General features: G+C 33.7%; 9 protein-coding genes across 16 annotated transcripts in view; 6 read left to right on the forward strand and 3 right to left on the reverse strand.

Annotated features, from left to right (window-relative positions):
• The window catches only part of LOC18601601 (cyclic nucleotide-gated ion channel 2-like), a 6075-nt gene extending 549 nt beyond the window's left edge, over positions 1 to 5526 (forward strand). The window contains exons 2-8 of the mRNA XM_018120339.2: positions 1 to 454; positions 3119 to 3334; positions 3433 to 3746; positions 4177 to 4288; positions 4379 to 4615; positions 4694 to 4780; positions 4871 to 5526. The exon at positions 1 to 454 is cut by the window's left edge and continues 186 nt beyond it. Coding sequence (XP_017975828.1) covers positions 1 to 454; positions 3119 to 3334; positions 3433 to 3746; positions 4177 to 4288; positions 4379 to 4615; positions 4694 to 4780; positions 4871 to 5356 — 1906 coding nt within the window. The 3' untranslated portion in view covers positions 5357 to 5526. The remainder of the gene's footprint in view (positions 455 to 3118; positions 3335 to 3432; positions 3747 to 4176; positions 4289 to 4378; positions 4616 to 4693; positions 4781 to 4870) is intronic.
• Positions 5527 to 7485: 1959 nt separating this feature from the next.
• Positions 7486 to 10046, forward strand: LOC18601603 (RING/U-box superfamily protein). Its single transcript, XM_007032598.3, has 2 exons — positions 7486 to 7640; positions 8708 to 10046. Exon 2 carries the CDS (start codon positions 8849 to 8851, stop codon positions 9650 to 9652), a length of 804 nt encoding a protein of 267 aa, XP_007032660.1. The 5' UTR covers positions 7486 to 7640; positions 8708 to 8848; the 3' UTR covers positions 9653 to 10046.
• Positions 10047 to 22476: 12430 nt separating this feature from the next.
• LOC18601604 (lysine-tRNA ligase) lies at positions 22477 to 26360 on the forward strand. 2 transcript variants are annotated; one of them, XM_007032602.3, is made up of 6 exons: positions 22477 to 22837; positions 23702 to 23851; positions 24694 to 24952; positions 25034 to 25252; positions 25391 to 25533; positions 25914 to 26096. In XM_007032602.3, the coding sequence occupies exons 1-6, from the start codon at positions 22535 to 22537 to the stop codon at positions 25944 to 25946; spliced, it is 1107 nt and encodes a 368-aa protein (XP_007032664.1). In that variant the 5' UTR covers positions 22477 to 22534; the 3' UTR covers positions 25947 to 26096. The 2 variants fall into 2 exon arrangements, with proteins under 2 accessions (XP_007032664.1, XP_007032661.2); XM_007032599.3 differs by having other exon boundaries at positions 22479 to 22837; positions 25844 to 26360.
• Positions 26361 to 29613: 3253 nt separating this feature from the next.
• On the forward strand, positions 29614 to 33188 carry LOC18601605 (uncharacterized). 6 transcript variants are annotated; one of them, XM_007032606.3, is made up of 3 exons: positions 29614 to 29815; positions 30896 to 30956; positions 31030 to 33188. In XM_007032606.3, the coding sequence occupies exon 3, from the start codon at positions 31091 to 31093 to the stop codon at positions 32855 to 32857; it is 1767 nt and encodes a 588-aa protein (XP_007032668.2). In that variant the 5' UTR covers positions 29614 to 29815; positions 30896 to 30956; positions 31030 to 31090; the 3' UTR covers positions 32858 to 33188. The 6 variants fall into 6 exon arrangements, with proteins under 6 accessions (XP_007032668.2, XP_007032667.2, XP_088662077.1 ...); XM_007032605.3 differs by having other exon boundaries at positions 31047 to 33188; XM_088805951.1 differs by lacking the exon at positions 29614 to 29815 and adding an exon at positions 29871 to 30019.
• A 4494-nt stretch (positions 33189 to 37682) lies between these two features.
• On the forward strand, positions 37683 to 40751 carry LOC18601607 (EID1-like F-box protein 2). Of its 2 annotated transcripts, XM_018119789.2 has the most exons (5): positions 37683 to 37850; positions 37983 to 38042; positions 38550 to 38971; positions 39085 to 39893; positions 40436 to 40751. In XM_018119789.2, exon 4 carries the CDS (start codon positions 39128 to 39130, stop codon positions 39872 to 39874), a length of 747 nt encoding a protein of 248 aa, XP_017975278.1. In that variant the 5' UTR covers positions 37683 to 37850; positions 37983 to 38042; positions 38550 to 38971; positions 39085 to 39127; the 3' UTR covers positions 39875 to 39893; positions 40436 to 40751. The 2 variants fall into 2 exon arrangements, with proteins under 2 accessions (XP_017975278.1, XP_007032671.2); XM_007032609.3 differs by lacking the exon at positions 38550 to 38971.
• Positions 40752 to 41374: 623 nt separating this feature from the next.
• LOC18601608 (uncharacterized) lies at positions 41375 to 43817 on the reverse strand. Its single transcript, XM_007032611.3, has 6 exons — positions 43674 to 43817; positions 43398 to 43550; positions 42678 to 42751; positions 42475 to 42554; positions 41884 to 42035; positions 41375 to 41593 (listed from the first exon to the last, which is right to left on the reverse strand). The coding sequence occupies exons 1-6, from the start codon at positions 43675 to 43677 to the stop codon at positions 41511 to 41513; spliced, it is 546 nt and encodes a 181-aa protein (XP_007032673.2). The 5' UTR covers positions 43678 to 43817; the 3' UTR covers positions 41375 to 41510.
• Positions 43818 to 43851: 34 nt separating this feature from the next.
• EMB2076 (Pentatricopeptide repeat (PPR) superfamily protein) lies at positions 43852 to 46945 on the forward strand. Its single transcript, XM_007032612.3, has 2 exons — positions 43852 to 45877; positions 46571 to 46945. Exons 1-2 carry the CDS (start codon positions 44219 to 44221, stop codon positions 46769 to 46771), a joined length of 1860 nt encoding a protein of 619 aa, XP_007032674.3. The 5' UTR covers positions 43852 to 44218; the 3' UTR covers positions 46772 to 46945.
• A 687-nt stretch (positions 46946 to 47632) lies between these two features.
• Positions 47633 to 54041, reverse strand: CLPB3 (casein lytic proteinase B3). Its single transcript, XM_007032614.3, has 10 exons — positions 53491 to 54041; positions 52812 to 53030; positions 52276 to 52513; positions 51648 to 51843; positions 51183 to 51237; positions 50876 to 51026; positions 50306 to 50614; positions 49829 to 50094; positions 48625 to 49548; positions 47633 to 48093 (listed from the first exon to the last, which is right to left on the reverse strand). The coding sequence occupies exons 1-10, from the start codon at positions 53725 to 53727 to the stop codon at positions 47764 to 47766; spliced, it is 2925 nt and encodes a 974-aa protein (XP_007032676.2). The 5' UTR covers positions 53728 to 54041; the 3' UTR covers positions 47633 to 47763.
• Positions 54042 to 58092: 4051 nt separating this feature from the next.
• MUB1 (membrane-anchored ubiquitin-fold protein 1 precursor) lies at positions 58093 to 60566 on the reverse strand. Its single transcript, XM_007032617.3, has 4 exons — positions 60298 to 60566; positions 58944 to 59108; positions 58405 to 58495; positions 58093 to 58319 (listed from the first exon to the last, which is right to left on the reverse strand). The coding sequence occupies exons 1-3, from the start codon at positions 60428 to 60430 to the stop codon at positions 58440 to 58442; spliced, it is 354 nt and encodes a 117-aa protein (XP_007032679.1). The 5' UTR covers positions 60431 to 60566; the 3' UTR covers positions 58093 to 58319; positions 58405 to 58439.
• Between the last annotated feature and the right edge of the window lie 873 nt (positions 60567 to 61439).

Below are 61439 nucleotides of genomic sequence, written 5' to 3' on the forward strand. Positions count from 1 at the left end.
ATCCTTGTTCCCTGTCCAGGCCGCATCCGACCCAACTAAGAATTCGACCCGCACCCGCTCAAGGTTCTCCTCAGGCCCGTTCGGGAAAGCCCTCGACCCACGCAGTGCATTAGTTCAGAGATGGAACCGGGTTCTCTTGGTGGCCCGTGGTATTGCCTTGGCCGTCGATCCTTTGTTCTTTTACACCCTGACTTTGATCACGAGCGAGGACGGGGCGCCATGTGTCTTCTTGGATAGTGGGTTGGCTGCGATCGTAACCGTTGTTCGCACGTGTGTGGATGCAGTGCATTTGTGGCACATATGGCTTCAATTCAGGTTAGCATACGTGTCGAAGGAGTCACTGGTGGTCGGGTGCGGGAAACTCGTGTGGGACGCACGTGCGATTGCCTCACACTATGTGAGGTCGCTCAAAGGGTTTTGGTTTGACGTTTTTGTTATACTACCGGTTCCTCAGGTTAGTAATCTATGAATTAATCATGCATCTGCATGCATTGGCTCATCGTAAAATCAATTCCATGGTTTCATAGTGACTGTGATGTCACGATTGGATTGGAGGTTACAAAATATTTTGCCCAATATTTAACTGTAGATAATTAATTGTAAAGTAGTGGTACATACTTCCAACAGTCGTCATGATTTCTCTTACACATATTTGTTCATCTCACGGCTGACGTCCATTTGTTACAGTCAATTTAGCTGTGAAAAAGGAAAATATTGATCCAAAAGTACCCAATGCATGCATATAAGTGACGTTTAGTACTTTACAAAGCAATATAATTACAGACAATGTGATTGTAAGAAAAATAATATTACAAGATTTGGTATACAAATAAAATAATAATTAAAATATAAGGAAAATAATATTATATTGGTTGGTTTACAAGTACTTTGTTGAGAATGTAATGTTAATTTTTAAAATTATCTATATTTTTTAAAATACAAGTTGAATATACATGTATTTTTTATTATTAATTTTTATATAATATTATTTTTTAATATATTTTTAATGTCATATTTTTTATTTTTTATTATAATATTATATATTTTATTTTTATTTTTTTAATATAATTTTTTATATTATATATTTTATTTTAATTATAACATTATAAAATATTTTTAATAAAGTAATAAACTTAAAGGGTAAAAATGTTTTTAATAACATTGCAGAGTTAGAGTATAATATAATATAATTACATTCGTTTTGAACTGTAATCACATTACATCTTTTGGTTGTAATATGATTGCATTACAATCTTACATTGCAGTGGTTTGTTGAAAAACAAATATTGTAATGTAATTTAATTGGACACATTGTAAAAAATGTGCTCTCACCTCCCTCGTACCAAACGATATCATAATGTAGTAGAGCTGAGAATAGTTATCAAGTTAGTGCCTGTTGACATTGAAGTTTTCACACTAGTAGACAACTTCCAATATTGCCTTACAAAAGTTCACTTTCCTAGATTGGTTCTTCCATTAATTGCTGAGATTCTGGTAACGGGAAATTGGCCTACATTTCTGTCTTGCCTGTATTTCCATTTATAGTTGCAATGGACGTTGAACATCAGCTCAAGTAATTTGTTCCTGCTAGACAGACTCTGGTTTTGTGAAGTCGGTGCCACATGAACCTTATAGAGTTATAGTCAATTTTGGTGCCCTGAATTGTTAACGGAGTAGCTTATATTTTAAACGTCCTTTGTTCAATTCTTCACAAGAGTTAGATGGAAAGCAGGACTACTGAAAATTGTTTCCAGTGCTTCAGCAGCTTTTCTCCGGTTCTGTGTAATCATACCTTCAATGGATCGGTTGCAACTCACTTTGGGTTTTAAAGTATACATCTCTGTTAATTATCATATGTAAGTTAAGAAATGTCTGTCCGTTTCAGATTTAATAGTAATCCTTAAAGAGTTAGAAACTGAAAAGCTAATGCTCTTTGAATGTTTATAGTAGTTCTCCATTAAAGGAAGGTGCATGTTTGGCCATCCATTTTTAGTTTAATGTCTATCCACAATGGCAACTTTGAGTTCTCGTGAGTTATATGGTTCACTATCTCTTAACATATTTATGTTCTTCATACTCAAAAGTCAAAAAGAGAATCTCACTATATAACAGAAACAAAAAATACTAAAGGAATAAACATTATAGGAATTATCATCATGCAGAAACTGATCTGATGGTAGTTAGCAGGGCCATGTAACTCAAAAAAATCAGTCCTTTGGAGAAAACAATTAAAGAACTAGTATATTTTTAGCAGCTGACTTAGCTATGTGTTTATTCCTTGTCATGTTATCAGGGGGTTTAGGTTTTTGGTGAGAGGACCTTGTCTTGCAGCTTGTTTTGTTGATTGGATGTTTTATAATCTTTAGCAAGTTAAATCATAAGTTACTTAAACTTTTCAAAAGAATATATCAGCTAACCTATCAGCTCCCTTGTTTACATCATAATGGCAGACTGGACCTTTACAGCTTGGAAATCAGAGAGAAGCATGAGGAATGGGGTTCACTTTCCTTCTGCAGATAGCCATTACAATAACAAGAGAGTTAGATATAATTATTGTGCCCTAACATTAATCTGTTTAGGCTGTGATAAGCCCTCTTGATATCTGAGAGCTCTCCCAAAGTATATGAGTTAAATTTGCCATGCATGACATTGTTGTTTCGAGGGAAAAGAAGGCTGTAAAGGCCATATTCTGCATTTCCTTCCGAGGACATTTGACAAAGATGAAAATTCGGATGCACTGATGTAATTCTTCATCGTTAATGAGATACTATATATGTCATACATGGAGTTACCTGAACACCGAGAATTTTTCATTCCAATGCATGGTGTAAAGTTATCTCTGGGAGTGACCAAAAGAGCTTATTCTTCTCCTGAAAATTCTTGCTCCTATGTAGCATTAGGGAAGCATTATATATCTGCTAACTACTTACTAATTCTTCCAATGGTACATAAAAGCATCTCATACAATAACTATTTTGTGCTAAATACAGTTGATCCTGTTAAAACCATCCATTTATAATCTTAACACAATAATGTTCTGACACAATAGTGCAATTTTGCTACATTGGTGAGTTAGCTTTCAATTGTTTTCATGCTTACGTTTGCTTTCTTATTGCAGGCAGCATTTTGGCTAATGGTGCCAAAATTGCTAAGAGCGGAGCGATATAAGCTAATAATGACTATACTTTTATCAATTTTCTTGTTCCAATTCCTCCCTAAGGTGTACCACAGCCTTTGCTTGATGAGAAGAATGCGGAAAGTTACAGGTTATATATTTGGTTCCGTTTGGTGGGGCTTTGGCATTAATCTGATTGCCTACTTAATTGCATCCCATGTGAGTCTACTTTGGTCTGCTTCTGCATATAAGCGTATTAAGCTTTCTTCAAATTTGACACTTACAACTTCTTGGGACATTCTCGTTTCTCACTACAGGTTGCCGGAGGATGCTGGTATGTCCTAGCGACACAGCGTGTTGTTACATGCCTCCAGCAGCAGTGTGAAAGAAGTGCTTCTTGTAATCCATCTTCCTCTTGCTCAAAGAGGGTTTGCAGTCAATATCTGTCACCAGCAAATGTGTTAAGTAGTCAATGTGGAGGGAAATCAATAACAATGACCAAGTCATTTTGCTTTGATCCGGATGGACCATTCCGTTATGGGATCTATGAACCCGCACCCCCAGTCATTTCTAGCAATTCTCTGGCAGTTAAGATTCTTTATCCCATATTTTGGGGGTTATTGAACCTGAGGTAACCTACAAAAGAATAGCATTTATGACTTCATTTTCTTAAGATCTTGGGATGCATTTTTGCATTGCTGATTGAAGAATATATATGTGCCCTCAGAGTTGACACTGCCAATGATCAAAATATAGTTCAATTTGAACTGATATCTGTTTTAGTATAGTTAAGCATAGATGGATTTCCATGTGTTACAACCAGATTTAGATTCATTATATGATTGAAAATGTGCTAAATAAGGTGAAACTTCTTAATTAGTTTCTAAAATATGGGAAAGTAAAAAAAATAACACATGATACCAACACAGATGCTTCTTGCTAAGGATCTCCTAATTTTACTGACAATATTCATTAATTATGAATAGAAGCTTAGCTTTAGCTTGAATTATCAGATTGAAATCGAAAAATATGGGTTACATTCTGCTAATTAATATTTACAGCTCATTTGGCAACCAGCTTAGCCCTACAAGTAACCCTATGGAGGTGGCATTCAGCATTTGCATTGTCCTCGGGGGCTTACTTCTTTTCACTTTACTGGTTGGGAATATTCAGGTGATGAATATATATATAATATACTTGAACAAGGGGGGTTTGATTTTAGCAGAAAGTGGCATTAACTAATGCCTTGTGATTGTTATACAGGTATTTTTACATGTGGTTATGGCAAACAGGAAAAAATTGCAGTTAAGGCGTCGAGATGTTGAATGGTGGATGAGACGAAGGCAGTTGCCCTCGGGTTTAAGGCAGAGAGTGCGCCACTTTGAAAGCCAAACATGGGATTCAATGGGAGGAGAAGAAGAGATGAAATGGATTGAAGAGCTTCCAGAAGGGCTCCGGAGGGACATTAAGCGTTACCTTTGCCTTGACTTGATAAAAAAGGTGACAGCAAATCATCATCTTACCATGTTTTCGAACTTCATTTCAGTAATCCTTTTAATTGCAACTTCTTCTTCTTAGGTACCACTTTTCCATAGCTTAGATGACCTTATCCTTGAAAACGTATGCGATCGCGTCAAACCTCTTATTTACTCTAAAGATGAAAAGGTGCAGTGCAGAACAAAACTGAAACAGATACTTACTTCACTATAGCCTAGCTATAACATATATGATCATTCGTTAGTCCTTATGAGACAGATAATAAGAGAAGGAGATCCAGTGCCCAGGATGGTGTTTATTGTTCGCGGACACGCTAGACGTAGCCAAGGCTTCAGCAAAGGCATAATAGCCACCAGTGTACTTGAACCTGGCGGATTTCTAGGTGATGAGCTCCTCTCCTGGTGCCTTCGTCGCCCATTTCTAGACCGTCTTCCAACCTCATCAGCGACATTTACTTGCGACGAATTCACAGAAGCATTTGGTCTCGATGCAGACGATCTTCGGTACATTACTGAACACTTCAGGTACAGATTTGCCCACAATAGGCTCAAGAGAACAGCAAGATACTACTCATCCAATTGGAGAACATGGGCAGCTGTGAATATACAATTTGCTTGGCGCTGCTATAAGATGAGGACTAGAGGTCCATTGATTCCTGTGACAGCAAATGGAGGCATGGAAGGTCGCCTTAGAAAATATGCTGCAATGTTCATGTCACTAAGGCCACATGACCACCTTGAATAGAAATCAGCAAAAGTGCTGTAAATTTTGGTTGCTCCAATGCCTCTTGTTTTGCAATAATGTATCTGTGAACATGAATCAACCCCATGCTTATCATGGAAGGTGAAATATTGTATAGAACAACATGACCGGCTATAGAGTAAAATCACCAAAGCAAAAGTTTTAGGTCCAAATTTTCATAAACCTCATAATTTTATAATAATAATATATATTAATTATATTTAAAAATTAAATAATTTATAAAATATCTATCTATTCTTCCATAACTAATAAATATCTATTTTCTCTCATTTTCGTATTTTTGCTAATTCTCAACTATTTATTTCATTTTTCATTAAAAATATATAAAAATCAAAATAATTTATAAAATAATATATTCTCTCACTTTTTTTATAATATGTTTAATAAAATTCAATTTTTTATCACTTCTTGTATTACGTGTTTATTAATTCTCAACTATTTGTTCTATTTCTAATCAATTAAGAATAATTCTTATATATAAAACTAATTATTTTTTTAATTTATAATATTCACTTATGAAATTTTTTTATTTACTTGTTTTAACTTCAACAAAAAAATCTATTTTTTAATTTTAATAAAAAATACCTTATTTAAATATTTAACTTTAAAATTTTGAATGCAGTTTAAAAATCACTAGTAGCCTTATTTAAATATTTAACTTTTTTTCAATTTTTCCGTTTCTTTCTTCCTTTTATTTTTGTCTTTGCCTTCTTTTCTTTCTTCCTCCCTAGCTAACCGACGAAGGCCGGCGACGAAATCCGGTCCTTGACCAAGCACCTAGATGCTACTAGTGACCAAATCCGACCACTGACGCACCTAACAACCTTACAACGAGGAGATCGGGCCACTTAGACCTAAGTCGACAACAGACCATCGTGGCTACTAGTGGTAGATGTAACTGTTCGGCTCCCCTTACCAGTCTTTCTTGATCGGATTTAACCATTAGAAGTCCATTCCGTCACCTTCTGCAGCCATAGCTTTTTGTTGACGTAATTTAGTGATTCTTCGACCCTCAAGGGTGGTCGACTATTTTCTCTCTCCTAAGCTCGGGACTAAGTTGGGGATTTAAAATTTTGTTAAGGATAAAATGGTGTATAAAATAATATTTTTATTCTTTCTTTACAATGACATTTTTTTGGATCACACGTTACATTATAAAACACCAAACAGTCACCTAATACCTTAGTGCAAGGAAGGATGACGATTATGACAAATCCAAAATAGACACTTTGACTAAAATAGTCATTCCAATTCCTACTCATAATTTATAGAACGGGCCGGCATCTCAAATAGACCCGAAATAGAATGCCCATGCCATGGTACCAAACACTTTTAACATATGCACATGTATATTAATTTAAGACGACGAGGGACATTCTAGATTTTATATGAATCTACGAAACCTATATTTCCTTATCAATTTAACACATTCAAGATTCAATTAGAATATTAAAAAGCAAACATCTTTTTAAACTCCCTTTACCATCCTAAGAGTGGGCTAAAGCCCTAAGCGCCACCACTCAAGATATTTATTTATAAGTTACAAAGATTTATTTTGCAAATATCTTTTCTTTTATGAGTTGAAAAGGTTTGGTAAGATATTCAATTGGTAGCAATTTCAGCTTGTTTTGAAACCAAAGAATTAAAAAATAAAAATACTATGCTCATCATTTTACAACTTTGTTATTAACAACTACCTAACTCATACATCAAAATAAAATATATATATATATATATTAAATTTTTTGAAAAAAAAAAAGAAGATTAAAAGGAAAGTGACAAATAACTACCATTCTATCGAGCATTAATCAATTCTTTATACATGTTCATGACAAACAATAATGTTCTAAAAAAAAAAACAACATCACAATCCAGAGAGAACGACGTCGTTGTCATGTGTAAAGGTGAATTAAAAAGCTCATTGCCATTTGGAAACAGGGGCGGCCCCTTTCCAAAATAATATGTTCCACGAAGCTTGAGAGATCTCTCTCTTAACACAACAAAAACCAATTTTACCTTTTTGCTTTTTAGCATAATGGTTAATAACTCTTTAAATATAATAATTTATTTAAATTTTTTAAAATAATTTGGCAACTCATTTAAATTTTATGCCTTGTTTATTATATTTATAGCAGACTAATTCCAGAGAGTCAGAGAACCAAAAACACATAGTAAAAAACAGAGAGAGAAAGAGACAGATCTCCAACTTTCTTCTGCTCCTTCTTCTACTCTCTTTGTTATCATCAAACCAAGATACCCATACTCTGTAAGATCATTATTTCACGTTTCTATTTTTCTGAATTTTATTCTTTCCTCTTTTTATTTACTGTTAAAAGACGCTTTTAATTGTAAAGATCAGACTTTTTTTTCCTTTTGATAATTATCTTCTTTCTGTTTCTCTCTTTCGCTCTCTCGCTTTTCCTGTAATTTTTGTTTGAGTTCATTATTGGGTTGTTTCCAAGCTGATAAGTTTTATGTTTTTTTAATTTTTTTCTTTTCGGGTTTTATCTTAAATGATTATTTAACGTTTTTTCCTTTCTATGTTCTTTCATCTTCTTGCATTTCAGTTGGCTATTCAATTTGTAATTGATTGGGTCTTTTATATATCAATTGTGAATAGTAGTTTTAGAATGAAATGGGTAGTTCTTAAAATGATGAAGAAAGCTTATTCGTGTTTTCTTTTGCTATGATTTTGGAGGGGGTATATTCATCTAGGTTTTTTTTTTTTTTCTGATTTAGGATGTTTTGTTATTCTCAGGAATTGGGTATTTATTTATATTCTTTGGTGTCTAAGGATTTGATGTAAAATGTTGTATGATTTCTTATTTTAGCTTGGATGAATTGAACTTGAACTTGATCTTGATTAAAGGCAGATTTGTATGGCTGCAGCTGTAAATCTAGTGTCTCTAGTTTGACAAGAGACACAGTGTGCATCAAGCAGATGGTTTAGAGGACATTTGTTTGATGTCAAGTAGTCTTCTTAAAACTGATCAAGAGTTTTCCTACCATAGTTAGTTGAATTAGGCTTGCTTCCAACTTAAAAGGCCAACAATCTTCCCGCCTGGAATAGATTTTCACTTTGCTGCTTCCTAAGCACCTTGGTTTATATTTCTAGTTTGTTTATTGAATATCTATGCATGAGCAAATGTAATTGTTTTCCTGTTTGATTTGTAGTGTTATCAGCATGCTATGAATGGTAGGTTAATTCAGAATGGAATACTAGATTGATACATTCGCAGTAGTTGCATGCAGTTAAAATGGGAAATGCTTACTGAAGTATTTCTGCCTATGGTAGGTGATTTTCATTCTTGCTTCTTATTTTTTTCCCTTCAGGTTGACTTTTGGTACGCAGCACTGTTGTACTTGGCAGATGGACGTTATCAGTTTTGGCATTATGTTGTAATTATTTAGGTTCAGTTTCTGCTACTAGAAAATGATGCTCTCTGTGTGATCACTGTGTTCCTTGTTATCAACATGTGGAGTTTTGCATCCAACTGCATTGCTGGAACTGTTGGACTGAGAAATGATTCTCTAAAGCAAAGTCATGCTGCATCAGAATGTTCAGATGATGAAAGTTCTTCTGTAGTTAGCAGGGAAGAAGGCTTAGAGTGCCCAATATGCTGTGAATCCTTCAACATTGTAGAAAATGTGCCCTATGTTTTATGGTGTGGTCATACCCTTTGTAAAAACTGCATTCTAGGACTTCAATGGGCTGTTGTGAATTTTCCTACTCTTCCAATTCAACTTCCGCTATTTATCTCATGTCCATGGTGCAATCTCTTGTCTTTTCGTCTGGTTTATAGGGGAAATCTCAAGTTCCCGCGGAAGAATTATTTTCTACTTTGGATGGTCGAGAGCATGAATGGTGATAGACTGAAGTCTCATTCTGCTTTCTGTGAGGATCGTCAGCCAGACTGGTCTTCAAACAACAATTTAGCTTTGGGAAACCATGTGACTCGGAGTAACCACGGAAGGGGACAATGCCCTCATTCTGAGTCATCCGGATCAAGCCACAATCATATTCATCTAGCCAATTACTTCAATTTGGAAAGAATAAAGTCTTCCCTTCGGAAATCTCTGGTGTTAATTATACATCTGACAGCCAAGTTCCCCCTGGTCATCATATTTCTCTTAATCATCCTCTATGCAATACCTGCCAGTGCAGCCATCTTGGCCCTGTACATACTTATTACTGTTTTGTTTGCTCTCCCTTCATTTCTCATTTTGTACTTTGCGTATCCTAGTTTAGACTGGCTTGTTAAAGAGATCATTACTTGAGATGGTATCAATTTCATGGTCAGCAAGCATTGTGAATATAAGTCTGTTCCTACAGTGGGATACTTGATTGCACCTGAAGGCCATTAAATCTCCAATTTGACGACTTATCAGTGTCCAAGGTAATGGCAGTTCTTCCTCAAAGCTTCTTGATCTCTTCTTCGCTGATAGGAGTGTAATTGTTTTGATTCTTAAACTCGGGATTTGATTATCCAATGACAACCACAGTTTCCAGATGTAGTACCTAATGCTGTGTATAACAGAGGTCTTGGTTAGTATACTGTTGGAAATAGGTACGTAAAGTCTTTGTGAAAGCTCAAGTACGCATGTATTTGTACTTGGACAGTGAGACTGTTATTATTAGATATATGTTATAGATATGTGATTTTTCTGCTTATCTTGCTCATCTCCTTTTTAGTTTGGATGAAAGCAATCAATTATGGGTAAACATATTGTGTGATTAAATCATTTACAGGTTTTTATATTTCTTCCTAGGCATCTAAATGTTTTAACCCTATATTCTAATTTAGTATGTGTAGCTTGTCTGTTGGATTGGTTATTAGGGGTGTCCAAAAATGTACTGAACCAATGACTCAACCGAATTGAATGAAATTTAAGTAAAATGGTTTGGTCTGATTGGTCTATCAGTGTAAAAATTTCAATCTTGTCAGTTTATTTTGTCGGTTCTCAGTCTTAAATTTTTTAGACTGAATTGATAAAAAAACCAAACTTAATATTATATATAATAAAATATATTTCATATGTACTATTGTAAATGTGAATATTTGATAGCCTATCATTTATGTAAGTTGTCTTATTTTGTAGATGTTAATTTTAATATCTTTATTATGTTGAATCTTAAATATTAGAACCTAAAGATTAAAACCCTTCAATGTTAATTTGATGTCTTATGTGAAAGGACAAAGATTGCTTTGACTCTCGTGGTTGTGGATGTTAATTTTCAGGATGTTGATGTTGTTAATGTTAGATGCTATGATTTATGTATGTTTAATTAGTTTTTTTATGTTGGTTTGTATTAATATATTTATATCTTGATTATTTGTATATTTTATAATTATAGATGAATTTTATAAATTTTAATATTGTAATTTACAATAGATAAAAGTGACAATTTTGGTGTTTTTAGTCCATAATTGAACTGGTTGAATCAATATATTGTTTGGTCAATTCGATCTTTTTTTTAAATTTGATTGGTTTGATCGATTTTTTAAAAAAGTTTTGATCCATTCGGTCCTCGATTAGACACACCGAATTGATCAATTGTTCACCCCTATTGGTTATGATGTAGAAATTGATGTACTTTTTTCCTCATTTGCAATTTTGAGCTCTGACACAAATGAATTTGTTCTCATAAATATATAAAAATACATGTAAAGAATTCTATATAACATAACTTATAATAGTACCTTTTTTTAAAGAGTGCTATATTATTCATAATAAAAAAATTAAATTAAATACAGTAATTGATCATAAATATAATAATTTTCAATATATTTAGACGTATTTTGTTTATTTATTTAAGGATAAGTATATAGGTTTTATGTTTCATTTTTTTTCGTTAATGGAAAAAGAATTTTTCTATTGTAAAAGTTGAAAATGAGGTGTTTAACTTTGAAATTTTTAAGATTTTTTACTGATAGGAGAAGTAGATTTGAGCTTTTGAAAGGAGCACAAATCAATTTTTTTTCTAAAAGTATTAATGTGTAATAAAAAATATTTAAGGGGATGTTTTTATTATTCTCACTTTTCAATGATTTATGAAATTATTAGAAGAATTATATTCTTTTCACATTCATTTTTTATTTCGTTTAATTCTTTTTCTCTTCATTCAATTTATGTTATTATTTTTAATTAATAGAGATTTGTTATATTTTTTATGTTGCTTTCATTTAAAACTTATGATTTAGTTTAATAAAAAATTGAGTCGTTTATTATTACTTTTATTTTATTAAAATAAAGTAAAATATTATCAAATAATTTTTAATGTTTCACAATATTTCCACATTAACTTATTTTGAATTGTACTTATACCATAGACAATTCAATCTGCGAACCTCCAATCAGGGTGGGCGCAATGTATATATTTATATCTTTTCTCTTAATAGCTTCCTCAAAAATTTTTAACTCTTATTCTTTTTTTTTTCTTTGAACCCTAACAAAAGTTGGCTAACTTCACACCGGCAACCACAAAATTGTGTTGTCTAGGGATATGTTTCAACTTTTAGGTTTTGACTCAGGCTCTGGTTTCGATGATTCCTTAGAATTGAGGAGAATTATGTCTAGAGAATTATATGCATCCAATCCGATCTCAATAGCTCTAATTACCCTATTCTAGGAAATTATAAACACTAGAGTAGTTCTCGCGCGTTATGCTACGACATCGTTATTTTATGGACATTGTTCAAAATATTATATGAAAGTTTATCATTGTTTTGAAAAAAGTTTAATTCTCTGTTTGATGTTATTAGAAGAATATAATTAAACAAATTGTTAACTTATTAACTTTAATTATGTAGTTGATGTCATCAGAACATCAAAATTAACTAAATTATTAACATTAAAGTATATATCGATGATGCACTTGAGCATTTGGCTCATTGGTCGATGTATAATCTCTTACCTAAAAAGCAAAGTTTGAATCCTTTTTCTCTTAATAAAAAAAGAAAAGTATATATCGATGATCAAGAAGAGTGTAATATCCAATGTGTGTGGTAAATGATATAATATGCTATCAATTATGGAAAAAAAAAAAGGATAAAGTATGCTATATTGAAAAACTTGTGAGCATTGTATTGTATAAGGAAAAATTATTTACCTGTTTTTAACAACAGAAAAGTCATAACTTAGAAATATTTTTGATTGCGAAGAAACTGGTTGATAAATATGTAATACTTTCATCTTTGGTTCATCTTCTTGTTTGATAAGTGTAAAAAAGACATCGCTTCATTGATTTGTTGGATCATGCTGCTGTAAGAAAATGGCAAATCATTATTGAGGTTTAGATTAATTGAAACAAATGCGTCGAAGTAAAGGAAAAAGTGTAAAGAAGTTATGGTATACACCTACAGGTAAATTATCAAATATTTTTTTGTATACGATATTTATTGTCTCATTTAAAGGTTGTCCATTATCATCTATAACCAAAATTTTCAATCCTTGACGTGAAGTAACTCTTGAAAGAGCAACATATAGTTGATCTTATGTGAAAACCAATATAGGTAAATATAAATCAACTTTATCAAGTGTTTAACCTTGAGTTTTGTTGATAGTCATACAATAGTATAATCTAATTGGAAATTGTTTTCTATTAAAAGTAAAAAGCCATTTTTGATGTTTTATTACCAGTACTATTCTAGGAATGTAGTATTTGCTGTTAGCGTGTATAGTAGATATAATTTTGCTTTCCATAATGTTTGAAGCTAATTGTGTAATAACCAATCTAGTGCCATTGCATAATCCAAAATTTTGATTTATATTTCTCATTAGCATAATCACACAACCTACTTTAAGATTGAGAATATGATCAGGTTTTCCAAGAAACTTAAGTGATTTTAAGAATTATGTTGGGTAAAGTAATTCAAGTTCCGACATTTGATCTGTTGAATGAGAAATTTTATCACTGCTATAGTATGTCTTTGTTTCTCCCGGTACCAAGCTAAGTGTCATGAGCCAACCTTGTATAGGACTATGATAGTGTAGAATTCCCTAAGAGTTTAAGTCTTTTATGCTTCCAAGGGAGATGTTCCCCTTTTCAAACATTATAATAGCACTTGGTGACATTTGTAGAAATTTTTGTTAAGTCTTTAGGGGAAAGACCTTTTAAGAAAAAGATGTCCTCATCTTAAGCATTGTAATGCCTATTGGTGAAATACTTGTAAAATATCATAAACTCTTTATAAGGGTTGAGCAGTCGACGGATTGTTGGGCTGCCTCAATGGTAAAGGAATATTGTAGCAAATCATCTAAGGTTGCCCCTATGGCCTGATGATGGCATGTCTTGATCCTTTTGTATTCATTTGCATATTAATAAAACATTTTCCTTTATTTTTCCTTAGTGGTTGCATATATGGCATTCTATATACCTTATAATTTCGATGTGCGTTGTCTTAATCTAATTTGTTGCTATTGTTGATGTTTGATCATATATAAATGAGTTATTTGGATGGCTTGTGTGGAAGGGTTCACTTAAGTGCCATACGAACTATCGCATACTTAAACGAAGAAGCGTAGTTCATGACACTAAGCATATATGCATTTATTGAATCAACTGTTTCATTGTAAGAGGTAACCACAGATCATTTTTTCAAATATGTAGTATTGGCATAATACTTCTCAAAATCATCATAAACAGCTGTCACAATATTTTTTATTGGATCATATGTGTATGAAACTTGTAAATCATCAGGTAGTTTAACTAAATACGAATCATCTTCATTTTCATGTATAGTTTTTTTGATTTTCTATCACTTATATTTAATAACCATTGCCCAAATGCCTCAATTTCATCCTTTGATTGTTCATCTAAATCATCTCATTGTAATCTCATATTAGTCTTTAGATGAAAGACTTTACATTGAGTTCATAATGGCAATTGATTTATTGTAATATTAATGATATTTTTTTTTTTGTGTCATCTTCAACAACTAGTAAAATTTGTCTGAGGTTTCCTCCCAACAATAATGTTTTTCCTCTAAAAAGTTTAAGACTAGAGCTTCAAAACAATGCCTATGAATTATAGAAGCTTCATCCCAAACTATTAAAGTACATGCTTGAACTAATCTGGCGAGTTGAGTTCTTTTTTTTTTATTATTTCACAAATGGAGGATTGATTAATAGTAAAAGGTATTTTGAACCTTGAATGAGCTGTTTTGCCACCTTGTAATGGTAAAGATGCAATATCAAATGAAGCTTTAGTAAGAACAATTTTACCTGTCGATGGAATTATAGAAATAAAGGTGGTCCAAAAAAATGTTTTGCCTATGCCTCCATGGCCATAAACGAATATCATGTGTCCTTCTTCATTATCAATTGTCGTTTGACACATTGATAAATTTTCATTTGCTCATGATTTAATTGTGAGATTAATTGAAAATGTAATTGTTGAAGCTCAACTAAGTTATAATTCATTTCTTCATGTATCAGTCGATTTTCCTGTAAATGAAAATTTTTGTCTATTGGCATGCGTAACTTAAAGTCAACTAAAGAACTGAGATTTTTATTGAAAACGTCTTCGAGAGCAATTAAGATATAATTCTTCAAATGATCTTTTCGAATTGAATTTTCTAAACATCCAAATGCGCGTTTCAACCTATATTCTATGTTATTTGAAAATAATTTTCGGCTATTTTCCCAAAGTATTAATGGATCTGTTACTTCACAAAACATTATTATAGTAACAAATGATTATCTTAATTGTTCACTTGAAGCCCATTTGGAAGCCTGTAACAAAGCATCATTCTATTCTTGATCATTTTCTAATAATCTTAATGCTTGACATGCTACTTGATACGTTTGATATGTGATACCATCAATAGTTCTAATGGGTTCATAGCTAGTAGCTTCTTTGACAACATTCAATAACATAAGCATATAATATACTTCTCCAACTGCAAGGTGTACATTATTTATTCTTTCAATACATCTTCCTTGTCCTTTTTGCCATTTCATCTCTTGTTTATACCACACAAATTCTATTGGAAAATTAGCATAAATCAAATGTCTACCATCTTCATTCATTACATTATATACCATCTATTTTGTAAACATAGTCTTTGTAATATCAAGCCTATGAATTATTCTAGATATTCTGTCATGGTCATGAAAAATATGTTTTGCTCATTTGGTTAATGGATTGTTAATCTCTAAATAGCAAGTTCTCAATAGTATATTGGAAATCTAGAATTCTCTAACATACTTCATATGTTGATAAATATTTGCAATCTAAAAATGTTTGGATTTCATCAATTTCATTTATACTTGCTTGTCGATCTTGCATTGTAGTTGAGTTAGTTCTTTCTAAAACAACTTGTGTTCTATCTAGTTATTTATTTATATACTTGAATAAATACTTTATAGCTTTGGATCGACTACAAACTTTAACATTAACATGAGCTTGGTATTTAACGACTAAATCTACATTATGAAGAACAACAAATCTATTGTCTAATTGTACACCTTTTTGACTTTGATATCTCTTCCCCTATATATTGGAAATCCATCCTCACTAATTGTGGTAGTGGATTGGAATTGTTTTAGGTAGAACTTTGAATAGTAGCTTTTACTCATACATAAAGATTTAAGATTTGCATAACCACATGGTCCTTGTACCATAAAATTTGTGACAGTCTTATATTTTATTGAATCTAATTCTTTGTTTGGAAATTCAGCTGATATAATTCTATCAATATCAGCAATAGATGAACATTTATGATTTGCATTTAACCAAGAAGAATGTGTATATGAGGCAATCCTCGCTTTTGGAATTCAATCGTATATGCAACTGTTGGAAAAAAAATGTTTAAGTATATATCAGCATCTAAGTCTTTACATATATAAAATCATTAATAATTAATATGCTATAAATAAATCACGTGAATGTAAATAACTATCTTACCAGTTGTAACATGTCCAAAATGATGATTTTTTGTAAGATCTTTTATAAAATAATAGAGTTTAAGCCTGAAAACCCTTAAAGTTATGTCTGGCCTATCTTCTATTTTTTGGTGTGGGATTAAACTTAATGCTTATTCAATTTCAGTCCATCGTCCGTTGCAAGTACGTGGAATAAATAGATCAGAGTAACAATAACACCTATAGATAGCCATCACATCTTGATAGTTTTGGAATAAATATCTTAGACCACCAGTGAAAGTTGCAAGCAAAATGACTCATTTACCAACTAAGCTTGCATTAGCATCTCCACTTGTAAATGTATCTCTTAAACCTTTATATAGTTCAAATCTTAAATCTTTGTTATTATTTCTCATGTATTATAACCTTTCCTCTTCTACAGCAACAAATACATCAACAACAAATTATTGAAAAAGCCTACCTCCTCTTAATAACATATTTTGTATAATCATATGTTGTTGGATTATATAACAATAATATTCTTGCATGGTCACAGTTTTCCGCTAAACTTTCTCTCTTCATGAAGAATAAACATAATTTATATTAATTATGTACCCATCTTCACCATAAGAAAATAAAAGCAGATATTGCATGGTCATAAATGAAGAATGCAATTCATTTATGCATTTAAGCCCTTGACTAATGTGATTAACTATAATATCTCGACATCTATCATATTCTCCTATATCTCCCACCATTAGTCTAGCTATTTCTGAACAACTTGGTGGTGCATAATTTGGTTCTCTATTACTTTGAGATCCTATAAGACTGAGATGAACAGGTGCATAATTTGATGTTCTTAATCTGTCTCTAGCTAATTTAAAGGCCTTGACAATTTCATTATTCTCATTAAGTATCTTCATCAAACCTTCAATTATGTATCTATCAGTGATGGTATTGTTTGAATCAGTATCAAAAATTTTCATTCTGTTTGAGATTTTATTTTTGTATTGTAAATATATAATTGAGCAAATTTAGATCTATTTCTTATTATTGGAAGCAAAAACCTTAGTTTGAATCAGTATCAAAAATTTTCATTCTGTTTGAGATTTTATTTTTGTATTGTAAATATATAATTGAGCAAATTTAGATCTATTTCTTATTATTGGAAGCAAAAACCTTATTCTATGATGATTTTGTCCATTTATCCTAGAGACATAAGGACCTTGTTCATTATTCATTGAATTATCAATTTTACATCCCAATAATGTAAATTGAAACATAGAGTTATATATTTTTATGTTTTCTCTAAATTTAGTAGCTTTATAATCTCTATCAGTTGTAAGTAAATTATCAAAGAAGGGCAGCGTAGATTTAAAGGGAGGAATCTTTTCTGTACCTTCTTAACAACAAATAGTAAAACTTGGGTTTGTAGTTTCTTTGTTACGCTAACTCTCTCTTCCTACCACATGTAAGCACCACAAAAAAGGCAAATACAACTAGGGTTACCAAACGTGAAAGGCATATACCATCTTCTTATTAGATAAATTTGCAACCAAAACAAATTGTTAAATAAAAAATCAATATAAGAACATAAAATTGCATAATTTGCATTAATTGATATAATTTTACTTATTTAAGTGAGTCATAATCGTTCTCTTTCTGGTTAGTTGTCGTCTCAATCGTTCATAATTTATGTCACAACCGAGATCCTCAATATTACCTTATATTTTTAATAATAATTTAGATTAAATGAGTGAGTAATCATAATTCCAACGGAATAATAGATAGAATTGAGCATGCAAAATATAAAGCTAAGAAATAAATTCAGTTCCCATCAATATTACTATCATAGGTATCTGTTGAATCACTCATGGTATGTGTAATATTCTATGACAAATGATCATTAAAACAAAAACTACTGCTTGTCGAAGGATCAAATGTAGAAGAAGAATTTTGTCTCAAAGCAACAGAATCTGTAAAAGTTGTAAGCTCAGAGGTTGTAATAGATTTGACCAGAATGGTTTGTAGCAAACCTTCAATGTCGACAGTAGAATGTACCAACACATGCCCTCCAACTGATACATCAATAAGATTAGATGTAGATGTCTTTTGCAAAAAATGTGTACTTGGGGGCGGAAGATTAACTGGATTCACAGTTGGATTTCTTTGATTGAGATTGCCATAGTTTGTAATTGAACTGCATTCACTCTTAAAACATACTGGCATAGTATTTGTGACATAATTCCTTGGCCCACTCAATCTCCTAGCTCTTAATATTTGTCTTTTTCTAAATCTATTTTCTCTCGCTCGATTAATACCATCCATCATGGAGTTAAAAAGTCAAAAAATAAAAAGTACCCTACAAATAAAAGAACATATAAAGTCAAATAAATTCAAAATATGCACTTAACTTTGCAGAAAGCAAGCAAAATTTGTTTTGGTAGCAAGAACTATTTCATTCAGTAGTACTTAGATCGTAAATTAAAAAAATTAAACATTAATTTATTATTAACCTACCAATAAAAGAACATATAGCAAGGCATATAAAATAGCAATTACTAATTAATAATTTGTTAAATATGAAATGTTAAAATAATTTAAATACCAAATCATATGATGGATACAACACTGTCTATGATTAAAGTTGTCCATATAGGATGGCTAGTCTATTATGGGAGAGGCTTGAGCTATGATTCAGATAAAAAATTTATCAATCTTTGCACTAAAGTGAGGAAGAGCCCACAAATTAAGGTCCATTGCAGTTAATGGATGGTTAATAGGTCCAAATAATACAACCCAAATTTTTGGTACCAAAAGGTAACAAGAAATCCCAGATTATCCTCTCTTTTTTTAGTCATATCCGAGATTATCTAGTTGAATTGCAGTAGTGTAGATCACTTGTCCTGTGTTTAATTTAAACAAAGTTGATAGAGTTTGACTTCCCAATAAAAAGCAAAGAGGAACGTTTATCCTGTCTTTCATTTTTGTTACCAAGATTGCTAATCCTTCAATTAACAAGATAAGGGCAGTGAAGTATTTCATTCAATAGTACTTAGATCGTAAATAACAAAATTAAACATTGATTTATTATTTCTTGAAATAAGAGGTTGTTAATCACTATAAACGATAAAAAGCAAAAGTATTAAGCCAAAAAAGATAACAGCTAAAAACATCATAAATAAAGCAGTAGAGCAATATTATGAGGTAATCTGACAAAACAATAATGTAATGAAGTAGTTTTCAAAACTGAAAAAAGTGTTAAATAAATCAAACAATATAAAAAAGAGATAAAAGTGTTAGAATAAACCCCATCTATGTCTAATAAATAACTACAAAGACCAACTTTAATTGAAAAACCTGCAAAAAAAAAAAGTGAAACAAGAAAAAATAATTATTAATCTCATTAATAATATTAAAATATTAAATAACTTGAGAAGCACAATTTAAATATAACTTGAGAAGGACAAATCAATTAACAATTTGACTTTTGTCAAGAATAAATATAAAAAAATTAAACAAACCCCAGCAAACCCAAACATTAAAATCCCCAAAAATGTAAGGATAATTACACGCCATGTCATTTCGCAAATAATAAGCTTTTTATGTGTCATTACTTTTCTTTAATCAAAGATTCAACAGCTAGCTTCTACAAAGAGAAATAAATAAATATTATGTATATGCTTTATGAGGAAAGTGCTTAGCTAATGACTAGGCTATTTTTTCAAAGGGTAAATAGCTTTGATAGAGTTTTAGTTCCCAGTAAAAACCAAAGGGAAACCTTTACCTTACCTTTCATTTTTGTTACCAAGGCTAATACTTAGATGTAAATAAGAAAATTAAACATTGATTTATTATTTTTTGAAATGAGAGGTTATTAATCATCATAAATGATAAAAAGTAAAAGTGCTAAGTCAAAAAGAATAACAATTAAAAACATCGTGAATAAAGTAGTAGAGCAATATTATGAGATAATCTAACAAAACAATAATATAGTGAATTGATTTTCAGAATTAAAAAAGTGTTAAATAAATCAAACAATATAAAAATAAGATAAAAGTATTCGAACAAACACAATTTATGTCTAATAAACAGCTACAAAGACTAACTTCAATTGGAAAATCTGCAAAAGAAAGAGAAACAGAAAAAAAAATTATTAATCTCATTACTGACAATCAAATATTAAATAACTTTATAAGCACAAATTAAACATAGCTCGAGAATGGCAAATCAATTAACAATCTGACTTTTGTTCTATCAAAGAAAACATAATATATATATATATAATGCAATTAAAGAAACAGTTGTTTGTCAAGAATAAATACCAAAAATTAAACAAACTTCAGCAAACCCAACCATGAACAAAGCAAGTCCCCTAAACATGAACAATGCAAAGCACCTCTTAAAAACCCACGCATAGTCATGCCAATGCCGAGAGCTAAGAAAGAAAAAACAAAATAACATAATAAATGCCAAAAATTAAACAAACTTCGACAAATCCAAACATAAATCCAAAAAGATAAAAGCACAAATACTTCAGGCAACACTAAGATGCAAGTGAAGAAAAAAAATTAAAAATCCTGAACTCACCCAAAAAAATGAAGAAAAAATCAACACTAAGCAACAATAATGTGTAAAAGCGTAATCTATAAATATAGCTTAAAAAAGCCTAATAAGAAGAGAAAGCAGGACCGAAAGCCACAAAGACAGAAAAGCAAAAGGAAAAGGATAAAAAAAAAAAAAAAAAGCAACAATCGAAAGAGAGAAAAATGAAAGAGGAAAAGAGAAGCTTCTAGACGACCAAATCAAGAAAATAGATCACAAAGCCCTTATTAGAACATAAAGACTTCAAAAAGGCCCTTCAACTCCTCATCAGGCTCCTTTCCTTGTTAACCCGACTCTTTTCCTAATTAAGTATCACGTATCACTCAATTGAGACCATCATATATCAATCATTATTGTCACTTTAAACTCACTTTTAATACATACATATATATATACATATACATGGACGTGACATGATTGCACTCCAACTCCACCACGCACATGCACCCAATATAAATCTAAAGGGTTTAACTCGAATGGAGGCTATGATTTTTTGCAAGTGACACAGCTCAATCGTATTGTAAGGGTTTCTAGGCCATAGACAAACTGTTTGAAAAAATTATTATGGCCTTCTATTTCTTGTCTCTGATTGCTTTGTGAGTCTGATGGTAACTCTTCCACCATCTTCATACTGTTGTAGACGATTAAACTCGAATGGGGAGCTCATAATCAGGGAAGATTCTTTCGAGGACAGTTGAGTCTCCAGGCCATGGACAACTGTTAAAAAAGAATGTGATTTCCAAAAATTTACTTCACCTCCACCACTTTCTAAATGCAATTGTAAATGATTAAACTCTTTCTCCAAAAATCATAAGGATGAACTTCAACGGGGGCTCATAATCTGGGAACCTTCTTGCAGGGGACAGCTCCATTGTCATTGTCAGAGTCTCCAGGCATGAACAACTGTTCAAGAGGAATGTGATTCCGAAGAACTCATTGCAGTCTTCAATATCTGAGGCCGGACATTCAAATTTCAAGCATTTGTCCACCCATCTTCCAGATGATTCCCACTAAGAAAAACATTATAGAATTTGATTAGAAACTAGAGCAATGTGAAATATGTATGAGATGGCTGTAGAATTAGGCTCTGTGTTTATATTGACAAGAAATTTAGCAAGATCAATGGCAAATCCTTTTATTGCTAAAGATGTGGGACAAACATGATCAAGTTAAATTAAAAACAATTGAGATTATAAAAAAATTTAACAGACTGGAGGTAATAAATGTGGAAAAATAATTAGATTGTAGGTGAATATACAAATCACAGAATCTGAGAAATAAAGAAGAATTAATAAAATTTATTTCTACTAATTTTTAATTTATTCATATTATCATATATATGACCAATCCTTTGTGAGTTTGGGTTTACTGTGCATGCTATCAAGTGAGAATTCTCTGCTTGTTGTAATAGATTGTTCTAGAAACTTCAATGGTTTTCCAGTAATTTAAGTTTCATTTTATCTGTTCATTATTTTTCCCAACCTCACAGACAATCCAGAATTTAACTCCAAGCTCCACGTGTCAATATCAAACCAGAAACCACCACGTGTCAGAACTATAGCCTGGAATTACAATGCCTTGGGATCTTGTCCCCTTCCAATCCACTTTCTGGTTGTTATTTCAAGTTAAACTGCCTAAGTAACTGAACAAGGATTTCTATACCAACAAAAGCAAAAACAAGAAAAAAAAATGGTGGCAGCCATTGCTGTTACTTCTCCAAAATCAACTGTTCTTCAGAGCCCGATCTCTTTAAAAAATCCCAATTCAAGTTTCCTTGGTGGGTCCTTGAAGGGTTTTTCTTTACAGTTGAAACCAAGAAGCCAGAAGAAAGATAGTGGTATCAGCTTGGTGGTTGCTTCGGCTGGTGATAAAACCACTGCTGGTGGAAGTTACAGTAGTAGTACTGCCTCTGCTAACAGGTTTTACTTTAACATCACTGGCTTCCCTTTCCCTCTTGGCCCTTTTCTCAACAGGCGCACTACTAGGACTGAGGTCAGCTGGATGATAATTGACTTTTAGTGAATAGAGAATCAAGAGTTACCATTTAATTGTTTTTGTTCTTTACTTTGATATAAGTATGTATGGCTGATCAGTTGAAAATTGTATTTGCCTATTTATGCCTACTGTTCCATTCTAATGCTGACTAGCTAAGTTTAAAATCATAGTCTTGCCTTATGATATGCAAATTCTTCAAAAACATAGCAGATTTACATCACATACATTATGGTATTTTGAACACAAAATATGTTGTTCTTTAGAGTTGTTGACAATGTAAGAAGGAAGAGCAGAGAGCTATTACCACAATTACAGCAAAATTTTAACTTGCTTTCCAGAAAAATATATCCAGGTACATTTTAAGTCCTATCAGTAATTCTTCTAAGAACCAGGCATATGCATTGAAATCTTGAAATTCCTTTGTGCTCTGGTCTGAAAAGAACAAATACATAGGATATATATGGAACAATACTTCTAGATATGATAGCACTTTCTAATGGAAACAGCAAGCACATTAGATAGTTACCTGAATTCAAAACAGCAAGAGTTTTCATGGTCAGGGTAAGTATGCCCTGCTATCCAACAAGCTAGCAGTAAAAAGAAAATTGGTTTTCTACCAAAATATTTTCAATTCCTTTCTTCTTGTCTTTCCATGAATCAAAGTGTTCTTAAGCCAGGTTAAACGTGAAAGGGTTTCTAATCTATCTTTTGAATGCATAGAAGAGCAATATGCATGCATACACACCTGCATATGTATATGCACACACTTGCGTATTCTCTGATCTGAAGTACTACACCTACAATTATGTTTCTCTTGTACTAACTCTTCATATGTCTCACATTTGTATATGTCTTCTTTAGGCTGTTAAAGGCTCTATATGGCTATTTGAACAAGAGCAAGCATTAGGCTTCAGCAGTGTCTCAACAAACATTCGGATGACAGTTATCAAACTCAAATCTGGGGGACTATGGGTACATGCACCTATTGCCCCAACCAAAGAGTGCATCAAGGTTCGGTCTTGCTCTCTGATTCTCAACTTTAAATATGGCATTTGTTTAGTTCTATTCACAGAGCATCTGTCTTTATTGGGAAAAGGGGAGTGGTAGGGTGGGGAGAGGGCAGGCTGAACCTGAGACCTTACAGGCGTTAGCCTGTCCTTTTGCAACTGGACCAAGGTCTAACTGTCATTTATTGGCTTCCCTATCATAAGGGTATTTGGTAAAGATTTCTAGTTTTCCACTCTTGATTGTTAACTGAATTTCACTTTTGAATACATCAAATTAACTTACAACATTAAATTTTCCAGGGACTATCCTGGTGTTTTTCTTTTACTATATTTGTATCTGAACATGACAATTAAAACCAGTACTTTAAAGTCAAGCCCATGTTGCTGAGTAAAGGCCTTTCAAGATTGAGCAGTTGTCAATGTAGTGGTGGACAGTGATCATGATACGATGAAAATTAACTATGAGCCTATGATATTTCCAGGTTGTATATGACAGCATGACTAAACTGACCAATAACATCTGACCATTTTTCGCTTGGAAATCTGTCCAGCTTGATTTTATCTCCTGTTTAGGCATTAACTATTAGCATTTTGAAAGTATTTGCTTCAAGGATTACAGCAGCTTGCCCTTAAAATGTAAACTGGGAACTGTTAATTTGTTTCACATTTTTATGGTTTATGAGAATCAGTGATTGTTTGCTTCACTATTTTCCTTATATTTTTATTGCACAATTCTCTTCCCTGTCTTTGCTCCTGTTGTTATTTTTGTCATACTCTTCTGCATATTTTTCACTTTATTGAACTTGGAATTCATTCTCTAACAAGTCATCTCCTGTATTTTTCCAGCTTTTGAAGGAATTAGGAGCTCCAGTAGAATACATTGTCCTGCCAACATTTGCTTATGAGCATAAAATTTTTGTGGGTCCTTTCTCTAGAAAATTTCCAAAGGCTCAGGTGTGGGTGGCACCAAGGCAATGGAGTTGGCCCTTGAATTTACCCCTTGAATTTTTTGGGATTTTTCGTGCGAAAATTTTGGAAGATGAGGATTTGTCGACTCCATGGGCTGATGAGATTGAACAAAAAGTTCTAAGCTCGCCAGAAGTTGGTAAATAAACTTGAACTTGAGCTACCTGTAACCTCATCAAGGTGCAGCAAGCTTGAACTCATTTTCCTTTAATTATATCAGGGATTGGACCATATGTAGAAGTGGCTTTCTATCATAAACGTTCAAGAACACTTCTGGTTACAGATGCTGTCATATATGTCCCAAAAAAGCCACCAGAGTGCATTAACAAAGAATACCTCTTGGCATCAGCAAAGAATGGCTTGGCAGTGAAACTTCTTAGCAAAGGAAAGAAAGTTCCTGATGAACCAGTTGTTGACAATGAAATAAACCGTCAAAAAGGTTAGCTTTCATGTAAAATTCTATCCCAGCGCTCAAATGTCTTGAAATTAGATAGCCAAATTTAGCACAACGCTGGTGCAACTTAAAAGTGTTCATATAAATCAACAAGAAATTGAATAAGAGTAATGCATGGCACAGGGTGGGAAAGAATGGTTCTACAGATACTGTTCCTTGGTCCATCGAATCTTCTGGAACCAAATGCTAGTTTTGCACAGATGTCACAAAAGCTGATTGTTTCTCCTATCATAAAGACACTAGTCTTCAGCAAAGTTCCAGAAAAGGTAAGAACCTTTTTTATGTAACTTTCCCTTGATGACTCCATCATATAAAATATTTGACTCTAGCTCCTTTATTGTACTTATCAGAGCGCCCCTAATCTGGCACCCCAGGAGTAATTTAGATGATTTTATAAACCGTTAGAATAACTAAACACTGCTTTGCTTACTGCATGAACCAGAGGGGGGATGTGACTAATAGGAAGTGATACATTTCATTTTGCCAACCATCCCCTGGATTTGTTGTGTATATTCCATCTAAGAAATTGGTTTTGGTTGGAAGTATAACTATTTTTCATGCTTCTCGAAAATTCAGATTAGGGATTGGATTGATGGCATCGCAAGGGACTGGAAATTCAAGAGGATAATTCCTGCCCATTTTGCAGGTCCCATTAAGGCAGGCAGGGCTGAATTATTAGCTGCATTTGCATTTCTTGATGACCTTTTAGGTGAGCGTTACATTACTCGGCCCTCGCTTGCTCTTCTCTTCACATCACTCATGGGGAAGGCAGCCAGTTACTTCCCACCGGATGACATGAAGACCTTATCATCCCTCGATGAATTATTAGTGTCTGTGGGAGCCGTGAAGAAAACAGTCTCTGGCCGCAAATGATGATATGCATCATGATAAGTAAATGCTGCAGCCTCCCACCTATTTAAAGGCATATATAGAAACTTAGATTTCTAGGGTATACCAGATGCCATTTCACAATTGTTCAACTTATTTACATTTTAAAGAGAAAAGTAGAGCTTTGATCACCCCTCTGTCAGCCTTTTTACCATTAAATTGAAATTAATGCAAAATATGAAGTCGAATATACATTATTATTTCACAGGGCGTTGCATGTGCTACAAATTCATCTATCTAACCTGGTCCTCCTGGTGTTCTTCATGTTTTACTTAACAATGAAGCAAAGAAATAAAAGTGGCAAGAACCCTACATGAGTCAGAGTAAGGGCCCTCCTTTCAATTACACGGAATATATCATTCAACCACCCAAAAGACACAGGAAACACTTAAGCCTTAACAAATTGGAAGATAGGGAATATCACATAGGGAAAAGATTACCTAAAACATAGAAAAAGAACTGTCTTGGGTTCAAATTTGAAAAAAAAAATATACAAGGCAAGCAGCAGGAAACAGGCAGGGTTGTTTTCCTTACTCTACCAAGGTTGGAACGGGCTTGCCCTTGCCTCTAGAAAACTTGTCTTGGGGAACAAATTATGACCAAGAAACCAATGAAGAAGCAAAAATTCACACCAAATAGAATGAAAGTATTTGATTTTCATAAACATCATGGACCCAACTCTTTTGTTGGGTGGTCAACCTCCTCAACTAAAGCTACCAAATTTAGACAAATAAAAAAATTTGGTGTTTCTTTTTTTTTTTTTTTTTTTTTTTGTGGCCCAGAACTAGTTAAGAGAGTTGATTTCTTAGTAAATAATACCATTAAAGAAGATGCTAGATCACAAGCATAGAGCATTGGTGGGGAGGGAAGGAGAATCCAAGGTGAATTTTTCCTATTACTCAAATGTCTCTTTCTCTCTTTTGTATTATCAGCCTTCCAATCTGGCCATAACTTTTTTCAAAGCCTTTAAGGTGATATTGATGCAACCTTCACTTTTTCCATTTCTCCACTCTAAAAATGATTAAAGAGTTCAGCTTTTTTTGCTACAGCAGAAGAAAGGCTTTGTCAGTTGGAGGCTTTATCCTGGAAATGCCAATTGCCCATCCTTCAAGTTTGTGAGATGCCAAGCACAAACTATTATAAAATTCCATATGTTGTTTGCTGGGATGTGGCGGCCAACTGATCCTACCCAGCCAATGCTTAAAGAGATAGACATACAAGCCTTGGACCAAAAAGTTGTTTATAAATTCAAACTTTATAAGTTTGTGCAAGCTTATACTAATCTAGTTAGATTATGTTGAAAACATCCCATGATTGTAATGATTAACTGAAGTTGATATATATATATCCATTATGATCTTCTCAACCATGAAGTACAATCATAAGAGGGCCATGTCTTGCCGACAAATACATATCATATCATCATGAAATCCCAAAGTTTACACAAACACCATTTCCATGTGGTGGCACTGCATCTATTCTTTTTTTCCCTGATTTTCTTGGTAGCTTAAATGCTATGCAACATTTCAATGACAATAACATCATTTAATGTGACCATTAGTGCCTCATAAATGATTCAAAATATGGGGAAGAAGAAAAAAACAAAGGACAAACATGTGTTTGTAAAGTATTTTGTCTTTTGATAACCACCAATATTCTCATTAAAGAAAATATATAACATGCATTCAATACATGACAATTGTAGAAATGGTTTCTTAATTTTGAAGAAATTCGATCGAGTTACTCGTAATCATATATTAGTTGATTTTTAGAATGTCTATAATTGAGAATATATATTTATCAGAATTTCACATCTTTCATTAGATGAAATATTTTCAAAAAAATAAAGACCAATATATTTCATTTATACAAGTCAAAATGAAGGCCCACCCCCTATTGATTGAAGGAACTTAATTGTGGTCGATTTCATAGACAAAAGATGGGATGTGCAGGCATTGAAGTTATCCCCCTCAAACCGACCCAACAAAATAAAATAAAATAAACATGATCTTTAGATTTTGTATTCATTATGATTAAGAAATGACTTTTGAAGATGGCCCAAGATCAGATCTTTTGAATAAGTCAATATATATTAAACCCTCTAAAGAGAAGAAAAGAAACAATATCTTAAGGACATATATTGTGCAAAATCTGTTGTCATGGGTACACAATATATTATCAAAATATGATGTTAAGCAAAATTGATTTATAATATGGTACAATATTTTCTATTATTTTTGGGTTTTTTTATTCCATTGAGATTATATATTCATAGTTCTCTAGATGTGATTTTTGGGTGCTGTAAATTTAATTTAATCAATATAGAAACTTCCAAGGTAATATGACAAGAGAAATTATACATCATTACCATTTTCCCAAAAAAAAAAAAAAGCCAAAAGTTCAAGAAAATGACCCTATAGAATTAATATTTTACAATAAGATTAAAAAAGTATAAGACAATGTTCCAGTGATTTCTTTCATTGGAGGGTTGTTTCCTTGATTATGGCTATCCTACTCAACTAACATGTTAGAATATGTTAGGGTGACCTCACCTCCCCCAGCCACCAATTGCTATTCCTCTCTTTGACATATTCTGCTCCTTTCTAATTATTCTTTTATATACACACACACACACACTGGGATTGTCTATAGGAGGATGTGATCCCTAACTCTAATATACAAACATTTGATGTTTAGAATTTTGATTTAAATATAAATTCTTGTATTCAGACCTTATATATGGTATGTCCTTTCCTGTAAAACCATGCCTTCATCATCTAATTACTGTTCCCCAAGTCTTTTTTGGACAATTATCCAAGTTAATATAATAGTAATGGATTTGATTAATTACAACCAATTAGATCTTAATATAAGGTATGAATTATGTATTATTGCCATTGCTTTTGACATTGGAATGACACCAAAGCAATAATTAACTACTCTTCCAAATAAAAATCTCTCTTTTAATAAATAATCAAAAACCATGCCCCTAATGTAACTCTCAAAAGATATATAATCAACCTAATGAATTACTCATTGAACAAAAAATTAACAAACCTAAAAAATTTAATGTCCATCTACAGTCATAAAATCATAATTCATAACCATCAAAGCATTTTCATTCAATTAACTGAATATAATTATTAATAATTTAATTAACATATTTAAATGCATAGTTAAATTTCTAATGATAACGACCGGTGTAAAGGGCATTAATCCATAAACTAAGACGAAAATATTAATTAATTAAAACGTAAAATATTTTTAAATTGCAATTCAATTACGTCATATATCGTTGTGAGTAATTGAATTGAACCCATTACATATGTTATAAAATTCGACCTAAATACCATAACTCATATTAATTAAACTTTATATATAAATTCTTCATTTCATTTGAGTTTTGTTTGGTGGGGTCACTCTCTTTTTCCCATCTCTGTCTATTCTATAGCAATATGCAAACCAAAGGTGCAAGGCAAAGCCAAACATAGAAAAACCGAAGAGTTGCTTGCACGATCTTTAAGCTAAAAAGCAACCTTTTTGTGAGCTTCCATGCTCCTCCGTAGCAAAGCCAAAGCCTTCTTTCTTTCTTTTTCAGTTGCCTTTTCCTTAGCTTTCTGGTTAAGCACAGAGTTAATTCTTAGCCATATTATAAAAAAGGTATTGCTTCTCCTTCCTTATCAGCCGTTTCTTGTCCTTTGTTTTTTCCTTGGCCGCTTTCTTTTCTGTTTTTCTGTTTTTGAGAGTAAATGCTACATGGGTTTTAGTTTTTGGATTGTTTGGAACAATGTGTTTCTTTCAAAATGTGATTTTTGAGATGGGTTTGGGAGCAAACCTCGGTTTTCTCTTCTTCTTTATCTTTGGGTAGGTTTCCTTTTTTTTTTGTTCCAAGGATTGATTTTTCTTTGATTTTATCTTCAAAGATGGCTCTTTTCCCTTTTTGTATTCCTGATACGGTTGCTTAATTGTCAAGCTTGCTTTGAATTTTTCTTTTTAATCATTTTTTTTGTTTATTTATGAAGATAATGAGATATTGGTGAAAGCTTGATTTTGTGTTTATTTTGGTATGATTTTAGGTGAGACATGGTCTTCATTGATGGGTGATTTATCAATTTCTAATATTGGTAGATTAGAGAATTTTTCAACCTCTTCTTTTATTGCTTAGCCCAACTTGCGTGTTGTTATCTTCAATGCAATATGTATAACCTCTTCTTAATACATGAAAAGAAGAAGTTTAGATTTTTCCTTTGTATTTGTTCATATAGTTATCAACTATTCAACTGTTTGATTGAACAGTGAACCTTGTGGTACTGTATATTTGCTGCTTGGGTTTTTCAGAAATTTGCCATTCTGATAGGTGCCTATGTATAGTAAACAAAAGAAATTTCAGAGAACATAGTTGTCTGTTTGTTGTATAGCCTGACGGAGGCCTCAATTGAGCAGTGAAGTCAAAGCTGGAGATGCCAAATGATTTATTATGGCATTTCCAAAACGAGAATGTATGGTGAAGTCAAGCTCTTTTGTTGTTTAGATGTGAAGTGGTTGTATTTATCTGTTTTTTCTATATGTCTTTGTTCTTATCTGCTTTCTAGTTTATGCCTGTTGCTGTAAAACTGTCTTTATTCTTTGTTCCTGTTAGTTCTCTCTTGAAGTTAATGATATTTAATTTATTTTGTAAATTAAATCAATCATAAGAACTAGTTTCAAGTGATGTTTAAATCTTTCTGTCTTGTTCTCCAGGTAGATGGTTTTTGATATAGTGGCCCAAATAATATCCAGTATAATACCAGAATAGAGCTTGGTGAGTGCTTTTGTATGCTTTATTCATCTAGCAGTCTTTTTCTGTTAGTATTTCGTGACCACCTTTAATATAGTTTTGGTTGATTTCCAGGATTGTCTGTTCTAAACTTGTGTTCTCTTCTCCTACATATTTTGATGGCTGAGGAGAGTTTCAGTTCACCAGTGACACCAGATATTACCAAGCCAGTTGGGGGTAATTTAAGAAGAAACTCCTTGGCAGGAACAGGTTCTGCAAACAGTGGAGAAAAAACTCTTCCTCGATATCTGAGGGCTTCTACTGGTTCTTGTCATGATTTTTGCAAATATGGGAAGAAACATGAATCTGAAGAGAAGGCTAGACATTACTTTCCGAAGAGGATTATAAAAAAGCCATGTGATGAGCCAAATTCATTTGAGAGCTTGGACTTGCCACAGAGGAAGGAGACATCAGCAGTTAAGTCCAAATCTTTCCCCAATTCCAGAGCTCATACCCCTAACACTTCTAATGTCATCAAGCTTCAAGTGTCCAAAGACCCTCCTGACAGAAAAAATTCTAAGATACATGAAGCTCTGTCAAAGAAAGAAAAGGCAACTGTGGCAAAGCTCAAGCTCAAACATTCTCCCAATTCCAGAAGTCGTTCCTATGATATCTCTGATGTCATCAAGCTTGAAGTGCCCACAAACTCTTCTGACAGCAAAACTCCTAGGAAACATGAAGTTCTGTCAGAGGCGAAACAGACATCAATGGCAAAGCTCAGATTGTCACCCAATTTAAAATCCCGCTTATCTGATGCCCCTAAATTCATGCAGCAGGATGGATCATCATCTTCTGAGAGAGTTCAAATCTCTTCAAAAGAAGTTCCATCTAAAGCTATCGAAAAAAGCTTTTCTAAACGGCATACTACTTCTTTGAAGCTGAAATCTGTAGCAGAAAAAAATCCTTCTTCTTCTGTCCTTTCAGAAGGTTTAACTGTAAGGAGAAACAGTGGAATCAGTGATATGAAGATGGGAAAAAGGACTGTGACCTCCAAAGTAGCTGTAAAGAAAGTAGTGGCATTGCCAAGAGCTTCATTGTCCCCAAGACCTTATCTCACTAGAGCTACAAGCCTAACCACAAGAAAGAACAAGAACTTGAAAGTTGTGCCTCCACAGAAGAATCAGAACAAGGTCAACAAGTATGAAACTGAGCAACCTCTCAATGAACATAGTGAAAGCAATAATGACATACTTCAGGAGAAAACCCTTTATGTTATCAAGATGGAGACACAATCTGATAAAAATGAAATTTGTGCTGCTGAATTGTCTTCACCTATTGCTTCATCTCCCAAGCCTTCATCCCTCCCAATCTCTCCATCTTTGTCATACCATAGTGAAAGAGATCAAGATGAATCTGAGTATTCAGTGACTGAAGTAGAGGATGACTCTGACTCTGAATATGATGAAGATGAAGCTGTAAATATGGAAGAAGCAGAAATTTTGGAAGGGGAAAATGGAGGAAGGCCCAGAAAGGCCGGGACGGTTATCTCTAATGACAAGGATGGCCGACCTGTGAAATTATCTTTCAGGAGAGGAAAGGTTGTTGACATTCAGTCTGAGAATAATGGTCCAAGGAGGCTGAAGTTCAGGCGAGGAAGAGTACTGGGGGAGAACCAAAATATTAAGGCTGAAGGACGGAGAACATATAGGAGGAGAGGAGCTGATGGTGACACAAATGACGACAAACCTAGTGGGGAAAAGGTTGTTTTGAGACACCAGGATATGCAGGGGAAGAAAGATGACAAGGGTTTGTTCAACAATGTCATCGAAGAAACTGCTAGTAAACTTGTTGAAACCCGAAAAAGTAAGGTTAAGGCCTTGGTTGGTGCTTTTGAAACTGTTATCTCCCTCCAAGACACCAAGCCTTCAGCAAACACTGTCACTTGAGTTGGGATGAACTTCTCTATTAACAATTGGTTTGTAGGAGAAGGGTAGGAGAATAAACCTAAGCTTCTGAGAGGCAACACCAAGCTTACAATGCTGCGGAAGTGTAGATTACACCTTTTTGACTTTACAGATCCTGGATCTTGATTTGAATGGTTGATCCTGTGTGTACTGATCTTGACATGCTTCACATACAGTCGTTCAAAAGGGTATGCTTCTTTTTGTTTTTGGAGATTATACTATTGATTTGTATCATGTGAATAAAACAATATACTCATGACTTTCTGTAATTCTCAGAGGTAAAATAAAAGCTTGATAACTGTGAATTTTTTCAGTTGTATCTTTTTTTTTTTTTTTTGTGGTTCATTTGGTGGTGCTTTTCCTTCAAAATATCCTAACTGATTCCATTTTGGTTGGTTTATCATATCTTTTTGTGTTCATTGTTGGTTGTTTCTGTCTTTTAAGCATGGATTTGAAATGTCTTTGCGTAAGAGACCAACTGCAGAATGATCATCTTTTTGGTTATGCAATGCCTAGAATACCGTTATATGTGGCTTTTCGCATTAAGCCGTTCTTTGAACTCCTCATTTTGCTTGATGTTAAACCAGAAAAACTGTCCTTTTTTTGTACGGTGTTATTTGTCAATGTGTCCTCATAACTGCATGAGGCTGGATAAAGACAATATTTACATTACATTATGTTAACAAATGTAGCTCTGTGGTGGAAAGAGCAGGATCTGATGACTGGTATCCAAAATATTAGTATAGACCCAGGAAAAACAGAATACAAGAATGTGCTATCTGATGTTAGTTTACTATCTGCTAATTTAATAGGCATACCCCATATTTCCTCAAATGGGTGGTGTAGCAAATCAGGTCCTTTTTGGAGCGAAATCACCAACTTTGTGACTCTAAATCAGAAACAGATTGCCTGAAAGAGATCTCATTCTATAGCCACTGTAAAATTATAGATTCACTTGGAGAGAACAAATTGATGAATCATGTGCTCTATAAATGGTTGAGAGCAATTGTTCTGTCATGCAAAGATCATTGTGAGTTCTTTTACTGAAACATAAAACCAGGGAGATTGGACTGGTCTCAGATTAAGGAGAGTTTTTGTAGGAAAATAGTTGGCATTTTGATGGCAAGGATTTCCAAAAATCTTGATGGTACATTGTTTACTCGTTTTGTTGATTGACAAGTAAAAGCAACCATTCTGTCAATGGATTGGGGGTGCAATCTTTTTAACTCATCAGAAATACTATGATTCTTGATCTTCTTAATACAGAAGTGACCCTGCCATATCAGATGCACAGGCTGTCCTTGTTTTGTTTTTCTACATTTCTATTTTTTATTTTCTAGGGGAATAAAGATGCAATGATTGGTGTTGTGAATTCAAGTTCTAGGACTATTCAAGTACTACCCTTCTTAGGAATGGATGTATATTAATTTGCCTTGAAGAAAATTTGGTTTCATATTAGACTTGGTATTTGTCTTTTCCTTTTCGTTGCTTCACCTTCTACTCCTGCAATTTTGAATTCATGAAGGAAAGCTCTACTTTGTTCTTGCTTCTTTCTATTTTTCCTGGAGACTCAGGTAAACTGGTACTACTTGCTTGGAATAGAACACTGCAGCTTCATTTATATAGTCTTGAAAACATCTGCAAAGTTGGGGAAAGTATTATCTTCTGAAGCTAAAACATAGATTGTCCAGCCAAGAAGAAGCTAATACTTGAAACTGAACTGTTACAATGACAGGGAAGACATCATTTCCCAGTAGAGCACGAAGCAAAAATTTACCTAAATCCTTCCTATTAGGAGAAAGTTATATACTAACAGGGGATGAAGAACAAACTTACCTGAAGGCAAGGCATCCCTTGCAAGACAGTTAAAGCAATAAAAAAACAGGAGGAGGCCAGATTTCCTCCTGGGCCCACATAGTCTGTTTGATTCATTGGATTCATGTAATGGTCCCAAAGCAATATGGACTTTCCACTTTAGTGGACCATAGGATGAGGTTATCTGGACATCCTCGGTCCCCACTTAATAGTCATGTCATTTTTTGTTTTTTATATAATTTTATTGATTTTTATTAATTAATAATCATTACTATTTAACAAATTAAATTTGTATCCATCATAGATGATATAAATAACATGAATTTTTGTATACTAAAATAAGAATATAGTTTATATGAACCAAACTAAAAATAGGGAAAAAAAATTAACAATTGGTTGGACCAAACTGGTGAAAAATCCAACCTAACCTAAAACAATGATCAATTTTTCAAAAACTTAACACTATTTTCTTTATTGCTTCTATTTCTATATATAATTTTTTTCAACTCACACCTTAGATTATAAAAATGCTATTTGCAAATTGCAAGGTTGTAAAATTTTATTAGCTTATAGGTTGCGTTTGATATATTACTAGGAATGTAACTTTGCAGCTTTTTGTATAATAAGGGAAAGTGATGATTGTAGAAAATGTGATTGTTAAAAAGATTACATTGCAGTGTTTAATTTGTAAACATTTTATTGGAAATGTAATATAAATTAACAAAATTACCCTTATTTATAAAAAACATATAAGTTGAATAAATTTATAATTTTTAATATAAAATTTTAATTAAAATAATAAATAATAACCTTAAAAATAACATAATTTTTTATATTAATTATTTAAAAATTAGAATATGTAAAATTAATAAATATTTATTTTCACCATAAACTTATAAAAATAAAAAATAAAAAATTTTGGCCTAAGACAAATTTATCCATAGATAAAAATTCTATCGATATATCATATTATCTATCAATACATCATATTTTCTATCGATACATCATATTATCTATCGATAGATAAATAGCTACTGTCAAAAGTTTGAATGTAATCTATCTATGGATGTTTTCATCTATTGATAGATATTCAATTTTAAGTGTTACTGATGTTTTTTTTTCTCTCATATCGCGGCACCAAACATCTTTCTCTCTCAATCCTATTAATTCCTTAGTAAATTTTCTTAACTCTAAACCATTTAAATGTTTCTTTCTCAATTTCAGCATCAAAAGAGTAAACTTTTCTCAAAACATTTCCAAAATTCTTGAAAATTTGAATTAAGGTTTCATAAAACCCAAAGTTTCAATCTCTCCAATTTTCAAATTTAGTGGTGAAATTTGACCCAAATGTGCTGGTGACGGGCTACCTTCTTACCGACAGTGAGAAGAAGGAGAAGAAAGCAGGAAGGAGAAGAGAAGGATTGAGAGGTTAAGAGGGTCGACTGAAATAGGCAATTTGGGAAAAAAAAAATTATGTAACTTTCCTTTTGGAAAAGGAAAGTGACATTCCTTTCTTTCATTGTAATGTGATTACAATTGTAAGTACATTACCTTTTGCTAACCAAATGCTGCTAAGTAATTACAGTCATTTAAATTGCAGAGAATGTCTTCCACTTACACCATACCAAAATCCCCATAATTTATTCTAAATGTATGAACTTTTAGAAAGATATACTTCACCTACACCTCTCACGGTTTCAAATTTTCTTACATGATATTATGTGGGTTTTTTCCAATTAGTATCCTATGGGTATTTTTTGTTTTCAAATTTACATCTTGTGATTAATTTTTGTTCTCACAAGATGTTAGATTGTCAATTTTATTTAATAAAATTATAAAAATACCCTTTAATCTGAACAAATAAGTTAATTTTGAATTCAAAAAAGTTATCTACAAAATACTAATTAGAGAAAAAATATATATCTATAATATGCTTATTGGCAAAAGAAAACAGAATGTTATATAAAAAGTTAAAACTACAAAAAATTAAAGTGAAATTTACCCTATTTAAAATATATAAATATTATGAATCGATATCGATTTTGCTTATCCGAAGTCATGCTACTTACCCCACTACTTTTTATCGTAAATTGATTTAATCGATAAGATCAATTATTTATTCTAAATTATTTTGAATTCAAGTTTTATGAATTAAAAATCTTAAATCCCAATGTTGTCAAAAAGGAGATTATTCCTAATATCTATGTGGTACATAAATTTTTTATTTTAATAAAACTTGTTGTAAGATGTTCTTAACATTTTTAATATATACATATATTTGGAAGATAAAGATATATAAAAGAAAAGCAAAATTGTGCTTTATTGCTGAGACATTGATAATGAATGATGGGTATTAAGAATTTAAGATTAAATATTATTCAACTAAAATATCTCAAGAATGACAAAGACATTATCTTCTTATTGAACTAAGAAACAACGAATTAGGCCAACCTTGTGAGAAGAAACAAAAGATGACGTTATATTTCGTAAGAAAAATTCAAATCAACTTGAATACCACAAATTGCTTTTTTAAAAAACTTTAAGAAAAATTCAAAAAAAAAGAAGAATTAAAAAATAAAAAACCCTCAAGTGGCAAAACCCTCGTCAGAGTTTGGACAATAGAGAAATGGAACTGCCAATGAGGAGACGCCACCTAAGCAAAACTCAACCAACTAAATTCCAAAAAATTCCATGTTTCCACGTGGCGAAACGTGAGGGCTTTAGAATCTTTCTGTGGACAGTATACTACAGCATTTTACCTTTTCAGGTCCCGACACAAGATTTTAAACAACTAGGGGCTAAATTCTCCGAACCTGACAGTCTCCATCCTTTAAATCAGTTCCAATGAATTAACGCCGCGTAATAAAATGTGGTTTTGCAAAAACTATTTACAATGGCTAATTTCCACGTGTATTGATCTAATTAGTCGTTGATGTAAGAAAAATACCATACAGTAGGATTAATATTTCTGGAAATATTCAATATCCCTCCTCCTTTCTTCTGTGCGGAACCCCAAAGCTTCGTTCTTCGCTTTCTCTTCTCTCACCACCGTTTCTCTGCAATTTGCTTTCCTTGGGGGTTTCTCAGTGACAAAAAAAAGACAATTTATTTGACCAAAATACCCTTCTACAAATGTTAAAACGCAGATTGAATTCCTCATGTAAATTTTTATATGTGTTTTTTTTTTTTTTTTTCAAGACTTTATTTCACTGGTTTATTTTTTGGGGGGTTGTATTCTTGGCACATGCAAGAAAACCCTAATCTTTTTGTTCATTTTCCTTGTTGCTTGCAGATTTGGGTCTATCTTTAAAGGCCTAAAGACTATGCAAAGGAAGCTTCTTTCAAGCTTAAGGTGAGAGCTTTGGCTTTGGTCTTGTAACTTTTCCCCCCTTTATTTGGTTATCTTTTAGTTAATTTTTAATGGGTTTAGGGTTTTTGGGTTTTTCTGTTTCTTAATTTGATAGTGTGGATTTTTGTTGAATTTAGTGAAGAAGTGAAGTGGGTTTTGTTTGGATTAAGCATTTGAGTTGCATTTATAAAATGGGTTTCTTTTGGAAGTGTTTTCTTCTGGATCTGAGCTTTAACACGTTAATGGCATGCATTGGTAGAATAAATTAAGTTTTTTTATTGTTTTTTTATCAAAGAGTCTAAGTTAAGTTTCATTGAGAAGAAAAAGAAGTTACTATGAAAAAGGTGGACCAAGTTCTTTTACCAAGATGGAAAGATATTTAAAGGTTGTGATTGATGGATATTGAAGTTGAGATGAGAATTCTAGTGTCCTGTGGAAAGTATGAGTCTCCATTGCAATGCATTGTCCAAAACCCAATTCTTACATGGTACTTTAATTTCTCTGTTCTAGGTTTTCTCCCTCCTTCCATCTCTTTGATTGGACCTCGAGCTAGCACCTTAAGTACATTTTCTGCTATTGGAGCATCCAACAGGTTTAGAGTTATAATTGGAGCATCCAATTCTCACATTTCTGGATGAGAAACCATAATCTGGATTTTAATTGAGGATTGGGAGCAGTACCCACTCTGCTGAGTTTCCTGGGAATTGCTGCCTGTGCAGCCTGACTAGAATGTCTTAAGGCATGAGTTTGCAATGAAGCCTTAGCTCTTCTTTGCTTTATTTTAGCCCAAGGAAATAAAGTAGACTTTATGCTGTTAGTTTTGAAGTCATTTATGGCGACACTTCTTTTCTTTTTTCGCTCTCTCCTTTGCTCCGAAGAGGGAAATGGTTTTCCAGCTTCTAAACCATTGTATTGAGGAATCTTAATTCATAGTAAGCCTTTCAGAATTTTTGCTTTATGCCAAGCTTTCTGGATCAGAAACTAGATATTCGAGATACTAATATGTTGGGACTAATCATGATCTTTTGTTGGCTTGTACAACCAGGACATGTGATCATTGTTTCTTTTGCTCTTGTTGAGTGGAGACAATGATTCTAACAAAGCAATATCGTTGCATACACTCATCTAGTTGTCAATGCACAAAAGGTCATCTAAGTGAAGATGTGATATTCCTAGTGTTTCAACATCTGAACTGGAACCCTAAGTTGATTGCTACTCTTTCATGCATATGCAAATGGTTTGACGATCTTGCCAAGAGAGTACTGTGGAAGGAGTTCTGCAAAACAAGGGCCCCAAAGATGATGCTTGATCTTCAGTCTAGTGGAAGTCACAGCGTTGATGGGAACTGGAGAGCACTTGGAAAGCTGCTTATTTATTGTTCAGGATGTAGCACTGGTGGCTTGTTCAATAGCATTCAAATCCCTGGCCATTTTGTTTACAGGACCAGGTTCTCTAGGACCTCGGGCAAAAGCTTCCTTTTACCACAATGCAGAACAGATGTTTTGTATGTATCTGACCCTTGTGAACATCTAGACCAAGGGGATGAGGGTGATGTGGGATTTTTCCGAGGAATTTTCAAGTCATTCTTGGTTTCAAAGGTTCGGAAAATGTTGATTGACAGAGGTGCCCAGCTTCATCCAACAGCAGTGTGTCCTTATTGTAAGGCAAAATTGTGGAACATGCTGCAAGCACATATGGTACCACAGAGTGCAAGCTGTAGGTTGGGTGCTTATGAGGATTGCATTGAGTATTATGTGTGCCTAAATGGACATATGCTTGGCATCTGCACCCTTTTACCCTTGTCTGATTCTGAAGAGGCATCTGAATCAGAATGATAGTTGGAATGCCAGCCAGGTAATCTATCACATCATGCATTCATATTTTATTGAAGAAGAATAGAGTTAAAACATTTTTGAAAGAATTGAAATTGATCGTTTATGGTTCATTCATGTGCAAATTATATGATCATACAAAAAGAGTTAATGATATTTGTAAAACTTGGGTGCTGACATGAGGCATGTCTTCCCCTAGTCATTCTGCCTCCATCTTTTGTTTTTTGAACGTGAGAGAGAGAGAGAGAGAGAGTTTGGAGCAAACAAAATTTGCAGTCTATTTATACAGCAAGTCAAGAACCATACGTGCCTTTCTTCCTCCAGCAAATCAAGATGTAAAATTTGTTTTCTTTCTTAAGACCTTTGTTTCCTTGGGGTAAATTTGTATGCTTAGTGATCGTACTTGGTTTTTATTAAAATTAAATGGCTGAAGACTAAAGTACCATTCTGATATAACCAGCATGCATATGGTGTAGGGCAATTAACTTCTGTTTGGGAGTTTGTGCGAGTTCTTTGCTGGCAAAATATGCCTATATCTGACTGGATGTATCATGTTGCTTGCAGTTTGCTTATCATCTCATGTGTGGATTGATCTCCTGGTGGATCAAGATAGATAGAATGGAGACTATATGGGCTGTACCAACTTGCTCAGGACCTGAAATCTACCATCATAACTTGGCCTTTATTCTCTGATGTTTTGCTGCTTTGTCTAGCCCCTAGCCTGCCAAGTGTTTTCTAAAAGGGTTAGAAGCTATTGCTAACCGGTTGCTTTTCAATTACCCATTGGTTAACAGTGGTCATTGTGAACATGTATACCGTGTACTTTGTACATTAATGTATGGCGATATGTGTTTGAATAGCTGATTGGTATCTTCAATAATTCTTGAAGTTGTCGTTTAGAGTACTTCATTCCCTTCGCTGTTTACTTGCTTTCTTCCCAAAATTGCATCCTGATGTGGAAGGTTGTCTCGTGTAGACCTTGGGAGTGGATCATATTTCGTCTGTATCAAGAAGGGGAAGGAAGAAAGAACTACAATTATTGTGTAGCCTTAAAGAAAGACCCAGAACTTGAGTAGTCTTCTATTCATTGTAAATGCCAATTTGGATCTTCAACTATTGCTTTCACCCATGCTCTCCGTATTACTTTGCAATTGAATATCATCTACATGGAAGACTGAGCGTTCAAATGCCCTGCCAAAAGTAATTTCGCATTAGTTTGGTGCACACTCTAGCGCGGTCACTGTCCTTTAGACCCTGAATTCTGATTGTTATGGGTTTTCATCATCTATGTTGATATTTTCATCATGCCATCATGCTACGGCATGGCAATCTTGCTTCTTGCAGGGTTCTTACCATGTTGAGTGTTTGTAGTACTTATTACATCTGTGAAGCACTAACTTTACAATCAGCTTACAAGAAACCTTGATGCTCCGAATAGAATCCATTTCATGTCTTCAACTAGCCATGACTTTGGAGTTGGATCCAGGATTAATGGCAGTGACATGTTGAATATTCACTCATTGATTCATCTCATAGACGGCAGTAAGATATCAAATATTCACCACGTTACAAGAAAGTATATACTAGATTGCTTTCATATGTTCATATTCCGGCGAATCAAATTACTAGGGTATACATCTTAAGCAGTTGATAAATCCTGCTTAGAGTCTGCTGCTTCTGCTTCAAAGTCCAACCCTGACATGCTCATCCGTCCAATATTAACTGCAAAGATTCCAAACTCTAGTTAGGGCACTTAGCGACACAGTTCAGGCAGACATGAGATTAGACCTAAAAGATAAGAAACAAGCTACAAGAGTCATTCCAGCTAGAGTTTGGACCATAGGAAGAATGAAAATAAAAACTTAATTAGCTGAGGTCATGAAAAGATTGAAATTGCCATGCATCTAAAACATATTGCCAGATGGAAGGAGCCAAACTGCAGCATAGTCAACAAGAATTTCTTCATTTTTGGTAATTGAAATAAGGCAAAAAAGAAGGGTTTGATTACATACCAACAGCATCTAGCCCAGATAATTTAGGCATGAACTGCTTTATATGGTCTTCAGCTGCTTTGTCAGATTTCAGTGTCTCACACTCAAAAGAGATCAAAATCTTTTTCTTCCCTTCTTTTCGTTCAACCATATCCACGACATCCTTCTCCCAACTGTTTCAACATGAAGTTCAACAAGAGATGCCATTTGTTAGCCATGTGCAATGACTCATTGCAGGGAGAGTTGGTTTGAACAGAAAGGTGTATCAGGATCTGCTGTAATACATTAATGTAATTAAGCCCAAAAAATAATACTTATGACAGTAGAAACCATCTAAAATTCAAATTTCCATGTTTATGGTTCTTTAAAGGGTGAAGTTGATAGCTGACGTCTTTCTTGAAGTTCTCTAACTCCACCATTCCTTTAATTATTAAGCACATACAAGCTAATTGGTAAGCATTTTCAAAAAATAACAAGACTATATAATGTCTACAGGTTAAGAGGCAAGCTATACGGAGGTAAAAGAATGCCACATTTATGACATTAAACATGAATAATTGATAAAGAACAGTGTGTTTTAAGGTTTAGCAAATTGATCCAAAGATGGTTTACCCATGAGCATGGTCAATGTTATGGAACCGAGCAGCATCATGCCCTCTACACTCCACTACGACAGCGTGCTCTTTCTTACTCTGTCAGATAATAAGAAAAAAAAAAGAGAACTATTATTTTTTAATAAAATATGGATATTTGATGGGAGACAATTAGTAGTACTGTAACTGAAGGGAAAGAAACTTAAGGCATACGACTCATACATTGTAGTCTATGATTGTGAGCTTGATCAAGCGGTAGTCCTCACCCCTGCTGCACTCCATCTCACAAGCCAACTCTTTAAACATGAAGAGGGAGAGAGAATGCATAAAAAAGAACCCAAAACAAAACAATTCAGAAAAAGTTTTAAGGAAGAGAAATTTACTCAATGATGTCCAACATTTGAAGATCCACTACTTCCAGTACAATTTCCTAGGCTTATATATTCTCCAAAGTAAAGATTGAAATACACAACATCATAAGCAACCTTCAGTTATCCAACATATTGAATGGCTCTAGAAAATTAAATTTACACTCTTTCTATATACGGATTTTTACATGCCATTTTCTGCATTACTTTGTGCCATTCACGATTACAAGTCAATTATTTGTAGGAATGTAAACCAATCCAGCAGCAGTTACCATTAATAACACTTAAGTAGCTAATAGACATTTGTGTAACTACGACCTACACTTCTTCAAAACTAAGGAAATAGAAGTACTAAACAAGCAATTTAGGGGCAAGACACTCAACTTTCCACAAATTGATCATAGGCTGAGACCCTCTTATTTTTCCATCGGTGGAATCACACGAACCATTTGTTATATATACATACGAAAGAACTGATTAAAACATGAAATTAATGGCAAAAGAAAAAGAAAGACAACAACCCAGTTACTAGCAAATTAAAAGGTTAAAAAAAAAAAAAAGGTAAAAATTGTACCAGTGCCATGAAGACCATAGCAGATAGATTGAGGAAGCTGAATGAAATGGCCTGAGAGGGACCCACTTGGCAATAACGCTATTGATGCCACTCCTTCCTTCACTTCCCCAACTCTCTCTTCTTTTGATTCTTCTCCCACTTCTTTTCCTTCTTCTTCAAAATTATTCCAATCCCAGGAAAAAAAAATCAATACCAAAAAGAATTAAGAACAAGAGACATAAAACAATTAAAAAGGAACATTTTGCAAAGAAAAATAGAAAGAAGAATAAAATTCACCCATTTCTTCAATTCTTTACAGAGTGAACTCTTCTCACTTCTCAGTATTCTCTACTGGGAGGGTGGCACTAGCGCACATTAGAATTAAAAAGAGCTTTTAAAACGGTGCGTTTTGGAAGCCCTTCAAAAAATGTGTTATCTGGACGTAAACAAAGTGGAGTTTCTTCTCTCTCGCACTAATCACTAGCATCTTTGGACTCTCATTGCTCTGTGCAGGCTACTCTGCTTCATTCAAGTCATCTTCTTTCTGAAGAAAAAAGGGTCAGTTTCTCTGAGTCTGCTTGAAAAGTTCTAACCTGACCTGGGTCTGTTCTATTTGCTTATACAAGCGTCAAAGTTCAAAATTTTTTTTATGGGGTGTGCCAAATTAATATTCTTTCTTGAAGAACTAATAAGGGTCTTGTGCTTAAATAGTTTTGCTTAAAGTTTATCTTACAATTGGTTCACTCATGCTCTTAAAGTTGGGCTTTTGCGCAAATAGTTTGAATTTTGAGGTGAAGTTTTTGTTATTTGGTCAGTTTATTGCTATTCTTTAGTCTAAAGTTATGGGAGAATTGTTGAGCAATTCAGCTTCATTTTCCATAATATCAAATGGGTTTGGATGCCGGTATCAGTCATGTAGCCAAAGTAGAGGTAGAAATGGTGTCTGTTCTAGGCGTTTTCGTGGCTGCTTTTTTGTTGGTTCGGTTATGAAGACTCGTAGAAGGCGTGTGGTACAATGTAGGCTAAACATGGTTTGGATGCCGGTTCATCAATGTGTTTGGTTTGGTCATTTACGAAAGAAAATGTCACCGATGAATTTTCTGTTCGAGTTATCTAGGATAGTACCAAAGATGGTTGCCAGTATTGAATCTGAGATGGATTGTGAAGATGATGAGGAAAATATTTTGATCCAAAAAGGGAAAGAAGAATTTGAGTTGGATTCTTTGGGTCAAAATTTGCCTCCTTGGGGAAATTTAGTGGTTGATGAAAGTTTGGATTTCGAGCACACAAGTGTTGGTCAGCCTGCGATAAGTTCAAATGGGAAGGACAGTGTACATGATAGTAAGGTACACTTTTTGGAGGAAACGAACGAAGAGGAATTATCAAGAAGAGTATTGATGCTTAGTAGGTCCAACAAGGTCAGAAGTGCATTGGAATTGTGTAGATCAATGAAGTTGTCAGGTCTTCAACCCAGCGCTCATGCATGTAATTCTCTTCTTTCTTGCCTGCTAAGAAATGGGCTGGTTGATGATGCCTTGAGAACTTTCGAGTTTATGAAGGCAAATGAACTCATTACTGGGCATACTTATAGCTTAATACTGAAAGCCATTGCAGATACTCAGGGTTGTGATGCAGCCCTTGATATGTTTGCAGAACTGGAACGGGATTATGAACAGAAGAAAGGTTTTGATGTGATTGTTTATAATACAGCATTATCTATTTGTGGAAGATGGAACAATTGGGTTGAAACTGAGAGGGTATGGAGAAGAATCCTGGAAAATGGCTATAGTGGAACACAAGTCACTTATTCCCTGCTAGTTAGCATTTTTGTTCGTTGTAATCAGAATGAATTGGCGCTTGATGCTTATGATGAGATGATTCGAAATGGATTGGAACCCCGGGATGATACAATGCATGCCGTGATTAGTGCATGCACAAAGGAAGAAAAATGGGATTTGGCATTATCCATCTTTCAGAAAATTTTGAATGATGGATTGAAGCCAAATCCAGTAGCATGTAATGCATTAATTAATTCACTTGGAAAAGCTGGAGAGGTCAGATTAGCTTTTAAAATCTATGATATTATGAAATCCTTGGGTCATACACCAGATGCTTTCACATGGAATTCACTGCTTGGTGCTTTGTATAGGGCAAATCAATATGCTGATGCTCTCCACCTCTTTGAGAGAATAAGGAAACAGAGCTCACTAGCAAATGTACATCTGTACAACACTGCTTTAATGTCATGCCAGAAGCTTCGTTTGTGGGATAGGGCCTTGCAGCTTTTATGGCAAATGGAAGCCTCAGGATTGTTGGTTTCAACTGCATCCTATAATCTTGTCATCAGTGCTTGTGAGACTGCCAGGAAACCTAAAGTTGCATTGCAAGTTTATGACCACATGATTCATCAGAAGTGTGTTCCAGACACATTTACTCATTTGTCACTTATAAGAAGCTGCATTTGGGGATCTCTTTGGGCTGAAGTAGAGGAAATTCTAAATGTAAGTTTCCATTTTTAACATGCTCTAAAATAATGTTTGGCTGTTTGACTGAATTTAGCTTATCTTCATTGAGCTACTCTTCAATGAACTTTTTACTAAATTTAGAGTTTTGAATTCCATTGGAAAAATGCTATTGGCTAGAAGTTATATTCAATGGTTAATTTTTTTATAGAAGATTTTTTAGTAGAAAGTATTTTTGGTGGTAAAATGCTTAACACCATCAAGAGTATGTACTGAAACTAAAATACTTTTCCCCTGATATAAGGCACTGACCAACCCCTCAAAGCATTGGGAAGGCGTAGTTTATTATTGTTGTTGTACTAGTAGTCAAATATAAGGCCTCACTGATTGGAGTTGAATAGAAATTCAAGATTTTTATTGTGTATATAGATTCCAGATGCCTGACCAATGGAAGAAAAGATGTTATGAAATTGCATAGTCAAAAATGGGTTTAATGCAAGAAGGTTTGCATGGTCAAGAAGGTTCCATTCTGGGAAGGTTTAAATTATCAAAATGATTTGAAAATTTACTTGTCCTTAGTATCATGTTCGACTTTTATTCAATATCCACAAGACTGAATGGTTTTGATTAGTCTTCTCATCTTCTTATGGAAAACGCTAGTGGACTATGATTTTTGCACTCCCTTGAGTTTCTGGTTATTGACATTTAACTTTTTTTCTTTGCCATTTGCAGAGAGTTCCAGAAAATGTATCTCTATATAATGCTGTTATTCATGGAATGTGTTTAAAAGGCAAGGTGGAATCAGCGAAGAAACTGTACATGAGAATGCGAAAGAATGGTCTCAAACCTGATGGCAAAACCAGGGCATTGATGCTTCAGAACTTACGAAAAGATCAAATCAAAGTGAAGAGGTCGTCCTACCATTCTAGATGATTAAACTACTATTTGTGGCTAATTTAAAAGCTAAAAATGACCGAGTGAAGGGAAGAGTTATCTGGCCATCGAGTTGTATCCAGTTGTCTCCCTGTGTCTTGTATGTATGAATGTGCATGTATAGCAGAAAGTGATGGGTTGTTACATAATTTCACAAATTAGCAGGTTCATATTTGTCTTTACAAATCCATTGCTTGTTGTAAATGTACTTGTTTTATCATGCTTGTTAATTACCTCTACTGAAAGGAGCTCCTTTGTTGCTAAATGATAGTCCTCTGAGAATATGCAAAACAGAGAACCCTTTTATGCGTGCTTCAGCTTACAGGGAGGGCATAAACGCAAATCCGAGGCTTGTCCAAACATGGGAGGAGGCCACCAATTTATAGGCTTCTGGCCTCACATGTACACGAGATATATGTCAAGCTCACATGCCCTCAGAGCCAAACACAGGGATACTGGTTTTCTGTTATGTTCAGTTGTTTTATATAATATACGCTGGTGCAGAGTTCACAAGTCAAACAGGAAATAGGATTTATGATGGATATAGATGTCTGGTTCATTTCAGACATGCCTTATGAGTCAATCAAGTCCATCAGCTTCTAAACAAAAGGGATGACTTACTAATGTTTAATTTCAGCTCCTGTCTTTCACCTATTACTTAAATGCAAGATATGCCAAAAGCAAATGGAATTCCAGTGACCCAGTGGAAATTAGATTAGCCTCAGAGGATATCAAATCTTCCACTGGCACCACTTTCTCCAAGATACCACTTCTCATCTTCGATCAAGGACAATTGAACCAGAATGGATTTGGGTAGCAATGTAAACACTGTGACATGATTACTTGTAAGGACGCACTGTATAAGAATAATAGGATAACTTGTAACATAAAAGTCATATACAATCTGAGATTCAAGTGTGAGCTCAGTTATTAATTCCCTGCGCAAAATTGTGTAAAACCTATAGTATTTAGGCAAAACTTAAGTACAACTCTCAGACAGTCTGTGATAAAGCTTCTTCGCTATCTGTTGCTTGAGTTTCTGAATCACGATCGAGTCTTCTGAAAATTAGCTTTTGCTGGGGGAGCTGGCCATTTGCGAATGCTGTGAGCTCTGTGTCTACTAAAATAGAATCCTCATCCTTCAACTCCCCTCTCAAGATGCCCTTGGCAAGTTCATTTTCTACGTTTTGCTGAATCACTCTTTTGACTGGTCTAGCACCATAGTTTGGATCATAACCAAGACTACCAAGAAGCTGAATAGCACCATCTGTCACCTGAAGTTTTATTTTCCTATCTCCAATCCTCTTTTGCACCCGTTCCAACTGTAAAACAAACACAGAAAAGGTAAGCAAGTGACAAACTATACAAGCAGATACCACAGAGATACAACATGAGCTTGTAATAAGGATTAATTCTCTGTTGAAATAGAATAGAGATCTATTCTGAGTCCTACCTAAAAACTGTACATTGGTCATTTTAAAATCAACAAAGACCAATGTGGTGACTTGCTGAATCAAAATCTAGTCTAGGGGAAACAACCTAAACCAACCAACACCAGATTCAAGGATGACCAACAAAACTACTGTCTCCATTATGATAAAGACCATTTAAAAATCAAGACCAGCATCACAGAATAACTGTAGTTATATGTTATTATTTATTTATTATTGTCATATTTTTTATGGATTATTATTATAATTAAACAATAAACAATAATTATCATTCTTATCACATTCTACATGGGATATGACATGGTTGAGAATTCAGAATCCCTCTTTCGATTATGATAGAATACACATCATGGAAATGCAAGTGCAAGCAATCAAGACAAGCAAAAGTCAGATGGAACTTACCTGTAATTTCACAATACTGTTTATCTGTTCACGGTCCAAAGGCTGGAAAACTATATACTCATCAACCCGGTTCATAAATTCAGGACGAAAGACTGCTCTTGCAGCCTCCATCACCCTCTGCTTAATAGTTTCATAAGCTATATCCTTTGGTGTGTCTTCATCTGAATTAAGAATATACTGTGAACCCACATTTGAAGTCATAATAATGACAGTGTTGGTGAAGCTTACAGTGCGACCCTGGGAATCAGTAACTCTCCCATCATCCAAAATTTGAAGGAAAACATTAAATACATCACCATGAGCTTTCTCTATCTCATCAAAAAGAATTACAGCATATGGCCTCCTGCGAACTATCTCGGTCAGCTGTCCTCCTTCTTCATACCCCACATAACCAGGTGGAGCACCTATAAGTCTAGAAACTGCATGTTTTTCCATATACTCACTCATATCGATGCGTACAAGGGCTTCTTCTGTATTAAACAAGTAGGATGCAAGTGCTTTAGCAAGTTCTGTTTTCCCTACACCAGTGGGACCCATAAACATGAAACTGGCTATTGGGCGACGGGGATCTGAGAGACCAGCTCGAGATCTCTGAATGGCCTCAGCTACAGATCTAACTGCAGGATCTTGACCCACAACACGTTTATGCAACTCTTCCTCCAAATGTAATAGTTTCTCCCTCTCTGATTGTTGAAGCTTGGAAACTGGTATACCAGTCCATTTACTAACTACTTCAGCAATATCATTTCCTGTAACTTCTTCTCTCAGCATGGATTTTCCGGATTTTATGTACTCATCTAATTCTTTTTCTGCATCAGCAAGTTGACGCTGCAAGGAGTTCAAACTTCCATACTTCAGCTCAGCAGCACGATTGAGATCATACTCCCGCTCAGCCTGCTGGATCTCAAGATTAACCCTGTCAATCTGTATAGATGAAACAGTTAGTGGTCTACTACATCATACAATTAATAATTACTTTAACTTTTCAAATGATTTTCTTATTCGGGGAAGATTTCCTTTTGTCTTCAATTGATTTAAAATGAAGGTCAGCCCCGTCATCAGCTTCTAGATTGATATGAGTTGGGAAAAAAATCTGGGACCATTCAAAGAAGCAGTCTTCATGCTTGCCAATAACAAAATGTCAAATTATATGCTGGCAGCAAACAAAGCTTTTAGAAGAAATTTCTAGAAAACATTTGCATACCTCTTCCTTGATTGACTGAATGCGTGTCATAACAGTCTTCTCATGCTCCCATTGCTCAGTCAGCTCAGCCTGTTTCTCCTTTAAGAGGGACAACTCAGCCTCAAGGCGGCTCAGCCTATCTCTTGAAGCTTTGTCAGTATCATTTGTGAGAGACAGCCTCTCCATCTCCAGCTTCAGCACTGAACGATTAATCTCATCAAGGGCAGTTGGTTTTGAAGTGATTTCCATTTTCAATTTAGCAGCTGCCTCATCAACTAGGTCAATAGCTGCAATTTGGAACCACATTAATACTCAAAAATGATGTCAGAAATTAAAAAAGTAATAGAAAACATAAAGACGCTTAAATTGGCTATCAGAACATCACAAATGAATCCAACTCTTGCCATGACAATCTATTAACAAACGCTATTTTACAATCTCAGGTTGCAACTTGATTGAGTGTCCCCAAAAGATCCCAGTTATGTGCTCATATGTTACCTTTGTCAGGTAAAAACCGGCCACTGATATAACGGTCAGACAAGATTGCAGCTTCCACAAGTGCACTGTCAGAAATACGGACTCCATGATGCAGCTCATATCTCTCACGCAGTCCCCTGAGTATAGAAATTGTATCTTCTACTGATGGTTGATCGACATACACTTGCTGGAAACGACGTTCCAGGGCTGGATCTTTCTCAATATATTTACGATACTCATCCAGTGTTGTTGCCCCAATACATCGCAATTCTCCTCGACCAAGCATAGGTTTCAGAAGATTGCCTGCATCCATTGCTCCATTTGTAGCACCTGAAATGGAGATCATTTCCAGAGAAAAGGAATCAAGTATCATAGATCTATCTGCCTTAGAATTTAATCTGGAGAGGAATGCAAGATTTCAAATAAAAACAATTATCTCCAATCAACTAGAAGGGATAAACTTTTATAAACTGAAATATGAACTTACAATAAACACGGAAACAAACAGAAAAAAGCCTATCAGAATTTAAGCCAGCTTAGCAGATATTCAATAATCAACCTACAAAACTAGAAACTGAACAAGAACATTACCTGCCCCAACAACTGTGTGAATCTCATCAATGAAGAGGATAATTTGGCCTTCTGATTCTGTTACTTCCCTAAGTACAGCCTTCAGTCTATCCTCAAATTCTCCCCGATATTTGGCCCCAGCTATGAGTGCACCCATGTCCAGGGATATCAGCTGTAATAAAAAAACGGATTGATCAGCATCCACCTTTTCATCACCAGCCAGGATAGAGTAGCAACATTGTGACTCTAACAACCCCCACCCCCCAAAAAATCAGATAATATAACATAATAAAAAGGATGTGGTATTTGATCAAGATGTAGCACATACCTTACGGTTCATCAATGCTTGAGGGACATCTCCTTGCACAATTCTTTGGGCAAGCCTGTTTAAAAAACACTGTTAATCATGTATACATCGTAGTCATTAAACTAACACCAATAGCAAGGATGCTAATTTCTGCAAACTGACTTCATCATGCCAACCTAAGACCAGATGTCGTAGAACAACATAGCCTACAGCAGGACTGCTACAACTAGTTATTTTCAGTCAGTCACTGGAGCATGTTATTGACCACATTCAAGGTGACATATGAATTGAGCCTTAAGCTAATATTGAGGACACCTAAAAGTTCATGATATCAGAAGAGAGCAATATATTATGATATTGTCAACTTGATAAGGCAGGAAATTGGGGGAATGATCAAAGAGAACTTTTTCCTGAAGCGCTCATCATCTTGCTTCCTGGCAATCCTATTCACATGACTATGTACGAAGTAACCACCAAAGTGCTCACCCTTCAGAGATTGCAGTCTTTCCAACACCAGGTTCACCAATTAACACAGGATTGTTCTTTGTTCTCCTAGAGAGGATCTGGATGCACCTGCGAATTTCATCATCCCTTCCTATCACCGGGTCAAGCTTTCCTTCCTTTGCCATTTCAGTCAAATCTTTTCCATATTTTTCCAACGCTTCATACTTTCCTTCAGGATCTATAACAAATTCACAGTGCCAGTCAAACAGCGAAGAAGTGAACAGAAAATGTGCCATGTAAAACCCAAGAAAAAATGAAACAACCAATACTCTGAAGCTTCAACAAGCAAGGTTATGACAAGGAGCAGAATAAATCTCCTACTCCACAAAAATAAAACATTTTGGCAAACAAAAGGCCAGATAGCACACATGAAAAAGGTCATAAAATTTATCCTTTCTGCCTTTGAATCAAATGCCGGGTTCAATTAACTCAAAAACTTGAATGGCCATCTTCGTTTGCCTTCTAACCCCTCACACCCCCCTCCCCCACTCTGAAACAGAAAAGGTTAAACATGTTGCTAACAGAACTAAGCCGTGAGCCACTTTTGACAGAAAAAAATGCCCTGATACATAGAATGAACACAAATCACAAAAGCACATATTTCTGTTACCTTGGTCAATAACTGACTGACGTCCCCTAATGGATTCTATTGCAGATTTCAAGGATAGGTGGGATATCTGGAAATCCCTGAACAACTGCTTCCCAAAACGTTGATCTTGTGTAAACCCAAGGACCAGATGCTCAACAGAAACAAATGAATCCCCATACTCTTTCTTGCACTCCCTAGCTCGCTGGATCAGAGCTTCCAGATCACGTCCTAACATTGAACCAGCTGACTCACTCAAAACCTATTATGATTGGACAGCAGAGAAGAGATATAATCAGGATACAGCACTTCATAATCCACAGATGAAACATAATAAACTTGGTCAAGCATTATCTAAAAAAATCAAAACTTGTAATTAAATATAGTTTCCAAGCAGGTAAAAGTGTCAGCACTTCAAAAACACAACACATTCTGTCATGAGCCATAGAGGCAAACAATGCAGCAAAGTTCAATTGACTAACATAAAAAAAAACCAAAACCAATGGTTAAGGTGCCGTACGAATGTTGAGGAGAATAAATTAGAAAGTTGTAGGAGTTGCCTTTGGCTGGCGTTGGATGAACTTATCAGTGGCTTCAAGAAGGCGAGTATTGTCAACTCCGACTTTAGAAAAGATCCGACGAGCAAGACCATTCTTCTGCTCCAAGAGAGCCTTCATCAAGTGTTCTGTCTCCACTATCTGATGCTTGTTCTCCTTAGCTACATCTGGAGAAGAAACAATGGCTTGCCAGGCCATTTCTGTAAACTCTTGTTGAGTAATCTGTCATGACATCCCAACACCAACTCAATAAAAAATTCAAAAAGAAAAGTGGCATAGAAAATTAAGGTGCTTCAAAATAGGAGACAAAAGATCAAATTTTTCAATGCACTATAACCAAACTTAAAATGGCCATTGCAGAAATAAGGCAGGAAAAAAGTAAATTACAAATACATAAACCAAAACTAAATAGAACTTCAAACAAAAGAGTAACAAACAACATTTGCATGACCCAATGAAAGTCACTAAAGAAACAACTCCAAAATCAATACGAATTCAATCTCCTCAACACCAACAAAACTAAACTCATTTAGATAATTCAAAAGTTTTTATTCATTTATTTATTTAGGATTGGCTAACAAGTTGATAAAATTACTATTATCTTCAGTCAATGCATCGAAAATCATCAAATCAACAGTCGCTGTTAAAACTCTTCATAAACAGTACCGGTTAGCAAGCTTACCCTTCCAGTTGAAGCATCACAACGAACAATGAAAGAGCTTGAAGAAGTCTTTGGAAACCTTCGAAAACCTCCATTTCTCTTAAACTGAAGCGATTTTAAGGAGTTGGGTTTTGAAGGAAAGCTCAAAGAAAGGCGTGGGGGAGCTAAGAAGAGATTGTTCTTATTGGAAATGGAACGCGTAGCACATAAACTGACCCCACTAAACGACGCCGTGGAAGAAGAAGCAGCAGCAGCCATTGCCGGAGTGATGAGTCCACAAGAGAAAGCTAAGATATAGTTGGTGTGCACTGAATTGAACGGCTTTGCGTGGGAATAAGGGTCTCTTCTTTCTTTCTTTCTGCTGTTCACTCGGCTTTTCTCGGAGGTCCTTTTTCGTTTTGCCTGCTAACGTTTTATATAGTGCGAAGATGTCGTTTTGAGGAAGGAAAAACAAGTATTGAATTTTTTTTTGTAAGAAAAGAAATTCGTCGGGGATTTGTTTTGTGCGGAGGCTCAGTGAAGACCGGAGAGAGTTCGTGAATTGTCGCGAAAGGGTTCGTGATCTTTTCTGTTCATACACGTGGCCATCTTTGTGGATATGATGGAAAAAAGATATTTATTTTTACAATTTTGAAACAAATAAAGTAATACAATTTCGATTATCATTTTATAAATTATTAAAGAGTAAATCAAGGATATAAAATAATTTTATTAAATATTTATTATTACACATTAATATTTTTAGAGAAAAAATTTATTTATAATTTCGTCTAAAAATCTAAATAAATTTTTGATATAAATTAAGAATAATAAAATTTTGAAACTCAAATATATTGAAGATGCTGTGGACATGTTACTGCCACTGGACCGTAAAAGGAACAAAAATAATGGTACGTTTGGTTAGCGGAATAGATAAGAATGGAATAGAACAGTTATTATGTGAGAATAGAATGAGGTAGGAATATAATAAAATAGTTATTACTTAGTTTGGTGTGACAAAGTAAGTAAGACATAAATAATTATTATGACTTATTATAGTATTTTGTTAGTAACAATAATTTTGAAATAAGAAAAGAATAGAAAATAAAAAGATAAAAACACTTTTTATTATTTATATGATATTTTATTTTTATTAGATTTTGTAAATATTAATAATCTATAATTTAATTAAAATATTAATAATTAATAATTTAAAATATTAATATTTTATTTAATTTAAATATTAATATGATTAATTTTTATTTTATTTTATTTTTAAAATATTAATAATTGATAATTTCAATATTAATATTTATTTATAATTTAATTATTTATATTTTAAAATATTAATATTTTATGTAATTTAAATATTATTATGATCAATTATTTTTATTTTATTTTATTTTTGAAAATTAATAATTGATTATTTATTTAAAATATTAATAATAGATAATTTAAATATTAATATTTTATTTAATTTAAATATTATTATGATTAAATTTTTATTTTATTTTATTTTATTTTTTAAAATATTAATAATTGGTAATTTATTTAAAATATTAATAATTTATGATTTAATTATTAATATTGTTTATATAATTTAAATGATATTATGTTTATTTATTTTTAATTTATTTTGTTTTTAAATAGGAATAATTTATAATTTAATTTATTAATAATTGATAATTTAAATATTAATATTTTAAAATATTAATATTTTATTAAAAATTGAAATCAAGTGAGAGAAAGAGAAGAGAGAGAAAAATAATATTTTATACAAATGAAATTGTAATTTTTCAAACTTGTAAAGAATATTTTTGTTTTTATCAGTTTTTGAATTTATTCCTCAAATATAAAATAGTTAATACCATAAGGGAATGTGATATTAGCTATTTTTTAGTTTTAAAGGATTTTGGAGAATAGTCATTCTTATAAAATGACTATTCTTTGAACCATTTTTCAACCAAATAAAAAAATTAAAATTCTTTAAAAATAAAAATAAAATAATTTAGTTATTCTCCCAACCAAACATGCTATAATATTATCATTATTCTTATTATTTGAGGAGGCCAGTAAGAGGATCCATGATCCAGGAAATTTTAAATAAAAAAAAATTGTATAAAAGCAAAAAGGAAGGAATGCAGCCCAATCCATGTAGAGAGCATTAAATGCAGAAAAATGGCTTCCAGAGTAAACTGGGCTTCCCACTACCAAGAAGTAGAAGACAAGAACCACTGAAGCCCTTGCTACTTGCTACAACACAACCATCCTCTAAATCTTAGTAGAAGAAACAAACATCCTTCTGATTTTATAATACTAGAATTTGACTCGGAAGTTTTACGGATTGCAGTTCATCACTCATACAAGCTACTACTGATGCGGTCTCGTTCAAAAATTAAATCTCATAACAGTTTTTTTTTTACGATTTCACATGAAAAAGTTAGTCACTTCTTTTAACTTACAACACTCTTTTATTAATATATGCACGTGACACTATTTGAGAGTCCTATCAAAACTTTTTTTTTTATATTAAGTTATAAATAATATAAACAAAATAAATTGATCATGTTATTTTGAAAAGTTAAAACAAAATAATAATGGATAATCAATTTGGTGTCAACGGTAATTGTGTTCTTAACTTAAACTCTAAAAAAGGCACTCTACTATATTTATCTATTCAACTAAACTTCTCATTTTTTTGCATTTAAATAAATTTTTTAATTTTTTTAAAATTTTAAGAAAATCAACCATTGTTATCCAATATCAATTGATTTTTTTAAAAAAAGAAATCAACTTATATATTAATCATTCGAGGTACATATATATGTATCCATTACATCCTACGTTAATAATAAATCTTTAACATCTAAAGGAGATTAGAGCGTACTACAAATTTTTCCTGTTCTATGGGAGTTTTATTTACCATATAATCAACTACTTCATTATCTTCCTTAACAACATGATGTGTAACCAGCTCCCATTCATGTTGCATCAGATATTGAATCGCTTGGATCAAATCGAAATTGGAACAAGGATAAGACAAAGAGGAAGTTATAGCTTTAACAACCATCTTGTCATCGACTTGGAGATCAATCCTTGTATGCCACATTTACCATGCCCAGCATAAATCTTTGTAAACGCCCCCAAAGCTCAGCTTTACATGCTGAGCAACTCTCCAATTGAAATGTGAAGCCTCTCTTCCAGTCTATTCACATGACAACCGATATGACATTTTCACTTTCTATTTTCCTCTCTTTCTCTCTCTATCCTCCCCTTCCCTCTATATGATGTACCCAAAAAATTTGACCACTAAGTCAACATAGTTTACATAGTTTTGAGGATTTGGTTTTTTTTTTTTTTTTGGCATTAATTATAGGTGATTAACATAGACAACTAGTGATCAATGATTTTGGATTTATATAACGTGGTTACGTTAACCAATTAAGTCATATCTAATATGGACAATAACATTGAATCTAATGATTAATACATTCCTCTTAAATTGAAGGGTTTATTTGACCTAATATAAAAAATGAGAAATTTAATTAAATAAACATGTACGAATCGAAGTTTTTAATATATATATATATATATATTTTAAGGGTTTATGCTTTGCTTTTCCATTACTACCGAATAGTTTTTCTAAGTGTCTTTCCCTTTTGTTTATCTAGTTTAGGGTCAAGATCAGGAACCTTAGTTTTCTCAAATTGTTACCAATCTGAATCAAATGTTCAAGTTCCTTGACAGTTTTAACATTATAATTTTTATGGAGCTTGAATTTTACCATCCTTAACCAGGAATGATCTTCCACCCTTTTCATTAATTTTTACATTGAATGCAATGATGAATTATATCTCACTACCACCAACTTTTTCCTTCTTATCTGGACATGACAAATTGACTTCATTAGACCTGTTGTGTTGTTCAGAAAATCTTGACTAGTACTGAAAAATAATGATATGGAAATTTATTGGCTGTAAGTAGGCTCAAGCACGGGCCAGGCTGAACTGCACCATTCCATTCCATGTTAAAAGAATATCCAGAGTGGAAATGGAGCATAAACCAGCAATCCTGGCTGACACACAATCAACATGATCAATAAAAGTGCAGGAACTACTTTATAATTAAGCAATAGTGTTTAGGCATACAATGTTTTAATGTGTAAGGCTAATGATATTCCAACCAACTTTTTGATTGCTTACAGACACAACATCTTGTACATCATTCATTCATTTATAAAATGGCAGAATTTTAGGAGATGTTCATATTACCAAAGAAAAGCAACTATCATGTTTATTTGTATCCCGACATCTTTCCTAGAATTAAACAGTGGCTATCCTTTCACACCAACAATCAAAAATCTACGAAACGGTAAAACGAAATCTGAGCTTACAAAAGCATAGTATAAAGTGCCAAAAACCAAGCCGCCACGGACCTTCCTTCAAGAAGGCTGGTATGCAGAAAAGAACAACAATAAAGTACCAACTCTATCTGTAGCTCTCAGCATGTATTCTTGGCAAAAGTATGACCACCAACATGAATTCGAGTAACAGGTCAAATTACACAATTAAAAAAAATGATATTATACAGGGGAAGACGAATTCAAGACATAAAAATGTGGAAAAATGCATTTGGTGAGACATATTTGGACATAAAATCGGAGATTTAATTGCTTGATAGCGAAGTCTAATTAATGTGAAAAAGAACAAAGTGAACAAAATGGATGGACAATCATCAACTACACAAATAAGGTGTAGACCAGCAGCATGGAAAAACAAGACCTATATGATAAATGTGCAAGATGCCAACTGCCTTCACCAATAAGAGAGTCTCCCAACTTCGTTTTCTATACCAGTTCCAGCACTCTTCATCTGCAGAAAATTTGTGGCCACGTACTTTTGTTTAAAACCAAGTATTATGTTAGCAGTGAAGAAACAGTCAATTAACTAAAACCACCTGAAAATCATGTCATCCCCTCTTCAAGCCGTGGATTATAATATGACACAAACGCATTTGTTCTGCTTTGGTTGGTTTGTTGCTTTCTTTTCTGCTCATTAATAAAAGATACGAATGTTACTTTAAGGAAAAAAAGAAAAAAAAAACAAAAAAAGCATCACAAAGAAAACCTATTTTAAGTTGGAAAAAGGACAATGCAAGTTGATAGCTGGACATGTATAGTTGGCCTTAATCTGGTGCTTCACCATTAAGAAGTGGCTAATAATCTAAATGTGTAACTACTGAGTTAAACATTTTGTGAAGTCAGAGCACCCCAATTGTCACCTAAAGTTTTCCATTGCCCTAACAAGCAGAACCTCAACCAGCAAGTTTGAATAATTTCCAAACAGAAGGGTTTTCCTGGGTTTTTTTTTTCCCCCCTAAAAAAGGATAAGTTCAACATTGCTACCACAAACAGACAGAAGGACAGACGAGTATTATTGCTCTTCATGAAAAGCATCAGATTATAAGTTTTGAAATCTCACAGATAATACTTGTACCTTTCTCCAAAGGAGGAGGTTGAACAACAACATGCATAGTCGTCACTCCACCAGGAATATCACAAAGAGGGCTCTGGCACTCTCCTAGTGTTTTGTTGTTCTCCAATATTTTTCCTGCACTTATTAACTTGACATCTTTCACTGTCCTTGGACCATTCTCCTTCTCTGCCCAAAATGAAAAGAATATAATTACACATCCAGAACAATTTTGACTCAGAAGAATTTTAATATGACTGGAGCAAAATAAAAAGCAGAGAGGTCTCATGACATACTTGAATCATGAAAGAACATAAAATGAAATCCGATGCAATTCAATCAGAGACATAAATTAAGACTTCTCCTTAACTACGGTCCAAAATTAACACAAGTAATCTATCCTTACTATCTTGTTTGACATCGTGTATTTACACAACCATTTCTTTCCTTTTTTTTCCTGTTCACTTAAAAATTAGCCCACTGCATTGCCAATTTTCCTGGTACAGAAAGAGCTAGACAGCAGAACTTAGCTCAAACTAAGCTTTTAGTTGAACTGAGTAACTCTAATTTACAATCCAAACTAACTGCAACATTCCCCATATGCCAACTAAGGAAATAAAAAAGCAAAGAACCTAAGAGCAAGCAATCAAGAGAAAGAGACAGAGGCATGGAGATGAAAGCAGGATGAACAAACTGACAACAGCAATATCCTAGCATAAATCTTAAAACTTCAGTCTAGGTATCTCAGTTATAAACCGTTCATCAAAAGTGCTTCAAATGTATGTCACTTTTTGAAAGCCCAGAATCCAACACAGACACACATTTCCAATAGAAACACCTATGATGCAATAAAGCAAACCAAAAACGTTTACAATATGTTGGTTTAAAAAATGATAAGAAAGGGCAGTATTCTTTGACACTATTAGAATGATAAAAGGTTACATAGAATTCCATTTAACAGCTAGTCATGCTATAATGAGAAAAGGCCTGAACAATTCTTTATTCATATTTCATAGCATGCCCCTTTGGTTATCTTGGAAATATTTCATCATTAAGCATTTCATACAGCAATTATAATCAGCATTTCTAATCAATTTACGGAGCAAAGATCAAATTCCAGTTGTCCTAATTCTGCAGGAAGTAAAGCACAACATAATGATTCTTTTTTCTTGCATAGCTTTCTTTCATCCGAATATTCAAACCAACACGAAAAAATTTTGAAATGCAATATCCTGATCTCATCCTTCTAGTTCAAACAATATGGAACAATGAAACAGTAACCAAAAAACAATTAGATGAAGAGCAGATATATAAAAACAATGAAGCTGAAAGTTTGCCTGCACAAATACATTTGGATCCAATTAAACACCAAACTAACCTTTAGGCCATTGAGCAAGAACACTTTCCTTCAAGGTTGCAACACTAGTGGCGGCAGGAAAGGTTTTAGGACCAATATCCGATCCGTCAGTCAATCGAAACTTGATCTCCAATTGATCTTGGACCCCAGCCATCTCCAGAAACCTTACAGACTTGAAAATCTGAACCCCCCAAGATCTTTACTTGGGCTTTCGCCTCAACTGTGTACAAAAATCTCAATCTGGATTGCTGTAAAGATACCGAGAGTCTTCTCAAGTAACTGGATTGTATCTGTGCAATAATCAAAACCCCTAAGAATTCTCAACTGGAAATTCTGCAAAATTCAATAAAAGGAAAAAGAAAAAGCAAAATTGAATTACTTGACTCAGATATATTAGAAACAGATATGCACGCAATCTAGTTTGGGAAACAAAGCGTATAAAAGGTAGCAACTTTAAGACTATAGGTTATGAATAACTGTTTCCAAGTAACCAAAATTGGGAAAATCCAAAAATAGATTATATTCCACTCCAAAAAATTCAAAGAAAAAAAAAGGAAAAACCCAACAACCAGTGAGACACACAAAAAACAGTTGAACACAAAAGACATATTAAAATCACCAAATCTTCAAATTATGGTCTTTAAGATCACAAATCAGCTAAAATCCGAAACTTTGTCACTCCAAAACCAAATAAATAGTCAACAGAAGTGAAAAGGCTTGATGGGTTATCTTACTTGAGTCTAAAACTGATCTGGGTAGGTTTCTTTTGGCTGACAACTCCGAGCTTTGAAAGAAAAAAGAAGAAGAATAAAAAGAAACTGATGGGGCTGCTTTGATATTATTATCAAATCAAAAGTAAAAAAGACAGAGAGAGGAAGAAGAAGAAGAGATGAAGTAACAAATCTCTAAAGACGAGGTTGTTTCGGAGTTTTCAAAGTCTTCTAAATCTGTGGTCAATGCTTCCATCCTTGCCTTCTCCTTCCAATCCCCTAAGGCTATGGAAATGGACAGATTTCTTTCTCTCTCTCTTATAGCAATAAAAAAAAAAAAGAAAGTGACCTTTTTGTTAACTTGCAATGTCCAAACAACTTACTGACGTTAAACTAAACTAACAATAAGAAAAAAAAAAAAACCAAACTAATGTAAACTACCCCTCTATTGTA

Source organism: Theobroma cacao, chromosome 4 (assembly GCF_053813885.1).
Source record: "Theobroma cacao isolate CCN51 chromosome 4, ASM5381388v1, whole genome shotgun sequence".
In the NCBI taxonomy this organism is placed as follows: Eukaryota; Viridiplantae; Streptophyta; class Magnoliopsida; order Malvales; family Malvaceae; genus Theobroma; species Theobroma cacao.

What these genes read in the sequence shown, in the direction of transcription:
- LOC18601604 (XM_007032599.3), top strand. Translation starts at nt 22,535, where the DNA reads ATGGTGGCAGCCATTGCTGTTACTTCTCCAAAATCAACTGTTCTTCAG. An exon ending in CAACCAAAGAGTGCATCAAG is followed by an intron (nt 23,852 to 24,693) that starts GTTCGGTCTTGC and finishes GTATTTTTCCAG; the next exon opens with CTTTTGAAGGAATTAGGAGC. An exon ending in TGAAATAAACCGTCAAAAAG is followed by an intron (nt 25,253 to 25,390) that starts GTTAGCTTTCAT and finishes TGCATGGCACAG; the next exon opens with GGTGGGAAAGAATGGTTCTA.
- LOC18601608 (XM_007032611.3), bottom strand. An exon ending in CTATGGTCTTCATGGCACTG is followed by an intron (nt 42,752 to 43,397) that starts GTACAATTTTTA and finishes TCATGTTTAAAG; the next exon opens with AGTTGGCTTGTGAGATGGAG. An exon ending in ATCTGGGCTAGATGCTGTTG is followed by an intron (nt 41,594 to 41,883) that starts GTATGTAATCAA and finishes GAATCTTTGCAG; the next exon opens with TTAATATTGGACGGATGAGC.
- EMB2076 (XM_007032612.3), top strand. Translation starts at nt 44,219, where the DNA reads ATGGGAGAATTGTTGAGCAATTCAGCTTCATTTTCCATAATATCAAAT. An exon ending in AAGTAGAGGAAATTCTAAAT is followed by an intron (nt 45,878 to 46,570) that starts GTAAGTTTCCAT and finishes TGCCATTTGCAG; the next exon opens with AGAGTTCCAGAAAATGTATC.
- LOC18601607 (XM_018119789.2), top strand. Translation starts at nt 39,128, where the DNA reads ATGATTCTAACAAAGCAATATCGTTGCATACACTCATCTAGTTGTCAA.
- LOC18601603 (XM_007032598.3), top strand. Translation starts at nt 8,849, where the DNA reads ATGTGGAGTTTTGCATCCAACTGCATTGCTGGAACTGTTGGACTGAGA.
- LOC18601605 (XM_007032606.3), top strand. Translation starts at nt 31,091, where the DNA reads ATGGCTGAGGAGAGTTTCAGTTCACCAGTGACACCAGATATTACCAAG.
- CLPB3 (XM_007032614.3), bottom strand. Translation starts at nt 53,727, where the DNA reads ATGGCTGCTGCTGCTTCTTCTTCCACGGCGTCGTTTAGTGGGGTCAGT. An exon ending in GTGATGCTTCAACTGGAAGG is followed by an intron (nt 53,031 to 53,490) that starts GTAAGCTTGCTA and finishes ATGTCATGACAG; the next exon opens with ATTACTCAACAAGAGTTTAC. An exon ending in AAGCATTGATGAACCGTAAG is followed by an intron (nt 51,027 to 51,182) that starts GTATGTGCTACA and finishes TTTTTATTACAG; the next exon opens with CTGATATCCCTGGACATGGG.
- MUB1 (XM_007032617.3), bottom strand. Translation starts at nt 60,430, where the DNA reads ATGGCTGGGGTCCAAGATCAATTGGAGATCAAGTTTCGATTGACTGAC. An exon ending in TCTTGCTCAATGGCCTAAAG is followed by an intron (nt 59,109 to 60,297) that starts GTTAGTTTGGTG and finishes CATTTTGGGCAG; the next exon opens with AGAAGGAGAATGGTCCAAGG. An exon ending in ACCTCCTCCTTTGGAGAAAG is followed by an intron (nt 58,496 to 58,943) that starts GTACAAGTATTA and finishes ATTAATGAGCAG; the next exon opens with AAAAGAAAGCAACAAACCAA.